Source organism: Ammospiza nelsoni, chromosome 1 (assembly GCF_027579445.1).
Source record: "Ammospiza nelsoni isolate bAmmNel1 chromosome 1, bAmmNel1.pri, whole genome shotgun sequence".
NCBI lineage: Eukaryota > Metazoa > Chordata > Aves > Passeriformes > Passerellidae > Ammospiza > Ammospiza nelsoni.
Window position 1 is genome coordinate 67,933,548 of NC_080633.1, and position 62,172 is coordinate 67,995,719.

The 62,172-nt window shown below is 43.4% G+C and overlaps 1 protein-coding gene across 3 annotated transcripts; it reads right to left on the bottom strand.

The window, feature by feature from the left end:
- Positions 1 to 20,620: 20,620 nt before the first annotated feature.
- DSP (desmoplakin) lies at positions 20,621 to 59,753 on the bottom strand. 3 transcript variants are annotated; one of them, XM_059475519.1, is made up of 24 exons: positions 59,265 to 59,753; positions 50,244 to 50,346; positions 48,426 to 48,574; positions 47,905 to 48,079; positions 45,164 to 45,292; positions 44,065 to 44,115; positions 42,836 to 42,997; positions 41,791 to 41,895; positions 40,516 to 40,611; positions 40,169 to 40,294; positions 39,236 to 39,388; positions 38,039 to 38,193; positions 37,519 to 37,645; positions 36,806 to 37,010; positions 36,079 to 36,296; positions 35,170 to 35,336; positions 34,686 to 34,824; positions 32,677 to 32,870; positions 31,655 to 31,817; positions 30,966 to 31,049; positions 29,945 to 30,052; positions 29,209 to 29,307; positions 27,884 to 28,381; positions 20,621 to 24,513 (listed from the first exon to the last, which is right to left on the bottom strand). In XM_059475519.1, the coding sequence occupies exons 1-24, from the start codon at positions 59,471 to 59,473 to the stop codon at positions 21,316 to 21,318; spliced, it is 6,813 nt and encodes a 2,270-aa protein (XP_059331502.1). In that variant the 5' UTR covers positions 59,474 to 59,753; the 3' UTR covers positions 20,621 to 21,315. The 3 variants fall into 3 exon arrangements, with proteins under 3 accessions (XP_059331502.1, XP_059331485.1, XP_059331493.1); XM_059475502.1 differs by having other exon boundaries at positions 26,090 to 28,381; XM_059475510.1 differs by having other exon boundaries at positions 27,416 to 28,381; positions 59,265 to 59,710.
- Between the last annotated feature and the right edge of the window lie 2,419 nt (positions 59,754 to 62,172).

Below are 62,172 nucleotides of genomic sequence, written 5' to 3' on the forward strand. Positions count from 1 at the left end.
GGACAGCCCTGAGGTACAGGGATGGAGTCTCAAAGCCCTGGCCTCCAACACATGCCAGGGACAGCAAAGAAACGTGTGGGGACACAACTATTCCAACTTTGGTGGCCGTGGGTTGCTGCCAAGCCCTGCTGGAGCAGGTAGGGCAGGTTCTGGAAATGGCCATGCCAGCTTCTCCACCCCTGCTCACACTGGTTCTGCAGGGACCTTTCTCACAGGCTGTGCTGGGGGAGCTCTGCTCACTGCCAGCAGCCCACCCCTGTCTGTGCCACAGCTCAGCCTTGAAACCTGTACCTTGGCCACACCGGGGCTCTGGTCACTCATGTGAAAGAAGAGTGGGATCAGTACGCTCCTTATGTAGCTGTTGCTCCTCTTGCTGCTCCCCACCACAGCCTCCAGCTGGTCTCTGAAGATGCAGATGGAGAGCTCTCGCAGCTGGCTGCACTCCTGGTAGGAAGGAAGAAAGATAAGCTTTGGAAACAGCAGCTCCCTGCCCACTCTGATCGTGGCTGAGGTGAGGGGATATGATCTAGGGTCCGATTCCACAGTGGGGAGAAGAAGTGCTGGGCTGCAAGGCCCAGAAGCCACAAGAGCCCGGAGGAAAAGAAGCTGCCCCGAGTACTGGGGGGCAGGGCAGCTGCACTGCAGGGCAGCTGTCACTGCCCAGAGCCAGGCTCAGGGCCCCACATCAACCTTACCGAGTCAAAGAGGAGCGGGAGGTTTTCCATCAGCTTCCCAGTGATGGGGCTGCCCACAGCCTCCTCTAGATTTTGAAACATGGTGGGTTTGCCCATCACATTTTTAAAGAACATCAGGCTCTTTATCTTGAGGTCTGCGCTGCCAACCTGCAGGACCCCCATCATATCTGGCAGGAGGACTTGCATTTTTCTTGCCTGTATGAAAGTTTATTTTTTGTGAGAAGATTCCCACCTGGAAAACTCCTCAGGCAGCCACTAAGCCCTACCATGGCAGGGAGGGTGTTTGGAGGAGCCATCTCCCTGCCTGACACCTAGGCCAGGCCAGGCCAGGCCAGGCCAAGCCAAGCCAAGCCAAGCCAAGCCAAGCCAAGCCAGTCCAAGCCATCACATTACCCACAGCCCCAAAGCCCAGCTGCCAACATGATTGTCCCCAACACCACCCTGCTCACCATGTCACGCGTTTCTGATAGCATGTGGAGGACTCCGACCAGCAGGGAGGCTGTCACCATTCTAGGAAGCCTCTGATTGCTCTCAGTGTCAGGCTTGTCACCCAAATCCTTGGATGGAAGCTGTCTGGAGGATGGCTGCAGGAGTAACCACAGGAGTGAGATACACTGGCAGAGCCTACATGCTCGTGGCAGGGGATCAAGGCCTTTTCTGGTAACTCACAGCCATGTCAGGCATGCAGGTGCCCTCTGCAGTAGAGCTGGGAATGTTGGTCATGAAGAGGAGATGAAGCAAGCTAACGAATACCATTAATATCTTCTCTCGAATCTGGGGCTTGTGGAAGATCTGACCCCACAGCTGCAGGGCAGTGCTGCAAGGCAGAGCACTCTGTCAGCAGGGCTGCCTTGGCCTCAGCATGGCCTGGGCCAGCCCCATGGGGCTTGGCAGGCCTGGGAGCCCTGCCAGGCAGGCAGGAGGGCATTGAGGTGGTGCTCCCCAGGAGCAGCATGGTGGCTCTGGACTGGCTCAGCCAGCTTTGGCTGCTGCAAGCCCTGACAACTTATCAGGGCTGGAAGACTTGGTGGGATGGAGAACCCCGCACCCTGCAGCATTCCTTCGGTCTGGAAGTCAGAGAGTCTCAAGGTCTCTTTCCCCACAGCAAACAAGCCCTCGGGATTGTCAGGGCCAGTACCTGTCTCCTTGTGGAGCGATGCTCAGCAGGGTTGTGACTACCGCCTCAGGGTTCTTGTCAGCCATCTTCATAAGCAGGGAGTTGAAGCAGAGCCGAATTGATAGTTTCTGGATGTCCTTCAGGCTGTCATGGATGCAGCTCACAATCTTTTGCACCTGGAGGGAACACAGGTGAAATTGGTGCTGCCACTAAAGTGCAGCTACATCCTCAGCTTCCTTTTCCATCCCTCTCTGCTGCCTCAAGGCAGCTTCAGGTGCCTGAGACACCTGGGATGAGAGGGAGGGATGGAGAGAGGAACAAGGCCTGACAGGGCTGAAGGGCAGGGCAATCCAGCCACAGGCCACTTACATCCGTCAGCCAGAAGTCTGGGTCTCCCATGGCTACTTTCAGAATGTGTTTTGCCGCCGTCTTATCAAAGACTGAGGTTTCTGTCATTACCTCCATGGCTGCAAGGATGATGTGTGTCCTCTCACAAGGTGTGAGATACCTTTCAAAGGGCTATGCCAGGAAGGAAGGGAGCAGAGACATGTCACACCAAGCACCCTGATGGTACTGCTTAGCTGGGTAGAGTGAGCTGTCACATGGTGCTGTCCCTACAGAGAACCAGGGCTCACTGGTGGACAGGAGGGCTGGAGCTGCTGCTGGCACACCAGAGTGCCACCCTCAGATAGTCCCTGCTTGGGGGGACAGCAGGAGCTTTCTCATCAGTGAGGCCACATCAGCACCTGTGATTCTGGGTCCCTTTGCTCTCACAAGTGCCCTGCCCATGGCACAGACAAGAGTGCCAGCAAAGGAGGTGCTCATTACCTTGATGTTGCGCAGGTTGACGTAACGCAGCAAGGAGGTGGTGTCACCTTCTCCATGGAGCTGTGTGTTATCCTTGAGCCTGGACGTGCCTAAACAGCGGGACGGACACAGAAGTCAGTAAGACAGAGCAGCTTTGCCAGCATTCTGGAGGGTGTCATGCTGGAGTTCACAGGTCAGCAGGGTTGAAGATGGTGAAAGGAGGGAGGAAGGAGGGCAGCAGAGGAAAGATCTTGGATGTGAGGAGAGCACTTGGTTTCAGTAGCAAATGACTGCTGGATGATACAGGAAGCATCCAGAGGAGGAAAGATGGTCAAACAGAGAGGTAGAGCTTAGAGGAGATGTCTGTGTGAAGGGGAATGAAGACCATCACAATGTCCCTTATCGTTTTGCTCACAGATGAATTCACTGAGGTAATGAAGAGCGCTCAAAGCCGTTTCCTTTTCTCTGGATGAAGTTTGTAAAAGGAGAAGACGTCCCAGCAGCTGTCCAAGGATTGAGATCTGGATGTCTTCATAGCAGACAGTGCAGTCCTTTTTAATAAAGAGGTCCCAGTCCTGTGTGAGGGAGGCAGAAGAGCAGCAGGGCTGACAGCAGGCAGCTGGTGCTGAGGCCCCGCACCCAAGAGTGTTTCCAGGGCTGGATCCCTGATGAGTGCAGGATTTACAGAGCTATTGTCCCAGAGGAGTAAGCTGGGCAGCAGCCCTGGCAAGAGGATGCCATGGCCTTACCTTCTGTGTGGAATAGTGGTACAGGAAATGACTCAGCATTTCAATCCTCCCCAAGGCTCTTGACCACACTTCTTGTATCTCAGAACTGGTGAAATCCAGCAGCACCTGGGCAGAGAGAAGCCGCCAGTAAGCCCCGGAGCAAACACCTGCTTCAGCAGCAGCAGGGCAGCTCCAGCCCTGCACAGGACTTGCACAATCCCTCAAGGCTTCCTCTGACCTCGAGCAAAGCCTAGAGCAAGGCTCCTGCCCGGGGCTCCCATGCAGGTCTGGGAAAAAGGCCCTGGGCCAACCATGTGGCCATGCAGGAAGACACCTTCTGTACTCCTGAAGGAGCCTGGTGACAGCCTGGGGACAGCCCAGGAGATGGGCACTGTCCTGCAAGGCACTGATCTGGAGGAGCACTCACTCATGAGTGGGCAACACCTCCCTCTCAGGGTGAGGAGCAGCTCTGGGGCCCCCACCTTTTGCTCAGGCCATACCTGCAAGATGTTCTGCAGCTCCTCGCTGATTTTGGAGGGAGAAGAGCTGAGCACTATTGCCCTCAGCATGGAGTCCATGCTTCTCAGGGTCTGCAAGGAGGTCAGAGAGTGGTGGCAGGGATTATTGACCTGATTTGAGACTGATCTTAGTTGCCGATGTCAGGGGAGGATGCCCATGCTGCCCAGGAGAGACTTAGGAGCTGGCAGTCTGCTGCGGTCAGAGCAGCCTGCAGCATTGGACATGGCTGGGCCCTGAGAAGGGGATGGAAGGACTAGGGCAGGAAAGCAAAGCTAAGACACTACCCTGCCTTGAATCTCTGGTCATGGGGCAACACAGGGTGGCCAAGAAGCAGCCCAGAGGGACTGGGAGCTTCCACAGCTCACCCAGAACTTACATTCTTTAAGAGGCGTTTTTGATGTCTGTTTAAATGAGCACGTGGAGGAAGCCAGAAGACAGTTCTGAAGCATGTCTCTAGGAGGCTTCTCTTTTTGTCTTCCAGCACCACTTCCACTGTCTTGCTGAAAGAAAAAGCCTATCTAGAAACAGGGAGCAGTGCCTTGAGGCCTTGTGCAGAGGGACACTGTCCTTTGGGGAAAGGTCCTTGGGAGGGATGGGCAGGTACCTCAACATTTCAATGGTGAGCATGGCCACCTGCCGCAACTCTGTGCTTAGCTGGTACCAGGGCTCATCTTCCAGCAGCACCTGCAGAGCACAACAGAGCTGCTACCCAGTGCCACCAGACCCTAGCTCTGCCCAAGTGCTGCTCTCACAGGGTGCCAGTGCTGGGGCCCTTTTCCTCTTCCCCTGAGCACTGTGTGTCCCCTCACCTGGATCCTCTCTACCAGGTTGTATCTGCGGCAGAAGTCAATCAGGCGCCGTGACGAGCCGAAGAAGGCAGTGTTCATGCATAGATCCATGATTTTGTAAAGAAAGTTGATCTTGCTTCTCACATCCTGGCAGCCAGGTTTGTTTGATAGACAAAGAGAGAGTATGAGAAGGGGGGATGCATGGCCAGCAGGACTGGAGTTCTGAGGGGCAGCACCATGTGGAAGCAGCAGCCCTGTCCAGCCAGGACACCTCCAGCAGCCCAGCCTCCACCAGAAGATGCTGGAACAGTCACTGTCCAGCTGGCCAGTTACCTGACCAAGGTCACTGGCAAGGATCTGGATGGAGTCCAGAACTTCCTCTTCCTCTCTGGACATATGTAGCCAGCTGGCATCTAAAAGAGGGGTAGAGCAGGGAGGGCTACTGAAGAGAGCAGAGGAAGATCTGCTCTCTGCCCAGCCCCCCACGAGCTCCCCTGGCATGGCCTTCCCATGTAACCCCCAGCTGAAGTGTCCCCAGCAGAGGAGCTGCCATGCTGGAGTGCAGCAAAGTGCCAGTGCCCCAGGCTGAGGAATGTGCTGGCAGAGAGATAGGAAAAGTTCAATGCTCTACAGCATTGCTGCCTCCCACCAGCCAGCTGCCCTTCACTGCCCATACCATGGAGCAGGAGCTGGGTCCCCTCCTTGGGAGAAGCTGTGCTGGGACAGCCCTGAGCAGCCCCAGCGTTCAGGCATCACATCCACCCTCCAGGACCCTCACTGTCAGCATGCCAGGGAAACATGACCCTGGCATTGTGCAGGATGTGCTGGCAGCCCCAGCCCTGCCCAGTCCAACAGGGCTCACTCACTCACTCACTCACTCACTCACTCACTCACTCACTCACTCACTCACTCACCTGTCTGCAGCGGATCCACCACAATCATCTGGCAGGGCTCTGCTGGAGAGCTGTTTTTCTGGGGAGCACCATCCTCCACCCAGGCCATCCTGAGCAGGGTAGGACGTGCCTCCTCCATTCTGCAGGAGAAAAAATGAAACGTGGGAAAGGGACAAGTGAAAAGCTTTGGGGAAAGACCTCAGCATGACAGGGACTGCTGAGACAGCAGGGAAAGTTGGGCTATGCTTGCAAGCTCCTCACCTTGAGCTCTGGGATCTCATCCTATCCCATCATCCTGCTAGACATGGCAGCTGTACTGACCAGATGTGCTCTGGTGGGGTGTCACAAAGGGCCCCTCTGTGACCTACACCTTCCCCTAGCACTGTTGCAGTGTTTGCAGACATGGAACCAGCCCCTAGCTGTGGGTGCTGGCAATGAAGAAAATCATGCTATGTGTTTTGACATCGTATATTTTCCAGTTCATCTTATTTTGAAAAAACATAAAACAAACAAAAAACCCCACCAAACATAAACCCACAAAACTTTATTATTATATAGTTTAAAAAATAAAAGACTGTATAGGGGTAACATTGGGAGTTTCCTCCTAAGTTTATTCAGTCAAAAATCCTTGTGTCTCCGAGATTTGCTTTTTCAAAACTCACAGTAGTTTGCTGAACTGTTATTCTTCTTGTAAACAATACTGAGGCCTTACTATTAATTTTAAAAATAATTGCAATTTAAGTAAATGCCTAAGCCTAGTACTTCCCATTGGCATGGACTCAAGCTTTGCATATTCCAGATATTACAACTAAGATGATAAAAAGTTTTCCTTCTCTGAGATGAACATATTCTTATACTGTAGGTGATCATTTTAAGCTCCTCCTGAGGGCTGCAACTCCTGGTACTAGAGGCATTTTTGTAAAAGAGCAAAATAATTCCTTCTTAGGGAAAAAAAGCTTTCTGCAAAAGCTGTGCAATGCAGCATTTTATTACCTCTGTATACCAAAAATGCTGCAGTGTCTTACCTACCAAAAAATGACAGACAATATGCATTAATGAAGGTGCTAAGTCTCCCTGAAGGGTAACTGCTCTTCTCTGCAAATTATTATGTTGCCTTGGCTTAATGCATCATCACAGGACCATTGGATAGTTCTGGTCGGAGAGGTCATCTAGTCCAACTCACTCATCAAACGCAAGGCAACAGTGTGAGCTCAGAACTCTAGAAATCCTGAAGAGTTCACAAAGACATTGTACATCTGCCATGAGCTGAAAGGGTTTATCTTTCTGTGATTACACGGGTCCTGATGGTCTTTGGCTGTCCCTGTGACATGGAAAGCAGTGGGGGCCTGGACTCCAGTTTGACTTGCTGTGAAGCCATTCCACAGCAAAGGAGAAGAGCTGTCTGGACACAGTTCGGTTACATGATATTAAAGCAATTAACTTAGTTTGACAAAAGGCAAAAGCAACTAGAGAGTACATCTATTTTTACTTTTTCCAGTTAGTTTATTGATATTTTCAGTAGATTTCACAGATCTAAAATATTGTATAAGAATTACTTTATTTTACTTGTTTTCCTCTATATTTCTCCTTCCTTAAAAGTGTTACAGTATATTTAAAGCCTTTTTTGGTACATTTACTGCCCTTCCACTGACAGGCATAATTCCCTGCTATCATTAATGGGAAAAAAATAATCTCAAGAGGACTTCATAATGTTGCAGTGATAACAAAGAAATGCTTTTAAAATTGTCCTGTAGTTTGTTTCTAAACTTGTTCTTCCTGAGGAATACTCCATTGTCTTTGCCTTTCAGAAGGAAAGGGAGCCCTTCTAAGATTATGTGGGAGATAAAGGACAGAGATGGGGCTGACCAGTTCAAGATACTTCTTCATGGGGAGAGCGAGGCAATTAGTATCTACAATACAGATGAATAAGGGTCTGGCAGAGAGAGATCCATCTTTGAGAACATGGGAAAGGTTTTGGATGGAGCCTGGCACAAACTTTCAAGGGAAAGCCTGCTCACTGTGTGTGTGTAGCCCCTGTCAGTCCCTACAGAGCAAGCAGGGCAGATGGAGATGGTGCCCTGGCAAGGTAAGCCCAGGACATTGCTGCTCCCTGGGAGATCATGGGGATCTTATTGTGCATGGAGATCACCACTGGATCTCAGCTGCCAAGAGTTAGCCCATGCATGGCTTTGGTTATGTGCTGCAGTAGCAGGAATTTATCACTTCACCACCCTTTTTATTACTATGATTATTACTATGATAGAAACAGAGCTGTAGCTAGTGGTCTGAGAACAGTGTTTGTTTTACTTCAGGTGCAAAGGATGCGTTCGCTGTAACTAGAAGTGACTGGCTCAAAAGTCTTTTAAGCTTTCATTTATCAAAAGAGACTGATGAATGTGTACTGCCTTTTGCTTTGGTTCCTCCAAAATACAGAACAAGTCTCTGTTCCATAGTCAAAATAACTCTGGAGACTGAAACTAAAGTCATAGCATTTAACTGTGTGGCCCTGACTTACTACAAAAAGTCACCACTGAAACAATACAGGGCTATCCAACCTGTGAAAAGCAACATATATTTCATACACAAAAAAATTCTAGAAACTCACTTCCTGCTGAGATTACTTTGGATCATACCACACTCCAAACTAAATGCACAAGATATTTCCTTGATGTTTAATTTTTCCACAATTAGTTCTTACAATGAAAGCACCACCACACCAGAAATCCTCTCTATCCCATGCAGACAAATTCACAAAACTACCAAAGTCCTTCTCCCACAAATTGAGAATTAGTTTTGCCCTATATTTGGGAAATGCTCGCTATGCTAGTAAAGGTGCCTATGTGCACAGGCAGTCAGACTGGAGAAGGTGTGTGTATGGGTAAGGAGACAGACTGGACCTAGACTGTAGCTGTTCAGAAAGTTTAACACATATCTTCCAGTTCATTTACCCTGTAGATTCATGTGCCACTGCCTGAGCTTCTTGTAGATCATAACATAGCAGCAGAGGAAACCTGCTGTGAAGTTCCTGGAGTGGCAAGCTGACTGACAGCAAATAAAACATCTTTGTGGCTTCTTTCCCTGGGGTTTTAAACAAATTAATTTGCCTAGTTTTCACTGTTGCTTTTTCCTTCATGCCTTCTTTACAGGAAGATAAGCAGGCAACTTTCTTACTTTATCAATTTGTAAATAAGGAAATTAGATATACATATATTTTTTACAACTTGGTACACACAAGGGAAGAGTATATCAAGCAATGCTTAAATGAACCAAGTTTAGCCTATCTGTTCTTTAGTTGTTTGCTTTCCTTGTTGCATTTTTCCTCCCTTTACCACCAGAAAAGAATGGGAGAGAGTGCTTGTTTGGGATATATGGAAACTCCCTGAAGATTGGAGCAGTGCTTTTCAGAGGGCCAGGTCACTCCGTTTCCCTGGTAAGAAGGGCATAATTTATATTATAAAGCAGAACAAGCATCTAAGAATACATGAAACATTAGGGGGTTGCAAGATGGTATTACTCATTTGCTTAAAAAATTGAGTTTTTTGAAAATATTAAAGGGCTAAGGTGGAAAACTGGTCCCACTGGAATCGGTCTGTTCCCTGCTCTTTTTGTAGAGCCAGAACTTCATCCTAGATCTCCAGGAGGCAAAGCCTCTCTCTTTATAGCTGCAAATCAAAGTCCTTTTCATTCCTCTTAATTTACCTAAGATTACAAAGAGGTGTGATTACCCTAATTGGGATCTGTATTTGAATCCAAGTAAAAATTTCAGTTCTAGAGCCACTACAAATTTAAATTTTCAGAAGATAGGCTTTTCCTACTCTCTGAATATTTTTCATAACTCTTCATGGGCATATTAGTTTTTACCAAGAGTGAACCAAGTGGTTCCAGCTTTTTCCTTGGAACCTGCCTTAGCCCAAGGCTGTATTTACTGCCTAGGGTTAGGATTACAGCTAGGGTTAGGGTTTTGAAACCACAAAGCCCAGAGCTCCAGGCACAGTGCAGCTGCAAAAAGCATCCCAAGGGCAACACAAAACTGCCACAATGTGGCTTCCACCACAGCTTTTTCCTTGGAACCTGCCTGAGCCTAAATTGCCGGTTGGTGCTGAAATTCCACATTGTGCAGGATGCCTCCCAGACCCAAGCTGGCACCAGTGCCAACAGGGGCTGGTTTGACAGTGCCAAGTGGCTCCTGCAATCTGCCACCAGGAGCCTGGTATGGTGAGTTTTGTTTGCCAGGGAAAAGGGTTCTTCTCCTACTGGGTTGGGAGAAGAATTCATAAATATCAAAGACAGCAAAATGTCCATATTTTATTTATTATTTTGCAATTCTACAATGTCAAGAAGACAACCATGTAGTCACACCAAGGAATAGCAAATAATACTTATCTGTCAGATGCTTATAAATGAAATAATTTTTTAATGCTCTAAATTTATTCCAGATATAAAAGACGGTATCTTGAATTTGAACTGCATCTAACTGAAAGTGATATGGCCCATTAATGTTTCTTAGCCTCTCTCTGAAACATTAGAAGGTTATTATGGTTTATATATAAAAGTACTTTCTTTTTCTATTTATTTCCTTCCCCATCAACCTGCTTTTAGGCCAGCCTAGTACTTGCAATACATAAAATCATAAGGCATGTAGGAGTTATTGCAAAGTGTACTACCACTGGGCAACCACTGCTGTAGAACTGCCTTTCATAGAAGCCCTTCTTATCTTTTTTCCCATCTTTCAGGTACCAGAATATAGTAGGAGTCCTAGTAAAACATATGTATTGTGTAAGTGGCCTTGCCCCAGTCCTAGTTGTTCTAAATGGGCTGCAGCTGTGATGTCCTTAATTGGGTGGCAGCTGTGGCCAATGAAGATAACTGGGAAAAAGGGGGGTGGGCTAGGTGGTCAGGGAGAGCCTTGCAGGAGCCCTGATGAAGAAGCAGGAACAACAGTGCTGTGAAGAGCTGCTTGTGAGAAAACCACCCAGAAGGTATGGGACTCTAGAAATATGATAACAACAATATGAATACAACACCAGAATATCAGCTTGAAGCTTATTTCATCTCATCAGGGATGTCCCTGCTCCAGAGTTACCAATCAGTACTCACTTTATAGTTCACAAGTTGTCTCAGACCCAGCAGACTCTGAAAGATCCTCTGGCTACTCAGATGTGTGGCAAATAATCAGAATCCTTGAATAACACACAGAATTACACAGCATATAGCAGTTGCCATGTTCTTTTGTCCCCTTCATTAAATATTATCCTTTTTCTTTATCAGATATCAGTTACCAGGGATTAGGCAGACCAATTAGTTGGTCTTCAACAGCTTTGGGTTTGTGTGGTTCCAAAAGAGAAAGTGAGACTTTTTAGCACAGGTTTGAAAGTTCTTACTTGTATTAAAAAGTCCACATAAATAACTGTCTACATGAAGAAAAAGGTAAAGTTTGTCCTCAAGGTGGAAAAGGTGGAACATTTTGCATTGCCTCATATCTCAAATTTAATACTAAATATCAGTTATTTTATTAGTGCATAACCATCTCACCGTCGTTTAAATGTCTTGTTCACTTGCAAATGAGTATCCTCAATAGTAACATTTCAATACAAGTAGACAATTATTTTACCTTTTGAAAATGTTATTTTTAGGATAAATTTCAGTCCAAACACCACCTCTATGCAACTGACAATCTCTTTTACCACCTTCCACTAATTTAATGCATTGAGACACATCACTGCTCATTAAGTATCTGTACCAGACACTGGGACAGGAGGCTGGTGTGGCTTACAGCCAGCAGCGGCCAGTCCTAAATCCACACCATTCCTGAGCAGATACACCTTTTCTATACCTCTTTTTTTGTGTGTTTTTGTTGCAGTTGTTGCTGTTGGTTTGGGTTGCTTTTGGGGTTTTTTTGGGTGGGGGGGAAGTTGTTAAAGCATTGGTTTCCAGCTGCATCTCGTCTCTGTTCAGGCTGTATAAGAAAAGTCAGCAAAAGTGGGATTAATGCAGGATTCATCCCAGTGCTGGTGCTCTCAAGAGATGCCAACAGGCTCAACACCTTCTAGACCCCACCACTGTAACAAAAATACCTTTAAAAATTCCTATGCCTGCCCACTCATGGAAACACCTTTCCCAAAAATGAGTCTTCCTGGTTCCAGCAGGACTGAGCATTCAAGTACTGAGAAGACTGCAAAATCCAGGCTTAGGGAATATTCAGTGATTTTCAGCAGGCTTACTTGAATGACTAGGACTACTAAAAACTGCCTACTCCTAAGGCTGCTGTTTCTGCACAGATAACTTAGGAAGGACACAGAGCACTTGGGCAATCTCACTGTATCAGCCAAAGGACAGGATTCAAACATACAGCCACATGACAGCCAGAAACACTGCAGCCTTGAGATTATTTTACTCATTACTCTAAAAATTAAGGGAATTATTATTACTATACAGGGTGATTAGCTGTGGTTGTGGTCTTTGCAAAGCGTTTTATAATGTTTGTTATTCAGAGGATCACAATCTTTCTGATGTGATATACTCTGTACCACATGCAGTTCCAGGCAACTTATTTACAGCACCAATCCTTTAGTCAAGATTATATAGGAGGTATGGGAGAGACTGAGAAGATGAGCATATGATACTAAATAATGTCATTTTGAGTTTGGGCCTACATCACTGATATCAATGGTGCCAGAAATTTCTGTGAAGCAAACATAATTTTTTTTTAAGTGATTTTTAGGGATCCACAATGAAATCATTTTTACCCTATTTTTTCCCTTTTTGGAAATAGCCAACATCCTTGCTGTGAAACAGCACCTTATTCTTACTCCTGGAACTGCAATACTTGGACTCCACTGCATGATGACATGCAGAATATGCCTTTCCCTAAAAGGCTGTCAGGATCTTTTCTTGGGTGACCATGAACTGGAGAAGCAAAAAACTGGTTGATACATTGTTCAGGTGGCCTGTAATCAAAGTTATACTCTTGTTCCTGAAGATGTCTAACTAAAAGCATACAAGTGGAACACTATGGGCAAACCTCCAGCTTTGAAGCAGTTCCTGATTTGTGTTGGAAATAACTATTAAGTGGTATGAATCAACATGATTGGATTGTTAAATTCACTTTTATATACAAACAATAGCAAAATGATCCTCTGAAAAAACAAGAAATACTGAGCAAATTAGGAGCTTTATTTGGAGTACTTTGTCATTTTCACAGTAATGAAGGGAATGTGGGATCTCAGGAGTGGATGGCAGTTCAGGGAGGTGAGTTAAGGTTTGCTTCAAAATTCTAAATAAACCAGTTTTCAAGCAAAAAGGCTTATCCTGGCAAAGATTCCATTGTTTGCTTAGGGTCCCCCAGGGACTAGGAGGTAAGAAAGGATTTCTGGGTCCCAAGGACAATAGAGTGTGGCTGGCGCGCCAAATCAGTTTCAGTACTCTAAATAACTGGGATGAAGAACAAATAGAAGTAAAATGATAGCAGAAAGTAACATCTTCCAGAACTTTATTTTCCAATACTATGCAACTGACTTTACTGCAAAAGGCCTTGCCAAAAATCTGATAGTGGCTAAAGAACTCCAGATGATTTCACAGCCTACTTTTTTTACTATGATTACACCAAGAGGCTTGCCATGCAATCCAGTAATATCCTTGGCTACTGCTTTCTAAGCTTCTCCCTTCCTGCTAGTCAGGGTTGCTGTAAAAATGAACTGGAAATAGAATTTTTATTATTCCTCCAGAACTAAAAAATAAATAGGAGTTTCATAATTCGTTATAACAGTGGCTTAAAAACTCTCCAAAGATTCATCTTAACTGCATAGTGAGCTTGTATCAAAGTCTGTTGCCATTAACTGCCCTTTTCTGGAAGTGAATGATCCCAGATGTTTTCAACTGCCTTGGCAGAGGTAAGAGTGAGCAGGGCCAAGGAGGCTCCCCAAGAAGACTGGGCTTTATTGTAATACACAGCACAAGCAGCCTTCATCTTCAGTAGCAGAACTTGGGTACCAGATTTAGGTCCCAGTGTGTTACCAATACACGTGACAGTGCACCTGTCATGTGCCAACATAGCAAGAAGCAGCACTTAATTTATTTTTTTTACTTCTTCAAATACTATCTCCAGTTTGCTGCAAAGCCCAGCAGGACATTCATGTCTGGAGCAAAGCTGGCAGGCAGATACCCTGGTGCTAAGGCCTAATAGCAGCTCCTGAGGGAAACACATAACTACAGTCTTCCTGTGAATTAGTGGATATCTGGGATGTGGCTGGGACAAAGGGAAGCACCATGTCCCTGCTACAAGCAGAGTCCTACTTACCCCTAGAGCAGATGCACATGGCACTGTGCAACACTCAGAGCTCAACAAGGTCTGATGAGAATTGCTAACAGAAGGTGCTTCCAAAGTTTCCAGCAAAAGGGGAAAGCCTTGTTTTCAGGAGCCACTTTTGTTTCCAGACACAGAGTGGAGGAAAGAAAGATCTTCATATATATTTCTGGAGACCAGAAATATAAAGCTAAAACTCACCAAAACATTGAGAGAGCTCAAGATCCAAGTCTGAGTTTGACTTTAAGATAAAAATATTTCAAATGCTAAAATTGAAGGACAGTAAAGGAGGCAGATGTCAGAAAATCTGTTCCAAAAATGAGCTTTAGAAGAAGAATAAGCCAAGGGTGTCATGCAGGGGGGGAATAGGGGGTAGGGGTGGAAAGCAATCTTACAAACCTCTCACTAAGTATATATAAAAATAGCTAAAGAAAATTTACTGTCAATGTCAAGCAAATATATAACTGAACTTTTATGCAGCCTCTGTGCACATTAGTGCAGTGCTCGAGACACTGACTGCTATTTTATATCCTCTGGAACAGGTCTAATTTTTATATTGTCTGGAACAGGTAAACAGAGAACTGAAAATAGTTCTTGCTTAACTTGTGAATATAAATAAAATGCCCACAGATGTAAATAGAACCTAATTCAAACAACAACAGCAAACCCTTGCTTGCTGGGAACTTGAGAGTACTAATTAAGCCAGTAGTCTGTAATTGCTCTCATAGCACTTCCCACATGTACCTATAAGAAATCAAATGAGTTTTATATTACTGGCTTTTGTGACCTCCTGAACTTGTTCCTCAGGTGTAGAATTCTCAGCCATTCATCACTGCATCAACAAAGGGTGATGGTTTACTCTCACATCTAACAGTTACGTCCACCAGACAGCCTGATCGGCCTTGGCAGGTTATGTTTATATAATTAATTTTTATGGTCTTTTAAAAGTGACTCCTGAAATATTAGCCTTTCCTTAGCTTCCTCTGCCAATGGTTCTCATAACTGGTTGTGCCTCTTCACCCTTCCATCATGAACTGAAGGGCAATACCCACTAATACACAATCAAGTCTCACCCTCCGCTCAAGAACACCAACAGTTCTTGATTGTCCTCCCTACCCTTTGTCAGAAATGTGGCACAGCTTAATTACAACACAGAGATGAGCTTTCTGAGACAAGTGCCCCAATGATGCTCAATCCAGTTTCACTAATTTTATCCTTTCCAAAGCTCTCAATCACACAGCCCCACATGTATACAATACAAGCAACTTGGTCCCATTCAAAAATTCCTACATTTTCTAGTCTTAAAGCCTAGGAAAAATGAGCTTTGGCAAGAATATTTCCCATCTCCCAAGACTAGTTCCTTGCCACCCACAAAGTCTGAGATCACTGTGAACGATCTGGGGTCCAGAATGCAAGGAACTTTCTCTTAATCACCACCTGCCACAGGTCATAGCTGTTCAAACTCTTTACCTATACCTGCCAGATGACCAATCCTGTGATGTCATCTGACAACTGGGCAATTTGGTGCAGACTCTGGACCTGAACACTAGGAACCGCTCCAGAAGGTGTGTCAGTACCCAGACATCCATCCCAAGTGCTGGACTACAGGATGGCATCACAGGTAGATAAGGGTAACAAACCCCAGATCCCTCGAATTGCCAAAACAAAGACTTGTAGGTACCTGGCTTTCCCATTAACTTGGCCTGCTGAGTACATCAGTCATGGGATAGTACATGCCTTCAAGATGCTTGTTGTGTCAAATGGCTTCAATAGAGCCTGCTTACTCTGCTTTTACAACCTGCTCAGTTTCCCACTAGAGGCAGCTTAGATGTTCCAGCCCATGGGTCCATATATAGGCATACCAAGGTATTTTTCTGGAATGATCTGGATCAATCATATTGAAGGATGTGCCATTTATTGCCCACACTAGATAGCCACTGTTCACATAAGGGTCCTTTGCAGGCTGGATGTAAAGCTGGGGCGCTTCTCCTGTGTTTTGAGGTATCAAATCATAAGGGACCTATAAAATTTCTGGAAAAAAAAATTTGCATTCCATCCCAAGATTCTCTTAATAGAAAGTCATCTGCAAAGGCCAGTTTTGTCAATGTGTCTAACAATGCTGGGACTCATCCCCTTCCTCCTCCAACTTGCACAGCAGAGGGTCCACAGACAAGAATACATTGGGCAACATTAGATTATAATCTCTAATAGGAACCTGAAAGAAATGGAGGCTTTAAAGTTTCCGGGCTATAGATAACTGCATTCCTCCTACTCTCCTCCATACACACCCCTCTAATAATTTTCCAGAAAAACTGACAATGCTAGATCAATTATAGCTATTTTGAAACATGTACTAAAAGCTGTGAACAGATATACAGATGAAAAAAGAGAGGTTTAAAGATTTTCCTGCTATTTTCTAAATGTAAATATTTATAGCAGCATTTTAAAATTGGATTGACTTTAATAATAAAGTTCTAAAAATAAAACAATATGAAAAAGAAACGTTGGATTATGTTTTTAAACTCTTTAGCTCAGCCAAGAAACCAAGCACTATCCCAGTTCTACCCTTGGCTGCTTGTAAAATACTTTCCAGTACTTTGCTTTCATAGGAGAAAAAAAGGACAACCTCTTTACTCTTGGCCTAATTAAAAAATAAATAAATAAAAATCTGCAACATTTTGAAAAAGAGAAATCTAATCTGCCTGGGTTTAATAGCAAGCCTGGCCCCAGAGGACCTAAGGGATTTTTTTGAGTGAAAGAAACAGCTAGGAATGCAGGTAGGAAACCAAAAGCCCCTAGGGCTGGTTCATAAAGAAGAGTAGTGGCCAGATGTGTTTCTCTTGTTTTGTGTCCTGCAAGATACAAAGGCTGTAAGAGAGCAGTTTGAGTAGAGGTTTCTCTGGCTTAGACAGATGTCATGGTCTTGGAGGTAATGTTCACACTGAATGAGAGCCACCTCTTATGGAATACTTTCATCCTCTATTTACCATCAATTCAACCATTAAATGACATGTTTTAGGAGTGGACAGCTTTGTATACAGTATGGGGCTTATTTGTAATCAAATAACAATTCTCAGCAGCAGCAGAAGCTTCCATGTATTTACTGTTGTAGCTGTTGTAGCTGTGCTGCAATGCCAGTGCTCATTTAACCTCTGTAAGAAACTGAGTTTGTCCCATAGCTCCCACCAAGCAGGCAGGTAATGGGATGTGACCCTAGACATTTCCTTTGGCGAGGGAAATGGCACAAGCGTGCCTGTTGAAGGAAAGGGAGGGAAAGATGTTTTGTGTCCCAGCAGCCTTTTCAGGGCCAGGGAACCCTGCCACTCCCCCTTAAGCATCTGTCCTGTGGTGATTAAGTGATAATGACCCCAAAGCCCTAAATGGGGCACTTAGAGACACGGTTTGGTGGTGGATTTGACAGTGTTAGGTTAACAGTCAAAGATCTTAAAGGTCTTTACTGTCCTCAGAGATTCTATGACTTGCATGAGGAGGGTGCTGCACATACTGGAGAATTTAAGAGAAGGCATGCCCTTACCCAGTGCTTTGCTACTCAGTTTCCACTGACCTCTTAATGCTCACTGGTATTTCTCATGTGCATATGCTAGACTTGGGTCCTCCTCAAGTTTTACACTAGTACAGTTTCATCCTGTCTCACTGAGTCACTTTTGCACAAAGCAGCAGGAATTAGTCTTATATTTTTGGCCATGTAAAAAAAGTATTTTTGAGTGCAGCATTATTCTGAGAGCATTACACAGCATATAAATTCTGCTCATCTCAGAACAGCTGAGGATCATGGAAACATCAGCAAAGTAAACTACTCTTCCAGATTTATATTATAAAAATGTATAAAAATTGCAACAAAATCAATCCAAAAACTGAGCAAAACCCACCTTCTGCCTAAACAAATTTGCTAGTAATTTAAACATGGTTATACCGAGTCATATTGCAGCTATTCTGTAAATCTCCCGACCTCTCTTCCATATTGATAGGGCTGGACTCTTAATTAACCACGGCAGTGCACATCTCCAAATAGCCTAAGACAAACAAAACTATGTCTTGAGCGCTGCTGTGCTGGGCAAACCTCATGGCGCATTACACACTTGGGCCCTAACCAGCAGTCATTTCCCAGCTTAAAAATGAGGACAGCAGATTCACAACATCAAGGCCATTAAATCAGTCAGTAAAACCCTCATGAATGAATTGCTATCCTGCTCAGAGCCAAGACCAATTCTCTAAAGAGTTGAGCCTGCTAATGAGAGCCCTCCCCAGCCAGTCAGCACACTGGGCACACATTTGCCATTGAACAGGGTGAGAATCACCTACCCCGAGGCACAAGGAGGAAGCAAGAGGCAGCAAATTCAGAGCAGTGGCTGGAAAGTATGAGGCTGCCAATGAGTACAGCCAGCTCAGCACTCCTGAACAGGGAAATGCTTACAGCTACAGGCTGAACCAACAGGTACACTCAGGCTTTCCAACAACAGGGAGTTACTGTCTCAGCAGCAGAGATCATCCAAAGTGGCCAGTCTTTCTTTTTAAAATGCATGAATGCAGATCATTCCACCTTTGGTGCGAAAGAGCTACAAGTGTTATGAACATTCTGCCCCAAACGCACAGCAGCAGCCCCCAACTCATGCCCGTGCTCCTGCTACACTCCACCACAGCAAACCACAGCCTTTCTACTCTTCAAGCCCCAGGCAAGGCTCTCCTAGCCCAGAAATGCTGAGCACTGCTGCAAAACACAGTCTTCACACTGCCCTGCTGGGTGTGCTCACTTGTCATGCCTCTCTCTGCCAGCTGACCTCCCCATAGGGCTGCAAATGGAAAAAAGAGATTCTTCCAAACTTCCTTCCTCAGCACCTTTTGATGGTGGAGGAAAACTCTCCACTTATCTCTTTAGCATCCCACATTAGCAGTGCCCTGTCCCACCTGCTGCCTGCTCTGGCTCAGCTGTTACTCAGACCCTGAGTACCTGGGTCCCACACAGCTCTGGCACATAAGGCCACCACTAATACCACACTGGCAGCTGCTGCTGGAATGTGTGCAAGGAGAAAGCACTGTCACCATAATTTCTGTGATAGCATCTCCTATTTTGGTCACTGTGAGAGGACAAAACGTTGACTGAGCAGTATGAAATGTAGAATGCAAAGATTGGGCTTTAAACAATGTAACAGAGATGCCAGGAATGCATTGAATAAAACACCTGAGCCCAGTCTGCTGTAGAGTGTGTAGGATTTCTCAGCCCATGCAAACTGGTGTGTGCATCCAAGACTGAACATTCCTTTAATAATGACCAGCTTTACTCTTATTGTAGACCCTAGGAACCCCATAGTCATTAAAAGCTGCAGAATCAGTCTGGGATTCTATTAAGCAGTGATTGTTTTGGGGGTTTTTTTACAGAGTTGTTTCTCCCTAGCAGTCAGAAAGCCTTTCAGACACTGACTCCTCCTCTGTGGCACAGCAAATAAACTCAGCTGTAGAGAGAAATCTCCAAAGCTCTGAGGATTCCCTAGATGAGAGGATGCACTTTCTCACCTACTTTCTCTGGAGGTCTCCCACACTGACCTGTAAGAATCCCAATAATTTCTTAGTCCAGTAACTGAAGAGAGTTTATATATGGCAGAGATTTTATACACAGCCATCATCATCAGGAAACACTGGAAATGTTTCCCAGACTAGAAGGTAAACTTCATTCAGAGACAGCAGGATCAGAGCATGTGCTAGTCCTTACTGCACAAAAGAAACATTCTACAAAAAAATTAGGCAGCATAATTAACAGTGACTAACATTTATGCCCATCATCTTCTTTCTAGCTATAGGAACAAACATTCATAGAGCAGCAGGGTTCCTACATGGTTCATGGCTAAAAGTAAGTATGGGCTTTGAACAATTTAAGGGAAGAAATTATTTCAGCTACTGGCAAATTATACTAACAGTTTTGTCACTAAAGCACTGTATAAAAGCATAGTATGTCACAGAAGCAGTTGTATAAAACTGTACTAAGTTCATGTAACTGATCAATCATTGTGCCTACCCAGAGGTATCTGCACTGTGTGTCACAGGGGAGAGGACAGGACAGCTCCCATGTATACAAGCCTTTTTCTGCACTGGTTGAAGTGGCTTCAAATCACTCCTGTGTCCTCTAATACTGTGGTCATTTAGCTCTGCTCTGGTTCCTCAGCTCAGATAAAAGGAGTCAGCAGGATGCCAGCAGCCTACATAAAACTGATGACAGCAAGGTATCATGCAAGCACTGCTACACTACCGCGGTTCTCTCAAGCTAGGCTTTCAGGAGCCAACAGAAGAGGCAAAAGGATATCACAAGAGGCAATTGTTCAGGTTTTGAAAGATGTTCGTGTGTCACAGTTGGCCAGCTAAGCCAACCAGTTTTTTGTTCTGCTCACTGTCCAAACTTGCATGGATGTGTAAGGGAGAATCTGACTCAGTCCCTTGTAGCTGCAGAGACAATGAGCTGGATTACAAGCAGAAAAAAATATGCTTCCTATTATCACCATCAACTCTATAAACAAGTGTACAAACAGGCATTCTGCTACTGGAGCATAGCTTCCATTATTGGTGCTACCTTAATTTTCTTACTGAAAAATCAGATTCAGAAGTCCTCATTCATAAAAGTGATGGCTCAGCATCATGAAATGTAACTTGCCTGTGCACTTTTTACAACAAAGCTACTATCTGCTTCGTTTAAAAATGGTTCTTTCTCTCACTTGCACTTCCAAGAATGTCCACAGATAAAATTATTAAGTACACACCAAACACTTTAAAACTTCAGAAGTTTATTGTCCAGAATAGCTGACATGGTACAGTTAGATTCTTTTTTCTTTGTTACAGGGAAATAAAGCAAAACAGTAGAAAATTGTATATGGGTTAACAGTAAAACAAAAGCCCAGCTTAACAATAGCCCTTTACATCCACCAAGTTATACTTCAGAAAATGACTAGCCAAACATAAAGAAGTAGAGCATCTGAAAGACAGTTTCATATTTACGGTATAGATTCTAAACCAGTACTAAGGGCATTTTCTGTCCATATTGTTAATATCTTTTTTTCATAATAGCAAATTGAAAAAGGTCTATGTGGATAAAAAGTTAACTACTGCAAGACTTTCAAACCTCAGTTATCACCTTATAGGTTGATAGTAACGGATAACGAGAGAAGGCACATGACACAGTATTTAAAATATACAGAGACCTATTAAAATCCTATGACTAAGAGGAAATGGGAACTGAAACTCAAAATTCACAAATAGTACTTTTGCATTCCCTAATCTATATTCTATAAGTTTGCATCCAAACATTTTACAGCTTTTTCAGAAGAAAAGTGTAACACATCCAGAAAAGACTTCAAGGCTTTGCTTTGAGTTACTTTGTTGTTTTGTTTTTTTTTTCTTTTAGTAAATGCAATATAGGATAATCTAAATGATAATAAAATGCAGACACATTCCCTCACTTGTTATGAGCGCCCAATAGACCCACTGCTGAAGGCTGAGTATGAGTAAGAATATGAAGAGCTTGCTGAGGCATCAAAGCTTCCTCTCCTAGACCCACTGCGTGAGCCTGAACGCGAGCCAGAGCGAGAGCCAGAGCGAGAGCCAGGTGCCGAGGAGACATTGTAGGGACTGGATATGCCTTTAGAGGAAACAGAGGCTGCTTCCAACAGTTTAAGCCCGGTGATGTCTTCCACCATTGACCGGTTCATTGCATCTTTGTAGGATATTTTCAGCTTGGTCTTGGGGCAGGTCAGAATTTTGGGATAGCTGTTGGTGTCTTGTAATTTCTGGGAAGCGCGGCCATCAATCAATCCATTCCTAATGGCTTCTTCAGTAGTTATTCTTCCACGCACTTCCGGGTCCACGAGACCTCCAGTGAGGTACTGGAATTCGAGGAATCGCTGCCCAGCCTCATAAGGCAGCCACTTCTCCTTCACTGCTTCAGCTGCTGACATCCTCTTGCGTCCACCCTTTATGCCTTCGAACCCTATGAAGGCCTTCTGGGCTGGCTTCAGACGTGTGGCCATATCCTGATCAATGATGCCTTGGCTAGTGGCTTCCTGGAGGGAAAGCCTCTGGCCAGTGGTAGGGCAGATTATGCCACCAGTGCAGGCCTGGGCTTCAAGTAACCGCTGCCCAGTGATGCTATCCACGATGCCCCGCTGTATGGCTTCTGAAATGGAGATTTTCTCCAAGTTTTCTGTGTCAAAAATGGCTGCAATAGGACTGCACTCATCTGGGGTCTCTGAGAAAGAACCACTCCTGATCACTGAAGAAGAGCTCCTGACACTCAGCACGGTGGGAGACCGAGTCACTGACTCGTGACGGAACACCTCGTCGGTGCCATTACGGCAGGAAATCATGTCTGCAAACTGGGTCAGGCTCAAGCTGCCAGAACGGTACTGGTCAAAAAACTTCCTCTCCACCAGGCCTTTATCAATGGCATCTTGGATGTCGTACTGGCTACCTGTTTTTCTGTCCACAAGGACAACTCTACTGCTGCCATCCGATCCTGTGATAGTTATTTCTTCCCACTCACACTCCTGTTCAGCTAGCTCTGTGTAGGTGTCATAATCTATGAGGCCTTTGCTGTACGCCTCCTGAACGGACATCTCCCGGTTTGTTTCTGGATCTACAATGACCACCCTGCGCTTCCTAAGGGTGTTCTTCTGTGAGGTGTGCACCACCTTCTTCTTCTCTCTCAGGGGCAGAAGGCAGAGCCCCGTTGCATCATCCTTTATGCATCTTTCTTTCAGCTGCAGGTAGGTCAAGTTTTCCTCAGTGTTGGGATCAAAGAACCCTTTGGTGTCATCACTTGGATCACTGAGGATCTGGTTGAGCTCCTCATTGAAGTAGCCACGCTTGTAGGCCGTCTCTACTGGCAAGCGGTAGCTCTCCTTGGGGTCGATGATCCCTCCAGTAGCAATCTGCGCCTCCAGCAGACGAATGCCGTGGCCTCTCTCTATGAGCTCTTTGTTCATTGCTTGGAACAGAGAAATGATGTTTCCAGTTTCTGGGTCTTTGTACCCAGTGACAGCTCTTTCAGCAGAGAGAAGTTTCTCTTTAAATTCAATTCCAACAAGGCCTCTTTTGTAGGCTTCCTCAACAGGCAGCCTCACGTTGCTGACAGGATCCACTATGAAGCCTGTGGCTGCCTGGGCTTCTAGGAGTTCAAGGGCTGTTCCTGGCCTAACCAAACCTATTTTCATAGCCTGGTAAATGCCAAGTTTCTCTTTAGTAGCCTCATTGTAGATACCAGCAATACAGCTAGAGCCTTGAAGGAAATCGATAATTCTCTCACTCACTTCTTCCACTGTAATTGCGCCTCTTTCCAAGTCATTCCTTGTTGATTCCTTAATGATTCCAGCCTCAAGCAGTGCATCCGCTGAGACAGGCTGCCTGATCCCTTGGAATGACATGCTCCTCTTCTGCACTGGAAGGAGCAGCAGACCAGTGTGTGGTTCAATCCTGCATTTTTCCTTCAGCTGCATGTAAGTGACTGCCTTTTTGGTGGTGGGATCAATGAAGTTCTTTGTACTGCCCTGACAGTTGTTTAGCATCCTGTACAGGTCTTTGTCAATCAACCCACGAGATAAAGCTATTTCTTTGGGTAGGAAAACACTGTTGACAGGATCAACTATCCCTCCTACAGCCAGCTGGGCTTCAAGCAGACGAATTCCGGTTTCTCTGTCAACCAGATTTTTCTTGATGGCTTCAGATACTGGCACAGTTTTGCCTGAGAAAGGATCCTTAAATCCTGTAATAGCCTTTTCTGCTGTATAGATCTGCTCTCTGTCATCGAAGTCAATCAGATCCCTGGCGATAGCACTGTCCACTGTTAATATCTCATTTCGGTGTGGGTCTATCACACCTCCTGTTGCTGCCTGGGCTTCTAGAAGCAGGACTGCGTTTTCTGCTGTTAGCAGCTGGTTCCGTTTGGCCTCAACAAAAGAGTACTTCTGTCTGGGTGAAAGGGACACCCCTGCAATAGCACCTGCCCCTTTGAGGTAGGGCTCAATGTCAGCCGCAACCTCTTCCACTGACCTCTGCCCCTTCAGCAGTTTATCCAGTGTGAGTTTGTCTATCAGCTGACACTCGTACAGCTGCATGGCTGTGATCTTCTTCCGCAGACCACTGAACACCAGCTTGGAGGCATCAATGCAGAAGTCTTCCTCGGTCTGTGTAGATCTGTGAGCCCCATATGGGCGCTGCTTGAGCTTCTCGATCTCTCTTTGCAGCCTGAGACGCTCCGACTCCAGCTCTGACTGGTTTTTGACAGCGGTCTCTTCCAGTCTGCACCGGTATCTCTCTTCAATCCGTTTGATTTCCATCTGCAGCCTTTCAATCTCACTCCTCAGGCTGTTCTTCTCCCTCTCACTCTTCTCCCTCTCACACTGGATCTTCCTTATGGATTCCTCTGTTCGGGAGTGCTGGCTCTTCCACTGATTGAGATCATTCAGAATTTGTTGCTTCTCACTTTCCAGGCGTTGCTTCAAACGTGATTCTGACTCCAGGGTAACTTTCAAGCGGTTCAGCTCCTCTTCTAATCTCTGCAGTCTGGCTTTGTCTTGCTCCAAAGCACTCATTTTAATCAGCAGGGTTTCTCTTTCTTGCATAATCTGACTATACTGATTTTTGGATTCTTGGATCCTACTGGATGCCTACAATTGTGGAGGAGAAATAAAGTAAGAAAGGATGGTTAGAGTTTGCGCTGGTCAGAGTTATGCCCTCTGCCTACAATGCTCTCCAGCCTGTCATTTAACCTGCAGCAAACTCCCACTGGAAAACATTCTAGTCACAGCAGCGCCTTACCCAAGATTATGGACACACATAAACCAGAGAAGGCACATCATCCCTTCATTTACAGTGTCTTCAGTACTGCCAGAGACTCAAGAGACTTCATTCCGTTACCCACAGCCTCAACCTTCAGCTGATTTAGTTCTCTGTAACTTTTTGATACTTCTCACAGTACACTGACAAATACACAGAGCATTTGAGACTCATAAATAGCCTGATGCTCAGCAGATGTCCTGGCAGTCCTACTAATCCAGGGGAATTTGCATCAGCTAAGGACTGGTCATACACAGATAAAAGGAAACATATGACTCAATTTTTGCTTTCCTTAGTTTCACGTGTCACTCCACACAATTTTACCTGTGTTGCCTTCCATTTTAATTCATGCAGTGTCTTCATGCATGTGTTCATATGCACAAACACCCACAAGCATGCATGTTTATATGCATATTAAACTGAATACAAGTTTACCTATCTGTAATACATGCATAAATATGTGCATACATATGTGTATGTATACACACACACACACATATATATGCATGGGTGTTATATATTCCTAAATGTTAGTATTTTTTTAATATCAGTATTAGGATTTTTAGAATAAAGGAAAGAAAAACTGAATAAAGGATATGAGAAAAGAAATATAAGGGACAAGTCTAGGAAAAAATACATTTTCACAAGTGCTCACTTATATATATTTAAAGACTAGCTCTTTGTACAAGAAACTAGGCAGAATAACAAAATATTTAAAAATGTTTTCTTTAACTTGTTTATGTTGTCACCAAAAGTTTAAGAAGTAAGGGCCAATAGTAAAATTTGCAAATGCCTTTAATGACTTAGGAACATAAGTCCCCAAAACAGTCCAAGAAAGATAGGCTTTTAGTACCTTAGGCACAGCTGACAACATGACTCTTAATCCTCACTTGGAGTCAGCATCTTACCCAGCTAATCAGCACCTTGACAGCCTGCTGGTTCTGGGCTTTTTAGCCAGTTTAGTTTTTGACAGCACTCAGGTCAGCCTCAAAGGACGGCTTTAACCCATCCTGGCTGAAACAGCCTGGGAAGCTCACACAGCCAGCAGGGAACTGTTAAAGAACATTGGTACTCCCCATGCTCCCATTTTTCCCTAGGATAGTTTGCTGGACACTGGCACAGAACACAGATTTCTTCTGGGACAAGGCCGGAGAACAAAGCTCTCCCAGGTGATGAAAGCTTATGGCTCCCTAGAACAGTTCCCGGGGAGTAAAGAGGTTAAGGAAGTGGCCAAATCCTGCCATTTTTCTTTAAATCTTAACCATGAGGAAGGGTCATAAAGGGGATGTTAGTCACAAGTATAGTGACTTCAAAGAGCAAAGAGTGAATTAATTTGTTCAAATTGACACTGCAATTAACTACATATTTGAGAAACAATAAAGCTGGGATCAAAATATGTGTGAATACCTCTAGAGCTTGCTTTTGGAATTTTTCAATTTCCTGTCTCAATTTTTCCCTTTCTTTCTGTAAATCATTAAGCAACCCCTGAAGTTCCAGGGTTTGCTTGCTGCTCATCTGAAGCTGATTCTTTAGTTCAGCAATGGTGGTATTTTTCTCATCAACTTCATTTCTGACCATTCTGAGGTCATCATACTCCAATCTAACATTTCGCAGCTCCTCCTCCAGTAACAAGTGTTCCTTGGTAAGGTTCTCTGTGAGAGACTGAAGCCTTTCGATCTCTATTTTGCACTCATTCAAGGCTTTGCTTTTTTCCTCAGAGGATTTCTGTAAGTGCTCATATCGTAGGTGAGCCTGCTTTAATTGCTCCTGTTCTTGGACCAACTGACGACGTAAAGTCTCGATATCAGACGTGTATTTTCTTAACTCCTCCATGTATCTTTGCTTCTCTCTCACATGACCATCTAATACTTCTCTTTGGTGTCTAAGGTCATCTTCATTCCTCTTCTTGACAATAGATACTTCCTCTATCTGCTGTGTGAGATTAGTTATTTTAACTGATTGGTCTCTCAGAGATCTCCTCATGCCTTCTATTTCTTCCTCCAGTTTTTTCCTCCTGGACGTTTCCTCCATTAAATTTTTGTTCTGTCTGCAAAGCTCCTCCTCCAGCTTATGTTTCTGGATCTGCAAGTCTTTTACAGTGCTCTGGAACTTTGCACTTTCTTGATCCCTGCCTTTTTTCTCTTGTGAAACTCTTTCATAGTCAATTTTCAGTCTGGCCAGTTCCTGCTCTTGGATCCTCAGCTTGTTAATTGTCTCAGTCGCACTCGTGTTTGCTTTCTGCAGGTCGAACTGGACTCTTTTCAACTGATTGTTCTCATCCTCCACTTCTTTCCTCTGACTTATTTCTACATCCAACAACTTTCTCAGCCTTTCAATCTCTTTGTTTCTTTCCTTAATGGTTTTAGAAGCATCATCAAGTGACTGTTTGTACCGCATGCTTTCATCAGAGTGTCTCTGAATAACTTGTTTTAGCTCAATCTCCAGCTGCTGTTTCTTTTGAGAAAGCTCTGAGCCAGCTGCCTTCTGCTGCTGAGCATTCTCTTCTATTTTCCGTAGATTATCTGTTGTCTGAGTTATCGTATTCTTCAGTCTCCTAATTTCCTCACACAAATTCCTATTTTCTCTCATGGCATTATCAAGCTGTGTTCTATAATTATTTGTCTCCTCTTCCTTTTGCATGGTGACCTGGTGAATTGTGTTCTTTGTGATATTAATCTCAGTTTCATATTTGTTCTTTAAACTAATAATTTCCTCATCATAACTGTTTCTTACCTTAGCCAATTCATTTTCAAGTTCCCATCGGCTTTTAGCCTCTTCCTGAAGCTGAAGCTTTAGCCTTTCCAGCTCCTTAGTTTTATCCTGAATAGTTGAGGCAGCCTCCTCAAGAGCCTGCTTGTATCTTGAGTTGTCTTCCCCACGAAGCTGAATGATCTGTTTCAGCTCCAGCTCTAGCTGGTGCTTCTGCTGTGACACCTCAGAACTGCAAGCCTTCTGTTGGAGAGCATCTTCCTCTGCCCTCCGCCGCTGGTCTGTTGTTTGCAGAATGGCATCGTTCAGCCTCACGATCTCATCCTTAAGGTCTCTGTTCTCTCTTGTCAGTCTGTCAACCTGGGCTCTGAGGCCTTTTGCATCATCATCTTTTTGTGCAGCTATCTGCTGGATGGTTGTCTTCTTAATATTAATTTCTGTTTCATACTTGTTCTTTAAATTACTCATCTCCTCGCTAAACTGGTTTCTTACCTTAGCCAGCTCATTTTCATACTCCCTCTTCCGTGTGCCTTCGTCCTGAAGAAGAACCCTTAATCTTTCTATCTCGTACTCCTTCTCCTTGATGACCTTCTCAGACTCTAACTTCTGCCAACCAAGGCTGTCTTTCTCATTTTGCCTTGTTTTTTGCAGTTGGTCATAGTCATTCTTCTGCTGTTCATATCTATCCTCCAGCAACTTCCTTTTCCTTTTCTCATCTTCAGTCTCATAAGTCAGCCTGGTTATTCTGTCATTTAGATCCTTTATTTGGGCATAGCATTTGTCTAGGTTTTGCTTAGCAGAGTTTCCATCCATTTCAGCTTGTCTTTTCATTTCCTCCAAACTCATCAACTTTGCCTTGAGCTGAGAAATGTCCATCTGGTACTTCTGCAGATTTTGCTCCAGGAATTTATGTTTGTTGCTTGTCTCTGAATTTGAATCCCTAGCAAGTCTGAGTTCCTCTTCCAGGAGTTCAATTTTGGTGTTTTTCATCTGCAACATGATAGCAGAAAAACAATCAGAAAAACTCCCGTAAATATTTTGACAACTGTTTCAAAATCATCAAATGCAATAAAATATACATTGTAACACTAACAACTTAAAAATGAAATCTTTTTTGCTGCTTCAATGAGATCTAAACCCCCTTTTCTTATTTAATGTCATCAAGACAGATTCTGTAATCTTTATTTATTCAGAAACCTTATTCAGAAATCAGCATATAATGACTTTCAGAGGGGCAAAGATACTTGATGGGGGGAGGGAGGTGCATTACTGATAGTAAAATGTGGTCTAGCAGAAGTTCACTGGGGAAGTATGGAACAGTCACCTTTAGAACCTCCCCAGTTTTCAAACAGGTGAAAATTCACATTCTATATATGCAACTTCTTTAATGGGCGTCTCTGTTTCACTGAGCTGCCTCAAATCAGAAGTTGCTTCTTTCAAAACACTTTAGAATATGGTTTAAAATGAAGTGCCCTCAACCATGAGGAGCAAGTTTTCAGCACTGAGGTATCTGCACTGTCACTGAGGTCAAGGCTGGGATGGGCAGGGAAGGATCGCTCATGTGCCCTCCTTATTTACCAAGGAACACCAGTTCTCTACCTCACTTCACACATCACCTCGGAGATCACTTTGTAAAACACCACTCTTTCACAAAAGATGCATGACTCTGCTGATATGCCTCCTTTGTAGGAGGCACCTCTGAGTTCTGAATACAGTTTTGTGAGCTATTTTATACTGTACTTTCTGCCTCTGATCAGTGATAGTTTTCTAATGTGTGATAAAATTGAAAGCTACAGAAAATAAAACATTTAGAATACCTTCAGATCCTCCATGCTCTTTAACATTTCACTCAAGAATCTGTAATAATCTCCTGATCTTGTAAGAAGCTCTATATAGCGGGACTGAGCCTCATTAGCCTTGAAAAGAAACAGAATTGTTAGCAGCTTGTACTAGAGTTAGACATGAACACACCTATGTCCAGACCACTTAAAGAATTCCAATCTACATGAGCAAACACATCACTAGACAAAGTAAAAAGCAGATTCTCCTCCTCACAAATTCACATGACATTCTGAGGACCCCAAAAGTGTGAATTCTTCCTTACGAAAAATCCACATATTTTTTGGTTTTTCGGGATAGTTTGCCCCCCACTGCTGATGTGATATTAAATTCAAGCCTTCATCCCCTTGTTCATCCCGCTCTTCCTGTCTGACAGTCACAAATAATCCAAGATAAATTTTTAATAGCAGTTAATTCCCTGGCTGAAAGTGACTAAACCACTTGGGGCAAGAATCTACCTTTCTCACAGTATGTATGCAGTGGACAGTGCATAGGAATGAGATAAATTCCTGAGGGCTAATCTAATGTCTGAACAAGCCCAGGTCTGATTTTACAGCACAATGACTATTCTGCACTAATTCTTTTTGCTTACGTGCTTAGCACACATTACCAGTGACAGTGCTAAGCGTTAGAACACAGCTGGGTATGACTCACAAGGGCTCACACAGACAAACAAATGCAGTCAGAAGATTTAAAGAGAGGAAAGAAAGGTACCTCCTGTAGGATTAAGACTGCAGGAGACTGAACCACGCTCTTCTTGATAGGTATGTTGAGCAATGTTTCTAATCCCGAACTGTAGGAAGCAACCTGTAGTTCATAATCCTGAAAAATAAGACAAAAAGCAAGACCCATTTAGAAGCTGCCAAAGAATTCTCTGTGAAACTATTCCAGAAAGTGCAAGTTTTTGGGGTTATTTGGCCATGTTTCCTTAATGAAAAGCTACATTTTCCCCTTTTTTATATTTCTGACCATGTAGAGATTATCCTCTGTCATAAACAGAAGCTCATCAGTTCAAGTGTGGAGATTCATGGAGGAGAATGACAAGGGAAAAAGAGGAAAAACATTTTACAAAAACAAGAGGACAACTGTTTCTGTAAGTTGAGGGCTACATGGAGATGAAAAAGATTCAGTTTCATGGGAGTAACTGGTCTAAGTACTGTTATCCACCAAAACTTCATCAGAAATAACAGTCTCTGCAGCTCTTTTGTATCACATATGCCATGTTACATATATATCAAAATCTTTGTCACAGAGTAAGATTGAACTGGAGAAAGCATGAACAGAAAGGTGACATAAAAATTCAAGGACCACAAAACCATTCCCTCTGTATGTTACTGATTTTCATGGCTATTGCACACCATTCGTCCTACTAATCTGCATTTGTCTTGCCTCCTAGATCAGATCCTAATCAGACCTAATTTGTTAAGCACCAATCTGTTCTTGACTTCCTTATGTTTTTTAACACATGAACTGGAAAATTTGGTCTGGCTAGAAGGAGGCTTTGATTCACCTGAAGAGAAGCTCTCACTGGTATCTGCTGCATGATCCCATAGTCATCAGGTGACAAGTACACAAATTGCTTTCATTGTGTTTTGTACTCAGAAGTATTTCACCCCAGCAATTTCTGTACACACGCATCAGGGAGCTGACTTTCCACCCGTCAGCAGAGCATAGACAATGGGATGTGCCTGACCATGACAAACCACACCCCACAAAAATGCTGAGATCCAAGTACCTTAATTGCAGCTGAGCACTGATCTGCATGCTTGAGAAGCTCCTCGACTTTGTCTCGCTTCCCACAGATTTCACTGTGCAAGTTCTGCCAAGAGAAAGGTGAGCCATGAAACACTCCTGCAAGATTTACCAGTATTTCCTCCTGTCCACGCTGCCTCCATCAGAAAGCACCTGCAGCAGGAGACTACTGCAGCCCCTGAGGCTGAGGCCTGAAGTGACCTGTACCTGGGCAGATTTTACAACAGCAAGCTCTTTGGCCATGAGAAGGTTTTTCTTAGAGAGAACACTCAGCAACTGAAAAACCTCCAGCACTGGGAAGGCAGAGTTCCTTGACTTTAGCTTAGATGCATCTACTTGATTTTTATTTTTGTGTTGTAATTTTTCCCATAAGTTGCACTATCTTACAGTCCCTTGAATTAATTCAAAGCTGATGCACAAAAGTGTCAGTGAATGTGTAGGAGCCAAACACAGTCTTGTTCATAATCTGTTGCAGTGCTGACAGAAAGTAATGAGGACAATAATATTTCCTCCCTCCTGCCTTCTACATATGTGGTGTTTTTTGGTAGCTTGCATACTTTATAATTCAAAACAGGCCGCTGTAGTGCAGACTGCGTTGATACTGATACTTTCTGCATAGCAAAACAATTTAAATCCAAATAGCTGAAGACAACTCATTCAGGTGCTGCATACCTTCTGATCATGCAGGTATCTCATGATAGTGTTGGAATCACACAGCTTCATGGACTCAATAGCATCCTGCCGGCGCTTGGCATCACAGATCCACTTGCTAAGAGCCTGATAGAGATCTCGGTAGGTTTTCAGCTGTTTGATCTGCCTTTCTAAATCCCATGACCTAGGGGGAAAAAGGGAAAAACTTGTCAAAATGGAAAATGCATTCTCTTTCTCTCTCTTTACACAGTTTTCAAATAAACTTATGTAAAACTATGGGAAGCTCTGAAAAGGAGATTCTGAACAAAAATTTTAAATAAATGAGAATTGTACTTGTTATTAGTCACCCGATATGGGGTTTAAATACCTCACTTTTGAGTAACTCTGTAATAGACAGAGTTACTCAAAACTCTAGGCCTTCCTGTCAAAGTGAGGAATAAATAAAACTAGCAGTGATAAAAATCAAGTTTGCTGAACTTCAGTACTCTTGTTCTCAATTTTCACTGAAGAACCAGCAACCAGTTCGGACTACATTTTGTCCTCAAATAAAAACAAAATAAAACAAAATCAAACAAGCCATACCTCAACTTCCACCTCTCCCCCTCAAACAATCACAATATGCCCTCTGTTCATGATTCAGATTCAAGGTTCGATTTTGTTACTTAATTCTTAGTGTTACTTTTTTAACCCTAAAGTATAAGTTGTTGAGGAATAAGCATCGTTGCTTTTTTGAGGGGGGAAAATGTTGACTGGAAGCACTTAATCCAAGAACATTAGCAAGAATTAAAAAAAAAATTTGGAACAACTCTTTAGCATATAGGTTAGACATTTGCATGGCTAACTACATTTTTCTGCTTGGTCTTACACAATTCCTTTTGAAGTATGTTCAACCTATTCACAATAGCTCAAGACTCATTGCCCTGAAGTCACCATTTGTCCTTTGGAAGCAAAGATTGGTGCACATCAGGTCTTTTAGAATTCACTGCTAAGATGATCTTGGTAGCAACAGCAATAAGGAAAACGCTCTGAAAACATGAGCAAACCTGTTATCTATCTGCTTCTCAGCCCTCTGCCAGCGGTCTATTAGCTGGGTAACTTTGTCACAGTACTTTCCAATGTCCATGTCATACAGGGTGTATGACTGGCAAGACTGTGAGTGAATCTGAAGTGTTCTCTGCAGCTCATTTTCCAAGGTGTTCAGTAATGACTTCTTCATATTTAGGTCTGCTTTCATTTTCTGGAGAAAAAACAAAAATGTTGTCATTTAATTTATTCTTGAGAAGATACTGATACTTAACCAATTTAACAGCATGCACAGTATGTTGGGATCTAAAGATGTTGTTTTTAACTCAGTAAGTTATGTTTAGTGATGTCAGCTGGACTTAAACTATTTAAAGTGAAACACCTATTTTGGTAAACAGCTCAGCTTATAAATGTGTTTAAAGTTAGACTAAATAATTTGTTAAACCAAAGCCCTCTGCTATTATATTCTGAACCCAACATTTCAGTTTCTCATAACTCTGCAGAGCAGTTACCAGAGTAGAACAAGAGCCTTGCTTGTTCCTAGAAACAACTGACTAGAAAATTTCACTGAAGTATAAAAGATTCCTGCACTTGCAACAGCTGTGGAATCAAGCCTCAGGAGTGACACATCCAGTTTTTAAACACCTAAAAATCCACACAGATTTTTTGTTGTTGTTTTATTTTATTTTATTTATTTTTGGTTGGTTTTTTATTTTGTGTGTAGCTCAAATTTACTCCAGCTAAGAACAACTCCCAGCTGCATGGAAGGTTGCTGTAACCCATTTCTGTACACTATTGTTTGTGTTTATCGCTAGTGAATGTAGATTTGAAGGCAGTATCTCCTTTCTTGCATATAGGCTTGTTAATTGCCCTTGTTGTCCTCTAGGTGTAGCAAGTAAATTTGAGTGTTATTGAGTGTCCTGGTTTTGCTACAGAGTCTCTATGTCAAATCTTATAGTGAAAAGTATTCAGCTTGTACAAGGGGAAAAGGGAAATAACTACTTTGCTGAGCACAAAGTTGTCTTGCAGATCCAGTCTTTTATCTGCCTTTATCTGCTGGTCCTTTACTGCACTGAATGCATTTGGGAGAATAAGAACTCTTTCATTATTTTCTGTTCTTACCTTTAGTAGGGAAAAAAAGTGTGTAGGTGGTTCAAATGGAACACAACCCAGTTACCTTTTTGTCATGTCAAATGAGAGCTACAGAAACCTTCCAAGCAGCTGCCCTTGCTCTGTGGGCAGCAACAATCAGGGGGTGGAAGAAGTAATAACCTGTATGTTACTTCCAGTAATTTCAAAGAATCACAGTTTCCTGAGTCGGAAATGACCCACAAGGATCACTGAATCCAACTCCTGACCTTGCACAGGACATCCCAAGAGTCACACTACATGCCTGAGAGCACTGTCCAAATGCTTCTTGAACTCTGTCAGGCTTGGTGCTGTGACCACTTACCTGGGGAGCCTGTTCCAGTGTCCAGCCCACTTCTGGATGAAGAACCTTTTCTAAACTTCCCTTAAACCTCCCCTGACACAGCTCCTTCCTGTTTCCTTGGGTCCTGCCACTGATCATCATAGAGAAGAGATCAAAGTCTGCCTCTCCTCTTCCCCTTTTGAAGGAGCTGTAGACTGCAATGAGGTCTCCCCTCAGTCTTTTCTTTTCCAGTCCAAACAGACCAAATGACCTCAGGCACTCCTCATACAGCTTCCTCAAAGCCCTTTACCATTCTCACAGCCCTCCTTTGGACACCATCTAATAACTTTATACATTTTTTAATCTTGTGGGACCCAAAACTGAACACAGGACTCAAGGGAAAGCTGCACCAGTGCAGAGCTCCAGAGCAGGACAATCCCCTCCCTGGACCAGCCAGCAAGAATGTGCCTGATTTACAAAAGATTGTATGTCTATACATAAACTACAACAGGATCAGCATTTCTATCTCCTGTGGTTTTGGAAGGGTTTCCCCCAGCTCAATAAATCAGTGCTAGCAGCTACAAATTTTGCTTTTGTCCTTGGGTTTTGGCCCCTCACCTTCAGACAAGCCCGATAAGCCTCCACTTTATCAAGATCCAAAGGAACAGTCTCCTCTTCAGACAGCCTGACTTCAAAAACTCTGATCACATCTTCTGTTTGCAGAATAACCTGGAGCAGACACCTCAGTGCATTCAAGCTAAAATAAATGACACAAGGCAAATCCATTATAAGGAAGGACTAAGGACTAATCCATTATATATAAGGACTAAGAAAGAAACAGTGATATTTTTAAGTAATTGTAGATGATTGGCTAAAGAGAATAGGTAAACAAGAAATTTCTGTGATATCCATACTTCTCACCTTCTTTTTTAAAGTGTTCCAGAAAAGAGAAGAAATTCATGTGTCTGTTTCTAATAACATGTATACAATTTGCTGAGAAAAAGGTGTAATTTTACACTGGTGGTAACAAAAGGCAACTTTTTTCTGGACTATGAATTATGCAAAAAGTGAATATTTATTGCAAAAGCCTCAATTTACTTACCTGTCTAAGTAGCCAGCAGAAACACCATTAATATTTTCCAGTTTTTGAAAGAGGGCATTTATCTCTGATTGCAAGTACACATACTTCTCACAGCCTCTGAAGTTAGGCAGCAAGTCCTTATGCTTATTGAGGGTTTCAGCCATTATTTGAGAGTCGTTCTGCACACCCTAAAGAAAAAGAGAATGCCTGTTTTACACATTTTTGGTTGGCTGAAAGATCATTCTATTCTATATTCATATGGAATTGGTCTCTATATCCAAGCAGCCTGCTCTTTATACATAACCAGCTTGACTGAGGACTGAAAAAGTGGCTGAGCTTGCTTCCTTCAAGGCAAGTACTACTGAGCAGTTTCTTTTTTGTCCACAATAGGTCATATGTCTTTTTGAGCACCTACACCACAAAACTCAGCTCAGAAGGACCAGAATGTCCTCCTCTTGAAACCTTTGTAACCTCATAGCCCCATGGGAATTTCTCATATGCCAAACCTGTTACATTTTTGTACCAATCTTCCCTCCATGGTTTCCTACAAATCTACAGAGCTAGGAGAGGGATAGGAAGTCTCATGTATCCAGTCTGTATCCCACAGACAGCACCTTACAGGCAGGTGGTTATGTGAAGTCCTTGGTAAAGGGTTTTAATGGTGCTTTACTCTGGATGAGGCATAACATGAACTCACAGTGACCTGACATCAGTCCTTCTGTATTCCTTGCCTGGCAGAATTTGATTTCTAAAATCCAAGAGTCAACTTTTTCTACTTGGAAGGTAAATTCTAATCCAAATCATTATGGTTAGCCTCCAACTGAGGTTATTCTTCACAGGATGTGTGTCTTTCCCAGCTGATCATAAACAGAACTGCAGCGTAGAGTCATACAGAGCTTGAGATGCTCAAAGACAAGCATCCATGGTTACCTCTAAGTCCTTTATTCTGGCTGAAAAGTCGTGCATAGCCCCTTGATCCACTCCAAGAGGAGCTCTTTGAACCATCTGAATCTCAGCAGCTTCAATCTGACGTCGAAGTTTCTGAAGTTCCATCAGCAGCCAGGCCTCCTGCTTCTCATACTCTCGGTTTCTCTCATTAACGATTATGGTGTTTGAGGAACCCACAGGACAGCACTCAGTTGGGACCACTGAAATGGTAAAATTAATTGGGTAAGCATCAACTGCCAGAGAGCTGAGCAGGAACATGTGTAAAGCCAAGGCAGTGCCCAAGTGACCCAAGCACTGAGCTGACCTGTAGAACTGAGTGCAGGTGGAAGATCTGGGCCTTAGGCAGCTGTTTCAGAGAATGAAATCTCTCCCTCACAAAAATATAAACTTGCTTCCTAAAATGCAGCAGTGAGATTTAGCTTTCTAATAATAGAAAATTTATCAGATGGACTAAATTCCTCTCATTCTCCCAGTAGGTTCCATGAATTTTAGAGCACTATTCCCAGACTCCCATCAAAGGAAAGAGCCATGCACTCCCCTGTGCATGGCCAGTTTTGTTATGTTGGGAGACAGCAGAACAGTTCTTGAACATATTCCTATTCATATGCTGAAAATAACATTTTCACATAAAAGAATGCACAACTGGCCACCTCTGGAACAAAGAAACCCCAGCAATCCAAACTCTACAAAAGCCAGGACGACAACAAACCTGTTTGTGGTGGTCGTGCTTGATTAGGCAGTTGTATGATCAAAGTTTGGTAGTGCTTCTGAGCATCAGTGAACTGAGTCTGCATCTTTCGTTTGTCTTCATCACCAAACATCTCTGAGCCTTGGCTGTTTCTGAGGAATTCTTGATAATGGATCTCCAGGTCAGTTATTATTTTTTGGTAATCTTCCTTGCGCATGGTTTTCAGCTGAAATAAGGAAGAAGGGAATTTTGAAATAAAAGGAAAAAAAAGCAATTTGGGAAGTTTTATGACTAGTTAATCATTAAGGAACTAACTAATAAACCTATAAAAAACCCAAAGTAATCACACTTTAGAATGAGTCCTAACTAGGTTGCCTCTAAAAGAATGTGCTAAGAGTACCATCTGAGTTAACCTATCCTTGTTACTATCATTTCATACCTTAACAGCAGTTTGAAATTCTACCTCTTATTCTGTTTATCCGTGCCCCTGTACAGTGGGAGCTAATACAGCAAGTATGTAATAAATTCCCTTAGCTAATCTTCCTGCTTATCTGTTTCTCCTTTAATAAAATTACAACTCCCATATGTGTGAGTTTTTGTGCAACCCAGCAAAAGGAAGGCCTGTGGTTTTGTAGAACATGCATCTGCACAGGATACTGCAGGGTCTGCTTGGGACAGCAGACATCAGGTCATGGATGTCTCTGGTCTGCAGGCAAGGCCAGCTGGTGTCTTACCTTGGCAATAGTCATGGCTCTGATTTTCTCAATGTCAATCATGCAGTAATGCCAGGACACCAGGCTCTTCATGTTGATATACAGCTGGTTCCACAAAGCTAAAATAGCTTCATAGTATTGCTCAATTCTGGCATGAAGGAAAAAAAAAAGCATGATGAAAATGCATCTGTCCTTGTAGCACAGATACAAAATATCCCAAGAAACATCCACCAGATGTGGAGAGTGTTAAGGCTCGTTCTCTACTTGAAAAAATCTTGGAAATTAATTTATACCTGATTTTAATTAGTACAGATGAGAAAAATTGTGTAGACATTAAAACATTTCTAGGCCACAACCTAGATCCCAGCAAGTTTCACTGAAGTGAGTTTGCTCAAGTCAAGGGTCTAGCCCTTAATCCCCCACCTTTAGGGGCAGGGGCAGTGCACTCTGAGCAAGGCACAGAACATATTTTGAGACTGGTTGCTGTTTTGAGTGAACTCTAACCCCAGTGGCAAGTGTCCAAACTCGGGCAGCAACTCACTTGGTAGCCAGATCCACTGCCAATGGGTTGGGGGGTGGGATGATAAGGCTGACAGATGGCACCAGCATGTCCACTCCTCCAGGGCCAGTCACCAGCCACTTGCTGCGCTCGTTGTTGTCCTTCAGGATGCACTCATCGCCTTTGCGCACCGTTTTCTGCAAGGGACACAGAACAGGGTTCTTCCTTAGCTAACTAAGGTGGGGCTTCCAGGAGAGACAGACAAGGGAGGTGCACCTAGATCACAGAAGCAGGAGCGCTTCCCAGCTGGTCCGGGTGTCCATCTCAGCTTCACATTAGGGCAATAGATCAGTACAGATCAACCCCTTCCCCCTGAATCTGGTTTCCACATGAAGAAAACCCAAAAAAGCCCAAGAGTGAGCCAGAGAACCCCAGTCTGCCAGATCATCAGACCTGGGGCTTGTCTTGACAAAAACTGAATGTGGACACATGGCCTGGGTAAGCTAGGCAACCATGCATGGCTTTCAGCCAGTGAGCTGAAGGCATGAGGACATTTAGTGTTACATCCATATTTGCAAATGTACTGGGAGTGAGTGTGGCACAGCCAGATTCACCAGCTCCAACTGCCAGAAATCCTGACACCAGGCAGCCACAGGTGTGGCCATGGTGCAGAAAGAAGCACATAAGCAGAAAGTACATCTAAATTTATTATTAAGGAAAAAAAAAAAAAAAAAACAGAAATAAACCCAAGCAGCCTCAGTACTGAGGAGGAAGAAAAACCATAATTAATTTCATAACCCATCCAGAAAAGAAATGGGTATACTAATGAATAACTGCATATTCCTCACTTTTGTAAGATGAATTGTTCACCTAAGAATCCAGAGAAGCACTGGAAAAGTGAGCAATCACCAAAAAAAAAGGTGTGGATGCACAGAGGCATCTGTACAACAATTTCAGTCTTATCAGCAATAAGACTTTTATGTTCGAATTTGAAATATGAGGATTAATGCTATTAATTAGATTAATAATAGTAATTTTGACTAGATTTATTAACCAATAAGAACCTACTTGTTTATTCATAGTGCCAAGAAATGCAGGGCTTCTTCCGTCAAAGAAATTCAAGCTGACTAAAACCAGATAAAGGGGTTACACCTATCAGCTCAATGGTCTGCTTACTAAGTAATTTGCAATGTTCTAGCTTACACAATGTTCATTCTCAGCCAAAAAGGGATACAATACCAGATCCTGTTTGTAGTCACACAGAGCCTTGAGGATAATGGGCTTGTTACTCCGATAGTCTGGGTTACGTGGCTTCAGCTGCACAATCTTCCTGGATTTATTCACCAAACTCTGCACTTGCCTCTTGTATTCAAGAATTCTCTCTCGTTCATTCTGCAAAGATTAATCATACGTTACAAATTTATTCTAAAAATAAAAGACATCTAATTCCCACTGTCCTATTTAAGAGAGGGATACATTTGGAACTTACACTAGGCAAAACTTACTTTATCTCCAATGGGATGAGCCTTTGGCCTACAATGTAAACCTGCAGTTTTAAAAAGAGCTGAGAAACGTCTAAGCTGCATCTTTACAGCTCTGGCAAGATGCAAAGTTTGCAAAATTTGCATGGCAGGTTTTTCATACAGATCTTCAATGTGGTTAAAGTGGTGTTTAAGAAACACAGGCATAAATTGAAAGAATCTAACAAAATGAATGCTAACAAAAAAAGGCAACAATTACACTTTCAAACCTGACTTCATCAATTGGCCTTTTATTGACCATTTTTTATTGACCACTGACCATTTTTTCTCCAATTTGGGACTGTAGTGCTTAACTCGTGATAAGAGCTAAAAAAGCTGACTTCTATCCTTTCAAAGAGACTACAGTGATATAGTGACATGATTAATCATTTATCAAATGTGTTTATCCTTTGAGGCAAAATCTATTCTACCACATAAGAATAAAAGTATTTCTTTTTTTTTCATTTGTTAGCATGTCAGAAAATTGGGGATTTGTTGGACTCATTCCAGACTTAAAAATATAGTGGTCTCAAGTTCATACAGTACTGTATTCAAACATTGCAGTACACTTGGGTTTACATTTGTTATCTAAAGAGGGCAGCTGGTTTCCCAGAAAAGCAGAACATAACCTGTCAGGTGAGTGTGACAGTACCTCCAGCTCTTTGATCTGTTCCAGCAAAGTCTGCAGTGACATGCTCTTATCACAGATGAACTTCTTTCTGATAGAGTCTTGCAAGTTTTTCAGGTAGCACTCCGTGGCTTGGGCCTCTTCAAAGAACTACGGGAGAAAAGTTGTGAATTTGGCTGTGTGTAGCTCTTAAAAATGTCTGCTAAAAATTGATGGACTCCTTTAATGAGAAATCCACCTCTGGCACAATGGTAACATTTATAACATTGCAACAGTGTGCTATAGTAAATATATGTGTGCACAATAAATATATCTTTGATGGGATTTACGCTTTTTTTTAAGTTGTGTGAACTCTCCATATCACTACTCACCTGAAAGTAAGCTGCATTCTCCTTCAGATGAACATCAATACATTTGGTGATCTGAAGAATCCAGCTCCACTGAGTTTGCAATGTATCCATATAGGCCTAAGAAAAACAGCAATATACACAATTCAGGCCACCACACTGATCTCTCTCCCACACCTAGACTCAAGCAAAATTATCTATGCTTCACACAAATGCAAATGAAAAATCTGCTAAAACAAACTCATGGATACCAGTACAACGTCATTCGTGCAAATGGTTTCACAACTTCTAAGCATCCACCTAAATGAAATTAGTTAAATACCTGCTTGTGAGACACAAAGAGAAATCTGTTTGTGACCTGAATTTGTTTGATCAACATAAAGCCCCAGGTGCATTAACAGAAAGGGGTGAAATGCGCAAACAGTAGTGCAAATAAAGTATTTCAGCTGAAAATGGCCATGTTCTCATTCTTTCAGGGAACACCTCCAAACATGATATTTTATGCTCATTGTTTTTAGATTCAAAAGACTCAAGCAGCCATGTATATTCTTTAAAAAATGACACACAACTTTCACTTCACTGCTGGAGCTTAAAAGAATCTTTCCTTTAAGAGAGAAACTGACTACAGGAGAAATAGGATTTTACACCATATGATAACAGTTAATCAAGTAAACATACTGAAAGGCAGAAATTATTTTTTTTTCCTTTTAGCTTCTTCAGTTGCAGAGTTCTTATGCACTCTTGAAACTGCAACAACTACAGCATCTCCTAATAAAATGTCCAAATTTTTGCAGCCTTTTTAATTAAAAAATAAGTACACACCAAGCTGTGAAAGCAAAAGTATCTTGGCTAAGCCATAGAAAGGCACTATGAATTTCAGCTGCAGAAAGTATTTGCACTTAGATTAAACATAAATCCTCAACAAAGGGTGTGGCTTTTTTCAAAACATGCCCACTAAGAGAGCAGAACAGCAATTACATGCCTTCCTATCATAAATTCTGCTGCACTGTAGTCAGCACAATCAAGATACAGCAATTTCAACACACTCAGATAATACCCTAAGCTTAGATTTCATTTTTACTTGCATCTATCACCATACAGTTGTTAATGGCCAGGTTTGTAGAGGAAGATAGTAACATTTATTAGAGCAGTCCATAAAGCTGGGTAAAATGGGCATGATTTTGGGCAACCAAACCGTTCTTGAGCCCAAATGCAGCACTTTGTATGTGAACTTTCATTGAGAACTTCTCCCATGTAGCAACTAAAGAAGCAAGTGAAATCACACAAAGTCTAACTCACCTCAATTTTGTCTGAAGCAGGATGCTGATTGAGCACTAGCTGGTCACTTTCTTGCTTTAGCTTGTTGAGTTCTTTTTCTTTAACCTCCAGTTCACTCATACGTTTCTAAATAACCAAAACACAGCATTAAACTAACTCCAAAGGTACACTGCACAGCCAGAACAGTGTTTTCATCTGCTTAAAATTTCCCAGATAGTTGTGATAATATAAAATTATTCCCTCTAACACTATAAAGTGTTTCCATTAGGTGTACTGAAGTTAATTATGAAGACAGTAGAATCAAAGAAGGTGCAATCATCTTAATTCTAGTCTCTGGGCTTGCTGTTTCAGAGAGCAAAGGACATTAAGTTCTGTCTTTCTTAAGAATGATGGAAGCAAAAACTACTGCATCTTGCAACACCCAGAACAACTGAACTAAAAAAAGGCATTTTCACAATAGTGTGAACCTCCATTCTTTTTTCAATTTAGTGATCAGCACCAATACTGGTTAAACAAACACACAGGCTCAATTTCCCTACACAGCCACAGATAACAAGGAGCAGGGCAAACTACATCTGACCCTGCATGCAATGTGCTGCATGCAGAGCCATCAGAGGAACAGAGCACAGCTCTGCTTCCTGGTGACAGATAATCAGGGCCAAATACAGGGACCTCTGACCTCTGCATAGTCCCAACAGGGAGAATTAAAACTGCTTGATTCAAGTCCCTTAGTCTGGCATGCCAGCACAATGGCTGTGCTGTGCTGTGTGCACAAGCAGTAGGTGATCACCAGTCTGTACTGGACTGCACCAAGAAGGCCACATTCCAAGGTCAAAATAAACTATGAGAACTCCCTGAATGGGAGCAAAATCCTCCAAAAAATGTCCTGTCCTGACTCCAAAGGTTATTACATAGTACTTCAATGAAAACTGTTGATAAAAAACCCCAGGAACTCCAAAAGAGTGAAGAAACCCCCTGCGATGAGCCTCTCCTGAGAGAGGCTGTTTCTCCCTGACTATTCCAAGAGAGGGCTGATGGAAAGCATAGGGAGGTTGAGCTATCTTACAGAGAAGGATTCCTGCTTCCTGGCAATATCAGTGTTCCTGTCACTCCAGTCATAGAGGAGCTCCTCCTCCTCACAGTCATTGATCCACATGATCTCTCTGCTGGTGGCCTGGATGAGGTTCTGAAATTGGCGAAGCTGATCCATTCTCTCAAAGGAATATTTCTGCAAGGAAATACAGATATGAGAAGCCATAAACATATAAATGCCTGAGCTGTGTGGAGAAAGGGAAGCTAAGAGCACAGCATGGCTTTTGCCTTTTTTTTTTTTTTTTTGTTTGATTGGTTTTGGTGGGTTTTTTTTTTTCTTGTTTTTTGGGGTTTTTGTTTGGTTGGTTGTTTTTTTGTTTTGGAGGTTTTTTTAATGTAAAATAACAATAAAACCCACATGTCTGTAAAACCTGTTGGCAGTGGATAGCAGGTGTGCCTGAGTTTATTGAACCATGAAACCTGTTAGCAATCGACAGTGCACAACGTGTCAGGATTTACAGAATAGGAACCTGATGACAGCACCTTCCCAAAGTCATTTCTAACACACCTGTAGCAGACATGTAGGAAGGCAAGCAAAAAGGCATGAGGGAAGTACAAAAAAAGCCTGAGCATTTAACATCCTTTTGCTTGCATTTGCTGCTCATAGTACATCCTTGATGTTATAGCAGCATCTTTTGCACAGTTGACACTTCAAGAAAAAATTCTTTGTCTTCACGTCATAATACACATATACACATCTTATTGCTTGAAATCAGGTTGCCAGGAATCAGATTCTGCTCCCAAGTGTTAAATAAACTATTTGCACGAGATTCTCACTGTGTTTTACATGAAGATCCACAGCCCTACACAGAATTTGGTTGGTTCTAGTTCCACCTTTGAATAACTTCTTAAGCTTCATATACAGTGTAATTTTATCGTTACACTTACTCCCATTAAGGAGGTAGAGGTCTACTCTTCACCTGCTTGGTGACCAACTCCCTTCACCAGGTGCAAACTAGAAACTTCCTTGTGAGAACAAGTCAATTATACAGCAGGCAATGCTGTATCTTGAAGTCCATTAATCTCAAGTCCATAACTCAGAACAAATCTTTCAGAAACTACAAAGCACTTTCAGTTTACTGCTGCATAGAATTATTTAAATGTGCATCTGTCACTCTGTCAAAACCTGAAGTGTCCCATGACAATCACATAGGTGCTAATAAAGCAAACAGGGTCTCAGAAAGGACCACATCCCTTGCTTACCAGCAGGCCTTCATATTCTTCCTCCAGCTGATGAACTGCAGCCTTCTCCCGCTGGAAGAGAGACAGCAAACACTTAGTGAGCCTTTTACAAGTTGCCTACTTGCTGGTACTTCCTCTACAGAGTCAATATCATAATTGCAGGTGGTAACAGGCAAATGCCTGCAAGAGACATCTGTCAATAGCAGATTTGCTCCGCTGGATGACTCAGGAAGTACAAAACCAAGGCTTGGACAAACTTACTGCTCTCATGGATGTTTGGTATATATATCCAAGCCTGCACATAATCTGCAACACCAAAACAACACTTGAAACTGGATTTCTTTCTGCACCAAACTCGCACCAGCACGTCCTAGAGCAAGCTTTGGAGATTATGAACTAGTATAAATTACGATGTGAGCAGACAGCTCCACTCTTTATCCCCATTTCTATGGCTGGGAACCTGCCCAGCCCTGGAACTGGTATTCCACAGGGCAGACTATTTGAAACAGAAGGGAAAAGGGAGAAAAATCCTTTCCACTCTTCAGCTTTGTTGAGGGATCAGGGCTCCAGAACAGACTACCTTTTCTTTAGATTGAACTCTCTCTTGCCAAATAAGAGAAAAGATGAATGGAAATTAAATAAGCCTCCTCTCTCCTATACCTAACTGCTGAGCTGATAGGAGAGGAAGTTAACACGGTATTTTCAGTCACTTCTTTATTCCAATCACAAGATTCAGAGGGCAACAGAAGTCTCAGAGGAAAAAAAGAAAGAAAAATAATATCAACACATAAGAAAAGCTTTAATCTTAGCCCAGATTCGGGCATTTTTCACAGAAAAAACCTGATGACTCAAGGTTGCATCTGAACACCCACCTTATTCTTTCACTTTCTTGTTCAATATACTGAGACAGCAAGTGAGAATAATCACAGCTACTAAATTTTTATTTTAAAATTCTGAGGAATTATTGAGGAATTAAGAGTTGGAAGTGTTTGCTACCATGACACCATTGCTTTCTGAAGAGAGTATGAACTTTCCAACATTTCTTTTTTTGTAGTGGAACACCAGGTAGCCAATGCTATATAACTAGACCAAGCAAAGTGTAAGGGAGGACAGCAATTACCAGATCTGTTTTGACTTTGTCCAGGTGCCAACGATAGTCTCCGATGGCATTGTGGGTTCTCCTGTGCTCACAAATTTGTTGCTCGATGGATGCTGCTTCAAACCCCCACTTCACTTGCTCCATTTCAACCTAGGAACAAGAAACAGGATTGGTACTTCCACTTCCAACATTACTGCCTAAACTGGAGCATAAAGGAATTGAACTGAAGGCAACTGACTATGTGGTAGAGAGTAAAACTGAAATAAAGAGAAGTTCAGGACAGGATTTTACAGTTTCTTTAAATTGCCATCAATTAAACTATGTGACAGGCTCCCAAAGCAGAAGAAACAAATTAGGAAAAATATTTCAGTTGTTTAAAGTTACACTAGATGAAGCACACTCAGTAGTGTATTTTCATCTGTTGTCTTTGGACCAAACTGTTATTTTATGTTCTACAGTAAAATTACATTCTTATAACTCTGAAAACAAACCATGACTTTATCAAACAATGCTATTCATGCAATTCATGTGAAAATGCCCAATTAAGTTCTATAGCCCAGTACACCAGATTTCCATTTTAATTTTGCTCATGTAAACTTCAACAACCCCAGTTAAATGCGGTCACTCTAAAAAAACTCGACAGAATATAAACTGAAATTATTAGAAAATGTGTTTGTCCTGCATTTTAGCAACATTTATTGTAGGATGACAAGAGAAAATGTCCAGAAACAGAATTGAAAAACAGCAATACACCTGCTAATTACTAACCCAAAAACTGACTGCATTCCTTGTTTCATTTTTTTCCAAATATTAAAAACCACCTAACTTTAAATTCAGCTCCTTAAACTCCAAATCCTCTTCTATGCTGCAAAGACACACTGCAGCTCTATCTGAATGCCTGTCTATGCACATGCCCTGTAAAGAAAGAGGTATCCTAATCTTGGGTTGGAACTGAATTTGGTAATTAACAGCCTGGAGTCAAATCTCTATGAGTCAACAGATGACAATTAAGCCAGAACTCAAGCGTAGGGGTTCAAAGGCAGTGCTGAAAGTGATCCAAGAAACAAAACCATTTTTCATTCAGACATCTGAAAGTTAGAGGACTTTGACCCTTCTTGTTATATTTAAACAGTCCAAAGAGACTGTAGCAACAGTGGCAGCCGTGGCTGGCTGCCACATGCGAACAAAGGCTGTCTGGATTTCCCTGCAGTTTCCCCAGCTCTGCACTGGAAATTTGACTAACCCTCCCTACCATCTGATTCTCCTACCAGCAAACCATGCAGACAAAAACCAGAAAAACAGCAAAAAACATCAGCTGCTCAGAACTTTTTCCCGCATCTCACCACATTACTAGGAGAAACATTATCCTAATCTCAACGTGAGCAAGTAATGGGGCACAGCAAGGCACGATAGAAAGAAGCAGCATCGTGGCAAGTTCAAAATAAATTGTCCCAGTGAGGTAAGTGCTTATTGGCCCCACCTCAGCTTTCTGTAGGGATGAAGGGGAAGAGAGAGAGAGTGCCTTTGACTTTCACAGGAAGTTTAGTGTGGGAACACAGCTATAAAGCAGTTGCTTATGCTCCCTGTGTTGAGCACGGAGTGTCTGAGCAGGGCGTCACGTGGTGTCTTTGGGAGGTGCAGCCTGTTCCCCATCTTTCATTGCTGGAAGCATGCCCAGAGTCTGTCCAACACCATTCCTCAAGCCATGGCAGGTCTGACAATCAGCCTCCTCTCCCACAGCATGTGAAGAGCAATGATGTTGGCTGTGGCTGTCCAGGCACAATGCTTATACACATTACCATTCAAGGAGTGCATCTCCACTTCCCCTTCCTCCTCTAAAACATGCCATACAGAAAGACTGGACTGTAACTAGCACTCACTTAAAAATACTGCAACTCTACAGAGCTCTACCCTCCCCATTTGGTTTGCATAGGAGCCACCTGACAAATGCCAAACGCAGATAATAATGACAGAATCGCAAAGCAACAACCTAATAAAGAGAGATAAAAAAAATGCAATTTCAATTTACAAGGTGTCTGCACGTGCGACTTCAGCCACCTTGTTCCATCCTCCCTACCTGTCTCTCAGAAAAGGCTGTCCAACCACAAACTCACTACTTTCACTTCAACACACAACTCTCACTTCAGCAGCACAAAAAACAGTGCATGTTTTCCATTCCAGGTTACATCAGCAACAGCTGTGAATTGGCAAATTCGTTCTCAGAACACAACAAACAGTAGCTTCAGCATTTCTGTGTGCATTTTAGCACTGGCTTCTGAGAGCCTAGTCCCGTGGCAATCAGCTCTACCTCTCTGTGATAAAGACAGACTAGAGGGGGAGAGCAACTGTAAAACGCTGGACAATGGTTAAATCTGTGAAGATGGTCCTGTCTGTGTAAAGAGTTAAAATAAATATGAATCAAAGGAAATCTGTGCAAGGAAGGAGGGAAATATTGAGCATAATAATCTCTAACACAAATATGCCAATGTTTTTGTTACGTTAATACCTGTGTTTTATTTAGCTTTCAAATCTAACTTCTACACCTTTTCTTCTGCAAAAGACCCCAATCCATGTTTGGATTTCAGTGAGAATTCACTATATGTATAATACTGGGAGGGTAAAAAAAGGAACTTGGAATAACATGCAAGCATTCACATGGACCTTTGCTCTTCTACTGGCACCCAAAACTTTACTACATATGAGACAACATTCATAAACACCACCAAATTTTAGCATTGTCCCTGGGTTTTGCACAGATTTACCTTCTGCTGCCTCATCCAGCTTAAGCATTCACTTGTGACACGTTTTGTGTACTCATCCCAGCCCGAGCCGCTCTGAGAGGAGAAGCAGCCACCACCTTTGGAGCTGGCCCTCCTGGCGCGGGGAACGCTGATGGCTTTGTACAGGGCACGCATCTGCTCCTGGAGCTGAAGCAGCCTGAAAGGGAAGCAAACACTTAGTGTCTGTGAGCAAAACACCCAGAAAACACACAAACAATGCAATTTGTCTCTCCTACTGGACCACCAACTATTCAAAACAAAGTGTTGAAAGCAAAGACTGTGGAAAAAATATTCGGATTAAGATTTCATGGAGACAACTAAGGGGTCAATTTCTATCAGAAATATGTTACTGCAAGACCCTTCTCCATGTTAATGTGACCAAACAGATTTAGTTGCACCTTACTGATTTCTATTACGTCCTCAACACCAAGGAAGGTGAGCACTTGAGGCACCACAAACTTTTATCAGTCACATTCCCGACCCCAACCCTTCCCTGACAATACCTTTTCTGATACATGTCACAGGGCTGGCCCATCTGCCTCATCTCTCTGATCAGCCCATCCAGGATGTCCATTTGGTCATTTGCCTGTGCAAAACACTCTTCCAGATCCCTGTTCCCTCTAAGTGGGACGCCATCCCCATATTTCAATTCCTAATGAAAAAAGCAGATGGGAGATTAATTTAAATATTCATCATCTAAGCCTCCTTTGTTTGTCTTAAAAAAGGTGTTGTGAAGACTGGGGTTTTTTTTAGGAAGCATGATAAGTTTCAGGTCTCTGACTGCCAGTTTTAACTGGCAGAAGGTTGATGATCCACAGTCACTGAAAAGCGCTTATTAAAATAAAATATGGAAGAAAATTATTAAAATGTAGCTATCAAACAAAACTTTCCATAAAGGGCAGCAGATCTTGATGTTTATTTCAGTGGAACTAAGGCTTCACATGATGTGCTAACTTCTTAAGACATCGTGCTTTTGTGTTCAGAAGATGAGAAGGAAACACTGTCTTAGTAGGAGAGAGTAGATATTGCTCCTGATTTTCCACAAGGTTCCCTGAGGTTCTAAGACCTCCCCTCCTGCAAAAACACAAGCAGGACAGTCTGCCTGCATCCAGCTCCATGCCCCATCACATTTGCATCCCACCTTATCACTCAAAGTCTAGGCAAATTCTCCATGCACCCTCTCAGTGCAGTTGGACCAACATGGCCATGGTGTTCCAACCAGGGAGATGTGGCTCTGTGACCTTACTGCACACTGACACAGCCATGCTGAGCAAAGCACAATACAGCTGTGACCTGATTTTCCAAATAAAATATTATGGACCTCATTGCTCTATCCCTTAGAAAGAAAAGAAAGAAACAAAGCAGGCAACGCATGTTGTGGCACCAAGCTGGAAGTAAACATCTCTTTCTTTCAACTTCACTGGAATAATATTAACCCCGAACAAAAGGCAGTATTTACTCTGGCATTGATTTTTGTATAAACATGCTCACACATCCTGTATCTCTGAAAAGGAAATGAACTCCTAACCACAGAGTTCATTTCTGAAAAAATTTTCTGTCCACAGAGGGTCCAAAAGTGTGCATTAAATCACTTCTACTGCCAGGACTGTTGAAGTGTTTCACATCTCAGTGGCCTCAGCAGCAGGATGCACTCACCACCCTGCACCTCCTCTGCTTCAGCAGGAACAGAGGACACCCCATGTTTGCCAGGAGTGAATTTAGCATCAGTGAGTAACCCGCCTCTAGGCACTCGGGGTTTGTACCAGAGTAGCATACTGCAGAGGTTATGTGTATGTATTTGAGCTGAAACAGCCAGGAAAACTTTAGTCTGGTTTCATTTACTTCTTTGGGAATTATCTGGAAGAATAAAATGAAGGTAATGAAGGTATTTCCTAAGGTGAGTCAGGTTCATTATGGCCCTGAAAACAATGGCAATATTCTACAGAACACACTAAGAGAGTGTAAGTAGTCATTAATAACAGATGTGAACACTGACAGCGGTCCTGATCTAAAACTGAAAAATAAGATGCAGTAGAACCTGTTTGAGGGTGGGTTTGTTGGTTTGTTGTTTTTTTTTTTTTTAATTAAGAAGACCCCTTTCATTAACCAGATGCATTTCAATTGGTTTTACTGAACAGTGTACAGAGGGAAGAAAGTGACCTAAGAAGGAGGTATGTCATCCCACTCCCTGTTGCCTCACACAAACAGCTGACAGGGGAGAAAGGAGATGAAGAAGCAGAGCCTGTGAGTCCAGATAACAGCACAGAATATGTATGTAATATTCATAATCAGTTTGGATAAGGAGAACAAGAAGCACTCACGGGCTGTACTATGAGCTCAGCTCGCGTCAGGCAATCCGAACAGTTTTGCAAAAGCTCCTGGATGGTGTTCTGGCGTCTGGACATGGTACAGGTCCCATTCTGACTGTTGTGGGGGAGAAGAAGATGATGAAGTAAATACAGAGCAATTGCACGTTTTGAAGAAATACAAGAAACACAAATTCAGAACACTTAAGAGAAGTTACACGGAATAATCCACCTCATATAGGTTCACAGAGACACACACACTTCAACTGCACTGGGAAATTTTAATGACAGTTCCATGATGGCAGAGCCACTTTATAGTCCTGCAACAGGAGGCACGGACTGACTTTCCCACAGGACAGAGTAGAATGTGGAAACTGGCATGCCATAAAGGAGAAAGTTTTTCTTCCAGCACAGGTATTTGCTGCTTTGATAGACAAAACTTTGGCAGCATTACAGCGAGAATAAATTATTCACAATCTTTGTTAAAGTCAATACATTAGAGCATAGCCTTTGTGTGATGTAATTGTTCATGTTATCACACCAGCCATCAAATGTCAGGGCACACAAGGAAAGCAGGATCCTCAGCTAGGCAAGCACAGGAGCACACAAGTCCATACAAGTGTAAGAAGGGCCCTTTTATCAGCAGAAATGCACAAAGCTAGTGCAGTGTCTTGGGAATTAATTGCAAGATACACAAGCCACTGCAAAAAGAGATGTAGAACCCAGAGTCAGAGGACATGCTTTCTTACAAATACATAAAGCATGAGTTTGGAGTCTCCAAGTAAAACTCCAAAACTAAACACACTAGTGAGGGGAAGAACAAGTCAGGTAATGGGGTCTTCATTGTTGTCTTGCACATAATCTACTGCATTCATACTGCCAGAATGTGAATTTGCCAGCATTTAGGATTCAGCCATCAAAGTGAGCCGCTGTAGTTAAATGGAGGTGAGGTGTTCAAGTGAGGAACCATTCCTTGGTGATGGGATCAGACCTCCCAAGCAAGCCCAGGCAGCTCCTAAACCCAAACACTTGCCAGTGAAACTAAGACAAACCTAACTAACAGACAGTGAGAGCTAAGGTGTTTCTAAGCCTTGCCTGGTTTTCTAACTCCTGTGCTCACAGTAGATAACCCTTTCCATTACAAATCACTGAAGAGACATTCCTTACAACACTAATGCCAACAAGAGCACCAGTGTGAACCTGTCCAACTCGGAGCCAGCAGGCAATCTGGATTCAACGGAAATCTTTCCACTGACTTGAACAGACTCTGACCATCCTTCACAAAAGGAATTGTGACAATGAAATAGCAGAACTGTCCTAGGCAAAATTACTGGAGTAGTGAGAAACATTTAATATTTTTAAGAGCTCTTCTGCAGCATGAGCTTTTGATGCACCAGCAGCCTGCCATCCTCCTATCAGCTCATCTGGAACAAACAGAAAAGTTTTGAGCAACTTTTCAGCAACTTCACCCATACCAGGGAACGGACCCTCAGAGGTGCAGAGACAAAACTGCAGAGTCACTGAGTGACATGAAACAAGATGTACACATGCAGCCCCCAGCTGGTGCTGTGACCCCTTGGCTGCACAAACTCTGCTCCCCACTGTGCTATGCACCCCTGCGTGTCTTGGAAACTGCTTAAAGAAAACAATTATGGAAAATAACGTACGGGTCTGATTTTGTGCCAGGCTTTGTGTCAGCTTCCTTTTCTAAATCATTCCTTCTCCTTAGGCATCACTGCTGTATTTAGATATAGAAATATCTGACTGCATCTGAAATTTACATTTAATTACACCCACAATTATTCTCATGAATGAAACATAATAAAAAAGAGAGAGGAACATTCCAAGCAATTTTCTCTTTTTAGAACACTGGAAGAGTTTTTTTCTTGAATCACTTTTTCCATCATGTTCTGGCAGCTACAAATGCTGGATATCCATTGAAGTCAAATAAAGTATAGAAGGTGACCAGATTTATACTGTAACCAGTCAGTCTATCTCCACTGGCTTCAGGATAACTTCGCTGAACTCAAAGACATTACTCCACCATGACAAGAGGTCTAAACAACAGCTATTATAGTTAACAGGGTAAGAAATTGTGAAAAAAAAAGCTATTTTCAAATAAATCAAACTATTAAATTAAAATACAAACAAGTAGAAATACAAGTATTTTGTGTTCATTCTAATGATGTTTGAATGCCACATCCGTAATTATTGCCCAAATAATTAAAAAAATTGAAAACCTGAAGATAGCTAAATATAGACGCACAAAACTGTTTCAAAGGCAGGAGCAGAAGCCTTGAAATGAGAGGCTTAAGTACACCCTATCTAGGTCTTCAAATACAGTAACAACAAGTTACTTGTTTACAGTTCATAGGGACCTTCACAAGAAGAAAGCAGTACATATTTACAGCTCTCCAATCCAGCAGATAAAGATATAACCAAAATAGTGGCAGAAGCTGGAGCCATACAAATTGAAAACAGAAAAGAGCACACTATATTATTAATGCTTTCTTTGTTGTTAAAAATTTAACCAGTTTTGCCAGTGAAAAAACAGAAGTAAATCCCATGATAATGATAAAAAGGTCATGGCCTGTTAGAGGCATTTGCTTTCAACTCTGTCAGAAGACCAGAGCTACATGGAGTAATCAGAAGCATAGGAGCTGATGTTTGATGCCATAGCTCCACCAAGCCAACAGAAATCAAGAATTTCAAATCTGAAGGGGATTTAGCTCTACAAACACACCCAAGGGCATAAATCAATCTCTGAACTTTAAAAATAAAAATACTTGGTGAGACAGCACCTTAACAGGCATATACTGATGTTGATACATCAGATGGCACTAGCACAGTCCCACAGGGACACATCTTCAATACTTTTCACCCTTGTGACAGGAAGGTACTCCATTAGAAGTTTCAAAGTCCTTCAGTGTAATCTACCTCTTAATGAAGCCAACAGGCCTTTAATGGGGACGAGCAGATCAAAGCAGAAACTCCAGTTCAGAGTAACAAGACAACCAACCTTGAGGCAGTAGGAAACAGACAGCCAAAGTAAAACCATATCCAGCACAGAAAATACTGGACCAAAGAAACTGAGGCAAGCCCGGAACATGCTGGACAGGCAAGAACAAAGCTGGATTTTTAAAATAAAAACATGTAACCTACATGTTACATAAAAATATATTTATGTCCCTTAGAAAAATGTAGGATACCAACAATCCTCAGAAAACACAGATTAAGTGGGTTACATTACATGGTATTTTGTCAATGTCTCTCTTGTTTTGTTTGATTTTGTTTACATTAAACTGAATGAGTTTAGAGTAATGTTTGGTCATTTTAACACCTACTGCTGCTATGACAATTCGATTTAACTCTGGCAGCATCTAAACCTCACACCTATGAATAGAATCCTGTTGTATCCAACACTGTGGGCACACCATGCAGTGAAAATATGGGCAGATTTTTCATTTGTTTTACTGCACCCCTGCAAATGCAGCATATGTTATCAACCATTCCAGCAGAACTGGCAAGAACTGGAAGCTGGTCTTTTAGAAGGACTCATAACAAGAGTGCAGGGTCTATCACTAATAAATATATACATTTGCAATAGCCTGACTATTTGCTGTGCTGCTTTGGTTTTGTAAACCCTGCAGAACAGTGCTGAGGGAAACAGACTGGACTGCTTCTGACCTTAGCTACGTATTTGTCCCTACAACTCACTTTAGACCATGGCACTTATTTGGAAGGCAACTCATGAATTTCAAAAAGGTCCTACTAAGCAGAGCTCTTCATTAAAATAATTTTAATAGTCATTAACTATTAAAGGAACAAAGGAAAATAAAAGGGGATAGTGCCTTTGTTTTAAAATTATGAAAACACTTCAAAACACAGATTAATTGCTTTTACTTGGGATGTTGAAACGGCCTGTTGCTCTCCACTGTCAGGAGAGCCCTAGGAAAGGCATAGCATCTCCCAGTCGTCCTTGTGTACAGGAGCCACCCTTTTCAGTGCATGTCAAGGCAGAACTCATTGCTCCCTTGCTATTCCACCCTCCTGCTCTCCCTGAGAAATGAGAGGACAGCCCAACCCCTGCTGCCACTGGGATTTGGGCAGGATAGCAGCTCAGCCAACACCTCCCTGCTGAAAAATATCCCAACTGAGCTAAATCCAGTCATTACTGTTGAATCCCCAGTGTCTGAACTGGGATTTGTGTTTAACTGATGAGCAGTACCCGTGATCCTTACAAGACCCCCAGCTCTACTGAAACAAGAAAGAACTACTCCTGCTTTTCCTTTAAAAGGGACTGAGAAACGTGTTCAAGGCCATATGATGAGTTATGAGCATAGAGACAGACATGTCAGCAGTGCCCACCTCCCCAGAACACAGCAGGGCTGGGTACTGCTGGCACCAATTTATTCAAGCAGTCAAAAAATTATCCTAAGGGATGTGTTTCGAATACACCAAATATCTTCTCTAAAATACCTTCAGCTTGCACCCTCACAGCCCACTGTGGGAGCTGATATCACTGCAGAACCCAAGGGGCAAGGAAACCAGCTACCTTCTGCTTTCTCATTTGCCTCCTGCAAGACCTGCACAGCCCAGCACAAACACCTCCACTGTGGGGGCTGCTCTGGTGTCTGCCTTTGCTACTGCACATCCAGAGCTGCTGGGCTATCCAGAGTGTGATACAGAAGCAGGGCAAAGGAGACACAGAAACACATCCAGCAATTCTGAGGAGCCTTCCCACAGCTTCACAAATCCCTAAGCTTTGGGAGGTTGCACAAAAAGGTTGCTCTTGTCCTGAAGATACTATTTAAAATTAATTAGAATACTCTTTGTAAAATTTTCCAGGCCCTCCACAAAACTTCCAGCCCTTTAAAAATTCAAAGCTTTTTAGTTTTTTTTATTCATTCAAAAAATGGAGGAAGCTTTAGAAGAAAGTCTTTTAGCAGATCCAGAATATTGAATGGTTCCTGTAATTCAACAAGAGCAAAAAAAAAATGTGCTTCTTTTTCTTCACACTTCCCATCCCCCTCCACACAAACCTGTTTGAACAAGCAAAAGATTCATAAAGGGATTACCTGGTATGCCCAGGGTAGGCAAGTCAGAAGAAAAACCTGACCTGGAATCTGCATTCCCAGCACAGAGCTGCGCATACCACCGCCCATCTGCCACCACCTGCCAGCTGGGTGTGTGTGTGTGATGGAAAATACAACGGCACAAAGGTGGTGAATCACGACATCCATAAGAAAATAACCAGGAGTTGAAATGCTGCAGTCCAGCTTTCTCCCTCCTGCCTCAAAGGAGGTGAATACAAACTGTCAAATCATCAAGAGTTCTCCCCGTATGTCTCTGCTCTAACTAGAACCAGTTTTGGCACACCACAGCCTCACCAAACTAGTCTCATCTGCCAAGTATGCACATAGACTAGGGCTTCCATGATGGCTGGAAACCTCAAAAGACCTCTGCAACTGGCACAATCAGGTTCTAAATACCATTTAAAATGTGCAAAAATCTAGTAGTCACTAGAGAATTATTGAATTGTTAGGACCCCCGAGGCTTAGTGCCTTTGCAGCGCGCAGGGTTTCACAAGGGATCGTGCCACACCTGCTCACAGCAAGTCCTCATGCATTTTCCCAGCGGTATGAATCACCAGGAGCGACAGAACGGTTCCCAAGGGCCGTGCCTGCCCGATGGAGCAGGCTGCTCACACGCTGCCTCTCCCACCTCCGCCGCTGGGACAGGGAGGTGCCAAACGCCGGCTCCAGCCCGGACCATGGAAACACACCTCTGCTGCTCCACAGGCAGCAAAGCCCCTGCTCCTGACAAGAGGCTCTCACACCTGCACGTCCCTGCGGAACAGAGACCTGGGAAAGGCTCAGCCTGGGTCTCCTCTCACGGCGAGGCAGCATTTCCCTGCCAGCCTGAGCGCGGCGCAGGCTCCGCGGCAGGGCAGGTGTTCCGCAGCAATATTCAGACACATTCCTCCCTCCCTCCCTCCCTCCCGCGCCGTCTGAGCAGTCGGAGGGAAAGCTACCACGCCAGATCTACCACCGCTCAGCTCAGCCAGGACTCCACAGATCCTTGCGAGGCTGATGGGAAAGGCAAAAGTGTGGCTTTGAGTCGGTTTTCTCCACGTTTACTTTGTTTCTTGGCTCCTCAAAGTAATGCCAGGGCAGGGCAGGTAATTGTCTAACTCCTTTTCTAAGCACAGAAGTTACATTAATCCTTAAGTAGAACTGTGTAAATTAATTTATGTTCATAAATTCAGTGACCGTGAATCCTAGGCTATTTTTCCCCCCTAATCTCAGCAATGACAAATAAAACTGCACAGCTTTGCATTTTTTTCTTTTCTCTCATGGTTTATCAGATTTTCTATCTCCATAGCAAAGACATTGATAAATATTTGACTGATGAATTGGCAGTTTAGCAGCGTGTGAGTCACTGTCAAGCTGAGTATCTGTACTCCGGGCCAAGCTCATCCAAGTTCCCAAGCCAGAAGAAACAGGGAATGTTGTAAAAGCACCTTGCTGAGCCCTAAGGGTAGGGAGCGTCCCATATTGCTCTGTGAGTAATGTAATGCTCAGCACAGACTTGTTTGGCAGAATACGCCCCAAAACTTACAAGACTAGACCCTAACTTGAATCCTGCTGCATTTAAAAATTAGGGTAGAGTGATCTTCCCCATGGAAAAAAGAAGCCTTCGTTTTCTGAGTTCAGTAGTTGTCACTAAACTTTGACACTGAATATGTCAGGCTAAATGTAGTCAATAAAACCAGTTCAATAATGATGGCCCTGGTCGCAATAGCACAACATGCAGAGCATTTAGTGGATTTTCTGCACACAAACACGTACAAAATCTGGCAAAACTGCTTTTTTCATTAACTGACAATAAACCACTTGTTTTGAGATACATTTTAACGTGTATCAGCCCTGCTTAAAAATAAACCTATGCAACTCAGTAAGGTGGCAAACACACATACTCTGTTGCAAAAAAAATATTTGAAGTATTCGGGATGGTCAGATTTTTGCACATAAAACAATAAGTAAATGCTTTTTTTAATTTTTTTTTTTTTTGTCATCTCAATAATTACTGTCTTTAGTTCCTCTCGGAAATCTCACAATAAAGTGAACAGGAACTTTCATTGCAATCTCCTTGCCAGACATACCTCCCCAGAAAGGAGATATGAATATTATGTTATAAAAAGCAAATTAAAGAATGTTGATATAAGGTTGTTAACCTCTCAATCAGGTCTGTCCTTTCCACCCTTGCTACACCACCACTGAATGCTACAGAAAGAAGAGCCTAACAAACTACAGACAGGCTTAAAATATGTAACTGTAACCAAAGAATGCTAAATTAAAGGAAAGCACTTCTCCTCTAGTGAAAGTTGGGAGTGATATGGAAATCACCCTGCTGAATCCAAATAGAGTCGCAACAGTGAAAAGTGAGGGAAAAGAGAACTGCTGGGATGTAACACGCGCTGCCATTCATTTTTCATGGCTGTCTCTTGTAAATAGGTAAAGGTAAGTAAAGGTAAATCTTGTAAAGGTATTTGCAATGAAGCATGACCAGCAAAACAAATCCTCACACAGGCAGCACAGAAATGGCATTTTGGAGTCCTAGTGTGTGCACTCACCAGTGCTACAGTACTGTATTGTTCTTATTCTATAGCAATAAATAGATAGAATCATACTGCTGTATTGGTAACTGGATGTGTTCTAGCTGCAACTCATTGTAACTAACTTACCTATGCACACAACAAACTGAAAGTCAAACAAAGAACTAAAACTAAGAACTGGGCAAAGTAATAAAAAATCCGTAGAATGCAAGAATTTCATTCATTCAGTGGTCCTCTAGCAACTGGTTTGACTCACATAAGCTGAACGCTCTGTGCTCTCTAGGATAACCCTAATTCTCTATGGCCACTTATGGATCTGCTTAATTTTAAAAAGCCTGCCTTTTCTCATCTGCTGTTTATTTACTATGTATGTTTAATTCCCGCCCTTTTGCAATCTAATTATGTACTATCCATAAAATTAGGGCTTAAATTCTAATACAGCATACATGACAGGGCTTCTGCATCAATTTCTGAGTCACTGGCATCCATAATGAGACAAACAGACTTAATACAGCCATTCCACATGCACAGACCAGTCATCACCAGCTGTGCTTTGTGATGGTGCTGTACCATACATCAGCACTGCTTCCTTCAGTGACTCTAACTGCTGCCTGCTTTTCAGTCCTGTGAACTCCCAGACAAGGAGACAAATGGAGAAGTCTTCATGATTACTGCACTCTGCAGAAAGTCCTTGTCAGACTTGATGTGCCCAGATTGCTGCATCCATGAGAACAGGCATTCTCCAAGCCAGGATTCACAGCTGGCACCCTGCCTACAATATCTTGACTGTTCTCACAGCACCAGGGCAAGCAGAAGGTTAAAAAGGTAAGAGGCAAGGAGAGCAGACCGGTGTTGCTTGTCATTTATCTCTGCCCCTCTGCCACCAAATGTTAGGGATGGCTCCATAAAAGATCATGACTTAAACTCCCAGGCCTCGCACAAGCTAGAAACAAACTCAAAAATTAACAAGAGGACATTTCCCACTACTTAAAATGGTTTTATAGCCCTAGTTATGCAACTAGTTGGGGAAGGCAGAGCCTGGGTGTACGGGGTACAAAGCAATTCACTTGAGTTCAGCTTGTTTTGCGTCACTGAGCGAAGCAGGGGTTTATCAGCACAGACCAGTTGGGTCAATAGAGCCAGCACCGACCCATTTACAGCCCTCAGTGCAAACGGGAGACATCGCTGCTTTTAGTCCTGCTACTCTCTTCAAGGAGAGTCACCACTAGAAGTGTTTTTTTTTTTACAAGTTCTTCGCTTGCATTTAAAAGCCTTTTAGAGAAGTTAAGACGCCTCAGGGAGGAACAGCAAAAGGAAACTTGCGAGCTCGCACATCTAGGGAATCCCACCGCGAGCGGGCTCACGGCAGCTGTCCAGGGCGGCCCCGAGGGAGCGGGACCGGCAGGACCCGCACCTACCCGTATCCATCGGAGGCGTAGTCCCCCCCGTAGGTCTTCTGGTAGTAGTAGGTCTTGTGGGAGGTGTGCGTGTGGGTGCCGCCGCCGCCGCCGCCGCCGCCGCCCCCGACATGGGAGCTCATCTCGTAGCGCAGGTCGGTGCCCGACTCGGCCCGGGCCATGCGGCCCAGCGTGTTGATGCGCGGGTGGGAGCCGCCGTTGACGCTCATGGCGGCGGGGGAGCCGCCCGGGGCCGCGCGAGGCGAGCGGCAAAGCGACGGGGACACCGAGCCGCACCCGACGGCACGAAAAGCATTCACGGCCGGCAGCGCCCGCCGCCGAGCCGCCGCTCCCTCGCGGTGCGCCGGGGAAGGGCCGGGGAAGGGCCGGGAGGCGGCGGTGCGGGGGCCGCAGGTGAGGCAGGGCAGGAGCGCGGAGCGGAGCCGGGCGGGCGGCGAAGGCTGCTGGCGGCGGCGGCAAGAGCAGAGGTCCCGTCCCGTCCCGTCCCCTCCCCGCCGGCGGAGGAAAGGCGAGGCCACACCTTTCCGTGGTGGTTTTAAGCGGCGCTCCTGGGCGTGGGGCCGCGCCTCGCCTGCGCGCTCCGCGCCTCCTCGGCGGCCGCCCCGGGCTGGGCCGCGGCCCCGGCCCCGGCCCCCGCCCCGCCGCGCTGCCGCTCCCCGGTAGCCGCCCGGCCTCTGTCACCGCCGCACCGGTGTTCGCAGCACCTCTCCCGGTGCGTGTGCCGCCCTCAGGAGTCGCCAGCCGAGGTTGGAGTCCGCTGGAAACTCCCGACCTGTGTCTGCCCTGTGTCTGCGGGCTGGGCTCCGAAGCCGCGGAGCACGGAGCGGCTGGTCCGAGGGCTGGGAGCGCTGCGGGGAGGATGGACAGGGCCAGAGTGCCCTCGACGCCGAACACCTCCGTGCCTCTCCGGAAAGAACCCGGCGCCTGAGCGAGGCAGCGCTGGGTAAATCGGCACCATTCCGTCGAGAATGGGTCTGCTCCACTGGCAGCTGCCCTCTGCCCTGCTCAGCACAGGGTGTTGATACACGTCGGGAAAACGATGTGTGTGTTTCATCAATTCCAAAATACACAGGGTCCCACATTCAGGAGGGGGCTTTGGACACTCCAAGCCCAGAGCATTTCTGAAAATGGGCTGAAATTTGTGCCCCAGTGCATGAAATGTTGGACTGGTGCTATGCTCTGACTGCATTTGTTCTGAGAAAGAAGATATGCAGAAACAGGCATTTAAACTTGTCTTTTCTCCTCAGATTTTCTTGATTCCTGCCTTCCAGTGCTGTGAAAGTTGTGTTTAACTTTCAAATAGGCCGTATCTTAGGAGACAAAGTCATTTTAACACATCCATGCCGGTACAGGGTGTTGGCAAAGGCATTTGCTGTCAGATGCCCAGAGGGGCCTTTGCTGCCAGGCAGTGACCATCGGATTAGTCTCAAGTCTCAACTGAGCACCAATTCTTATCTAGTTTCAGTGGCACTGCCTCAGCTGGTCTGGCCACTTGTCCATGGTGTTGGAAAATGAAGATGGCCAGTTTTTAAGAAGCAGCAGTCACTCATGAATAACTGTGCCAGGCTTTTCTGAAGTACTCCTGAGGCTTCCATCCCATGTGCAGTACCTGAGCCAGCCATATCACCCACCTGATGCTCTGTGACAGCACACCTGCTGGAACATTTTAAAATTTGTGTAGCAGCCCATACCAGGCATAAATTCTTGAACCTGTTTCTGTCTTTTCTGCACTCCTCATTTTCCTGCTATTTTAAACCCAAGTGATAGGTCATGGGACAGTAAGTAAGAACTAGATAAACCTATCAAAGGACAAGATTTCCAAAACTATTCAAGAGAAAACTGAACTTGTGCAGTTTTCCCGAGCACCACTGAAACTGCTGGAGGTCTGTGGGAGCACCATGGCACAGGGCACATGAGAACCTGCCCTGCTGCTGGAGGTGATGGGCAAAGTGTGGCACAGAGGAGCCATAAGAGCTCCTCCAAGCAAACGTGGGGTTGCTTGGTCCTGAAGAACATCCTGGTGGCACCGCCCGGAGCTGTAAAGAGCGCTACGAAGAGGCAGAATGCAAGATGGCTTATTATATGTGAAGTCATGCAGGGACTTTTATATTGTAATATATATGCTGTATTATATGTAACATGAATCACTGCATATGAGTGAATATATATATATATATGTATACAGGCATACTTATATTTGGGTATATATGTGGATTTGGGATGCTGTTTTGAATACAGATTACATCTGCACGATTGGATGGTTTGACATTACATTTCAAAGCCGTAAGGGAGCAGAATACAAAATGAGGATGAGTAAGAAAAACAAATATAGAGGCTTAATGCTGTAAAGAAGGAAGGAAAAAAGTAGAAAACAGACGTGGAATAGGCAGGAAATGCCAAATGAGGGAAACTTGAACTTTGTGCTTTGACACTCCAGTCCAAACTTTTTGAAACGTAAATACAGAATTAGTACCACAAATATACATAAAAGTCAAATTTTTGCATGGTGGTGTATCAAGCCAGGCATTTGTATTCAGACATACAAACATGAAGCTTTTTTTTTTTTTTCCCAGCAAGCCCCTTTGAAAGCGGTCCATTTATATTTAAGCACAGTTAGGGATCCAAAAGTATTACACCGACTTGAGGTTCTTGCTGAGTTTTAGCACCACCTCCCATCAGCCCCACCCTTCAGCTTGGGCTGGTGTGCCAGCTCAGTGAGACACACCATTATCTGTGATGGAGGTAGCGTGTGTGACATACACCCAGAGGCCTGGATGAGTCACTGCTACCTGGACACGCAGAAAAATCCTTAAATACATTAATAATGACTGGGTTCTGGTGGTCCCACTTGCACAATTAGCCCCACTGAAATGACAATGAGAGGATAAGACTGAGATGATACTGTAAG

Excerpts from the sequence above, each read along its gene's own strand:
- DSP (XM_059475502.1), bottom strand. The coding sequence starts at position 59,473 with ATGAGCGTCAACGGCGGCTCCCACCCGCGCATCAACACGCTGGGCCGC. Across the intron at positions 40,612-41,790 it reads CTGCTTCAGACAAAATTGAG|GCCTATATGGATACATTGCA; the intron begins GTGAGTTAGACT and ends TGTTTTTCTTAG. Across the intron at positions 35,337-36,078 it reads CCAGAATAAAGGACTTAGAG|GGTGTGCAGAACGACTCTCA; the intron begins GTAACCATGGAT and ends CTTTTTCTTTAG.